Source organism: Dipteris shenzhenensis, chromosome 20 (genome assembly GCF_047967505.1).
Source record: "Dipteris shenzhenensis isolate YYH24624 ecotype China chromosome 20, Dip_SZ_1.0, whole genome shotgun sequence".
Taxonomy (NCBI): Eukaryota; Viridiplantae; Streptophyta; class Polypodiopsida; order Gleicheniales; family Dipteridaceae; genus Dipteris; species Dipteris shenzhenensis.
In genome coordinates this window covers 27,134,009-27,206,097 of record NC_141615.1, presented here as the reverse complement: position 1 = coordinate 27,206,097, position 72,089 = coordinate 27,134,009, and the positions used below count along the sequence as shown (strand labels likewise).

Sequence of the window (72,089 nt, the reverse complement as noted above, 5' to 3'; positions counted from 1 at the left end):
GATAAGGGATTTTAGAAATAGGCCTTGAACGCACGTGGTATAGAGGGTTTACATATAGTGACCCCCCCCCGAGTCTGATTATCGTCAAAACTTGAGAGCTATCTTTGTTTCTTCTTTATTGCATTGAAGCAAACCGAATCGATTGAAACGACCTCAAAGGATTGTAAGCCAAAACAAATAAATTTATGTTTGGTAAAGAATTCTCATGCCGATAAATACGCGTTGAGTTACAAGCTTTGCAGGAACATCTTGCTTTTCTTTTGTTTTTCTTGTGGGAAAAGGTGCTCCTTAGGTGCGGGGTTGCACAGAGCCAAATCTCTCCCACCATAAGCACACTAATTCAGCAAAGCAGAGCACGAGGGGGGATTTCCTAAAAAGCAAAGCAGGAGGAAGATCGTGTTTTTGTGTGTACAGTATCAGTTTCTGAGTGCGATTCGTTTCTAAGGTAGACAATGAAATGCGTAAGAAAAGCAGAAGTTAGCAATTCGTTTTCTAAGTTTTGGTTTTCTAACTTACCAATCACATTACATAGCGTAGACTTTCTGTTTCTAACTTACCAATCAGTTTACATAGCAATAGACTTTTTGACTGCATAGCAATTAGTTTAATGTAAACATTCAGTTACCTATCAACGATTGCAGGAACTATGTAACATGTTACAATATCACTTGAATTAGTTGCTTAGTCTTTGCGATTGCAGGAATGAATTGCAGTTTGCAGTGTTGCATAGTCTTACGATTGCCAAAACTAATAGCATATTACAATCGTTGAAGAGTTTGATCTAACTACATAGTCTTTTGTCAATTAAAAATTTTACGTTAGAATATATGTGCATGTGAATTCGTTTGCTTAAGCGTGTTTTGGCTGAATGTTCTATGCCATCCACTCTATTTGAAGTCACTATTGCCTTAATGAATTAAAATTATGCAAAAATAATTTTAAACTATGAATAAGTATACACAAATTTACTGAACTTTGAAATTAACTTGTAGCAAGCAAAGTGTTTGAATCGCCAATATATAGTACACAAGAAGAAGTCTCATTGCCAAACGATGATGGTTTGAAAAGTTTACCCTTGCCTGACCAAGATGGTATAAATTGCAAAGCAATCGTGCGAGCTCACAACAGTCCTTTGCGCAACCCCAATTCGCTTCCAATATTACACATATGGCAATTGTCAGATTGTATATTCAACCATAGATTTGCTTCATCAAATTAACTTCGAATTCTTCTAAAAATTATTAACAATTCATTGCTACTTGTAAGTATTGTAGCTCACTTTTGTCAATGAGCATAAAGGACTCTTTGCACGGCTTATGAAAGAGTATAATGAAGATGGCATAGTCATGTACACACATTGAAAAATGTGTCATACATGCCTGTAAGAAATACTTTGTGTGTATTTGACTTCACAATCTTGGCAAATATTCCAGATGGTCCAAAGAAAGAAGAGTTGACATGTGTATTTATTACACAAGTTGGGAACCTTGCCTATGGTCATATGGTAATGTCTAACCCTATCTCATTATTGTAAAACAACAACAAGTTATTGTTACTTATATTTCCCGTGCTTTGTTTTGTAGGTAAGTGGAATGCTACAATTCACAAACCTTAACTCCCAGTTGGTGGAGTTCTGTTGTGAGATTTGTGCAGGCACCCACGTGAGTTATGATTTAAATCGACCTTACTATTACACGTGCAATCGCGTACAAGCAATCATCCAAACTCCAAACTTGACAGAAAAAATAGTGCAAAGAGGTGGTGAAGAGGTTGCAATTCATCTTCGTGGATCTCATGTTGATAGTATTATTTCATTGGAAGCTCCTTTCTTGCAGCTTCATAGTGAAAGTGTTCTTCGTGTACATTCAATGCTCCATTGCATTAAACATAGTGGCACTTTCACTCTAAATAGTTCTTGCCTTGTCATAGATTTTGAACGAAATACTTGATGTTTCCAGCACTTGTACTCCCTTTGACTATTTAGTAAAGCATTGTTCTCCAAAGGACTGTCTACTTCTACGGCTTCCTTTGAATTTCATGTTCTTTTCGTAAACTATTTTAAAGAAATGGATATTTCATTTGAAAAAGATATTCTTCTAAACCTTGATACTTTTGATGTTTCTAGAAACTTGAGTTTCTTAGAAAGGCATCCCAAAAATACAAACATTTTAAATTTCTTGGTTGAGCTTATTCCATCACAAACCTATGCATCATTGTTACAAACTCTTGCACATTGCATTCAAAATAATTTAACTCAAATAATAATCCTTGGAATCTAATTTTCAATGGTCAACTAGATTGGAAAAATGAACTGTCTTGTGTGAAAGAAATCGAAAATGTGGTTGCAACTATATTTGCTTCAGCAATGCACTTACCATTTCTACATTTCAAATGATAAGGAAAATGAATCCCTATTTGTGTAGCATGCTTTTCTACTGCATTGGGAATGGCTGAAAAAGGAAAATCCCCATGTAGAAAATATAAACCAACATTGGATGTGGTCAGATGGTGCTGCCTCTCAATTTAAATCAGCACATGGATTCTACTTTGTCTCAAGGTTCAAATCCTTGACCAGTCTAGACATGATGTGGAATTTCATTGGGTCTAGCCATGGTAAGGGTAAAGATGATGGATGTGGTGCTGTTATTAAGCAAGCTCTATTTAAACACCAATTAGCATGCCCTCAAGAAAAACTCAATGATGCCCATGATGCTGTAACATGGCTTACAATCAACCTCTGCACATGTGCGCATTCAACATATAGTAAAAAAGCCTTAAGAATACTGTAGTACACAGAGTGTCCCATGAAGTGAAAGTGGATGAAGTGCAAAGGAGAAGTCAACACGATTGTGGGAAAATTAAAGGAGTTCATGGTCTGCATAGCATATGGGGCTTTTTAAACAACCAACTGATTAAAACGAGAAAACTTTCTTGTTTCTACAGTAGTGCGCGCATCATAGGGGATCATGAAGATTGCAAAGACATAGGAGCAAGTTCAAGTTTTTCCTCTATGTTTAGATGGAGTCACAAACAATGGAGGGACAAACAACTCGCCACAATTTGGGGAGAGTTTCGATGACCTCACTCACTATCTGGAAGAGGGGGATAACTTTGCAGTTGTCATAGATTCTGGGGAGAATGAGGAAGATGACCCATACTTTCTGTTACAGTGCACAAAACCTAAGTACAAGGTTGAGGAAACATTTAAGGATAATTGGGGAACAACCTATGAGAAGTGGGATGTACTAGTCAGAGCTTTTTGGTACAAAAAAATATCCAAGAGAGGCCACAATTACGAACTACTACATAAGAGTCCACAAACATGTGCGTACTCTCATCTAATAAGAGCTATTAAGTTTCAAATGCAACTTGCGCCACAACGAAAGAAGGGCAAGAGTGCCTTCAAATTGGATTTAGACATGCATGAGCGCATCTTGGGGTGTCTTGGAGCAGTGGATGAGGAATATGACTAAGATAGTACTAAGAAAATGTATGTAGTCTCATTGGAGGAAAACAGTATGTCCACTTGTCCTACAAAATGGAATTTATATTGAGACTACTTCTTTTTAGTATATCCCAAACAACCACCGTGCTGGTTTTATTAAATTATTTTTGTAAATCCCAAACGGTAAAACCCATGCTTGTTTTTAGTATATCCCAACAACCATCGTGTTGGTTTCTCATAATGAATCCACACATGCTACAAATCCATTCATCTTGTAATAATAGAAGCAAACCACTGCGCTGGTGGCTATTCATATCCTAGTGGAAACCAACCACCATGCTGGTGATAACTTATCCTACACTACTACCGTGCTATCCCTACACTATTGTCGTGCTATCCTAAAATTTGTTGCACAATGTTATATTAAAACAGTGCCCTTTAGACTGTTTATCGTTTTGGTAACCGCCATTAGATTTCATCCCATGCTTGCTTTTAGTATATCCCAACAACCACTGTGCTAGTTTCCCATAATGAATCCATTCATCTTGTAATAATAGAAACAAACCACCGTGCTGGTGGCTATTCATATTCTAGCGTAACCAACCACTGCACTGGTGATAACTTATCTTGCACTAATCCTGCACTACTACCTTGCTATCCCTACACTACTGTCGTGCTATCCAAAAATTTGTTACACAGTGCTAGTGCCCTTTAGACTGGGTATAGTTAACTGTCAGATTTCAACCACTGGGATACTTAAAACATTTAAGTACTAACATGAAAGATGGTCGATACAAAATCAAGTATTACAAGCACCATGAGAATATCCACAAGTTCAAGAAATGTCTGCAAGATTTTTATTATTTCAAGAAAATTCCAAACTCCCAACTATCTTATCAACCGCTCTATAGCAAGCATCTCCCAGCTCTGGAGGCCAGTCTACTGCACTATGGCATACCTCTTCTTACACTCGAATCACACACTGCTTCCTTGACTCTACCGACTTGTACACCCATAGTAACTCCTCCTTTCACTAGGGGTCCTCTTCATCCTACTCTTTGCGCTCTATACATCTTTGATCCTCTCTCTTGTCTTGCCAAAAGAAACCTACATCATGAGCTTAACAAGTACCTTAAAGGAGCAGGAAAAATAATAGCTAGGGAAATTAATAATCACTGTCTATGCTGACTCAAAGTAATACACCCACCATCGAAGCATGTCCTCCTTGCAGCTCTTTTCCTCCTTCTCCAGGTCTGTTTCTGTGAGGATGCCATCCAACATCATTTTCAGATAGAACAAAAGCATTCCAAAGTCTTTTGGGTATGCCATAGATTTGCAATAGGTGGATCGGTGTATAGAGTTCGGATCGGTGTACAATGGTTGAAGGTGGTTGTGTTTAAGCGAAGATTTGCTGCAACTAATGTGCTATGTCCAATCAATGACACCTCGTCAAAGACAACAAGTTAAAGATCTTGATAGAATTGTTGTAGTTTTTCTACTAAGAGGCTTGTGTAGTGGGATGCCTGGAAGATGAAGTGCTGAATGGATAGTTTTCCCACCTATGTTGAAAGCAACTTTACCTGAGTAAGCCAAAAGAAGAACTTTTAGACATTGGACATTGTGTGTTTGTTTGTGTGAGTAGTTTCGCAGAAGGGCTTGCACAATAGTGAGTAGCATAAATGTTTTTCTTGTACCTACACTGCCTATTAAGAACAAATGGCATGATTTTGAAGGGGAGTATCTTTTTTTTAGTATTACATTCTCAACAATAAGTCGTTCATTATTGAGCATTCTAAAGTTTGTGTAGTAGTCATTGTTTGACTGAATTTTGTATGTTAAGAAATTGTTGTTGAGATACTTTTTAGAGGTTGGAGGTTTTGGCATGTCCATTCCAATATCGTAAGTTCCAATGTTTTTGCTTCTTTCAACATTGGTTGATGACGTAGTAGTAGTTGTTGTTGTTGAATTTGATGGTAGTTTTGGAGAGGTTTTGGAATGAGTTTGTTGAATTGCACTTTGTTTGGATCTATTATATGTTTGTTGTCATTGTACATATCATGCCATGTGGAGATAATGTTTTCAAGAGTTGTTTCAATGTGTTGGTATGGGAGGAAATGAAGACATAGTTCTCTATAGTAATCTTCTAGGTTTTTTTTTTGCTATAGTTGTTGAATCTTATGATTTCCCCTTTTTTTCTTTTTTTTATTGTCTTTGCAAAAATTGTGTAGTTGCTGACGAAAGAAGCCAAGCAAATGTTGTGCAGATTTTCGGAATGCTTCAAATATTTTGCAATAATGTCATCGAAGAAAATGTTTGTGCTTTCAGGGTTTAAATTTTGCAGTTGCTCTCTACGCTTTAGTAGCAATGTTCTTTTCTCTAGTGGATTGGTATTAATGTATTGAAATTGCCTCGTTGATGTGGAGAGTGGTAAGGATGGTGCTAAATATACTGCTTGTTGTGAACTTATATGTTGAGTATTCAAGATTGCATTACCCATTCTTCTTATTCGTTTGTTAGGTGGTGCATTGGAGTCTATGCTTTGTGATAGAGCTTCTTAAACTGCTAGAGTTGTTTCTTTGTCCACTTTTGTCATGTAAGATATACAATAGGCTACTGGGCCATGAGGATTAAGTATGAATTAGATATCCATGTTTGCATCCCATAAGCGGGAGAGAGTACAATAGGCTACTGCACCATGAGGATTAAGTATGAATTAGATATCTGTGTTTGCACCCCATAAGCAGGAGAGAGTAGGATTGAAGTTGTTAGTATAAATGTCTTTTGGTTCCCTTTTTAAGAATATTGTAGGTTGTGAAATAGATGATTGTAGGACAAAAATATACTCTTTTTCTATCATATTTAAAGAAGCCAAGTATGCATTATAGTCTAATGTTTGTGTATCTTCTTCTAGCACAATTGAATTAATTAGATGAAGTTGTTTTTGAAGAGTATTGGTTCTTAGCTCATGTTGTAATGGAACTAAGACTTTTGTCATATGCATGGGTGGTCTAAGATAACCAAATCGACATTTTTTTTTCTTGAAGCATCTTTTACAATATTTGTGTACTTGAATGTCTTTTTAATCACATGGGAAAGTGTTATGATTGTCGAAATATATTTGTCAACAAAAGTTTCTATTTCATCAGTTATTCCAAAAGTGGCTGCATTATCAATCCACAAAAGTCCATGATCACATGTGTTGGCTTCCCCTATTTTGGAATTCTATTATGAAGAAGAAATCGTTAATCTTCCCAAGAATGGTATCATCTTTTCTTATAAGATTTTTGAGTGCTTGGAATTTGTGTACATAGTATTGAGCTGTGGTGATGGGATCAGCTCGAAGCAAGTTGCATAATTCTGTTTGTGGATCTATATGTCCCTCTAGCATATTCGTGCTTATTTTTTGGATGGCTTCCATTAATGGTTTTCATAGTTTTTCAGCTGCAGATAATGTCACAAAGAATGTTGGAGACCTAGTTGCCTAAGCATTGCAAAAAGGTTTTTTTTAAGGTAGTGCTTGTAGTTTGCTGATGTTCTTAGGTGTGAGAAGTCCCGATATCCTATGTTTGAATGAAGTATTTTCTCAATGTTTGTATCTAAGAGAGCATCTTTTGCTTGTAGTGCTATTCCTTTTCTTTGTGCTTTTTGCATCCGAACCCAAGATAATGATAGAACTTGTTTCACTAAAATTTTCATTGTTTTGAAGAAGAGGTATTCTATAGACAGAGCAAAGCGACGGTCTACATTTGTTAGCTCCCATCTTGCGATGTCTTGGTAGGAGATATGCTTAGGAATGTTATACTATCGTGGGTTTCCAAAGAATAGCTTAGGAAATGATAGTTCTTCATAGTATTTGTCTTTGAAGATGCTTAATGGTGAAAACCCTTCTGAAGATGCAATTTCAATAGTTTATCCTTCAAAGTCAACAATTTGTTGGCTTGTATAAATGCCGTGGACTAAAGTATTCGTGAGAAGTTGTTCTCCATTTTTTCATCAAGATGTTGTTCATGTTTTTCACTTACGTGTTCAGCAGCTTGAATAATTTGTACATGTTTTTTTCCAATGATCATTTATACGAACATTGTTTTGTTCGTACAAAGGACTGGACAATAATTCTTTTAACGCAAGCATAGTAAATGTTGGCCGTACGACACCGCTCATGTAATTATGTTTGAACGAAAGTTTGTGCTTCAGTGCTACAGTAATGGTATCATAACTATTTAAAAATCTTGGCAATACTCTTTGTGCTCTATCAATGTCGGCAAAAACATTGACAATACTTCCATGTAATCCATATTGACCTTCATATGATAGTTGTCAAATTTGTGCAAATCGTATTCTAATTGAAACTAAGCATGCCTCAATATCATTTAGATTATTTGTGAATTTTATTTTTGGAACCATTTGCATGTTCTTTAAAGAGAGTGGTGGAATTTTGGCATTCTCACTACAAGGCACAGGCCCTTTTCCGATGAAAATACCGACCTTTTTTACACACAAGTTTTTTTTTAACAAGTGCAAAGGTCGGTATTTACGTCGCTATTAGCATCGAAAAAGAACACTCGCTATATAGCAACACTGGTAAACGTTGCTATATAGCGACTTTAGTAAACATCACTATATAGCGACGATTAACAGAAGCTTTAAAAAAACATTAGTGGGGCTAAACACGGCCACAGCAAGTCCTATTTCACCCCACTAATATTTTTGTTTTAGTAATTACAAAAGAATGTTATTTATTACAAAATTTTCCTTGTGAAAAGGGTGATACAAAATTGCTCAAACGAGCCGAGCGACAGAAGCATATACATGTTGAAGATATACAACATTGTTTGTTACAAAATTACCCTTTTGAAAAGGGTGATACAAAATCTCTCAAACGAGCCGACATATAGAAGCATATGCATGGTGAAGTATATGCAAACTACTACTAATACTACTACTGCTGCTGCTCATCTGAATCATTGTCCTCATCCTCATCCTCATCCTCATCCTCATCGCGCTAGCCTGATCCTTGGTCCTCGTGAGCTGTGCCTGATCCCCGACCCTCGTGAGCTACACCTCATCCCTGGCCCTCATGAGCTGCACTTGATCCCTGGCCCTCACCAAAGCCATATAAGCCTAATCCCTCATCAGCACTACTCACCTCCACTGATGGGACGTTCGAGCTTTGCTTCTAAGAGTGAAACCATATTAATTGGAAATTAGTCTATTTGGAACTTAAAGAATAAAACAGTTTAAAATGTGAGATTACAAGTAGGAGTAGACTTATACCATGCAAGCAGCCACCTCAGCCCAATCGACCGTTGCTCCCTGCATCTCCTGCTCAATAAACCATGGCTTTGTTCCTATGCAAAACCCGTATCTCATTTCTATGTCTGTGGGAAGGTGACCCATTGTAGCTTATTGTGGGCCCAATTTATGAGAGTTAGATAAAGTGCATGCAATATGTAGTAAAACAAATAGAACAATACATTAAATGAGAAGTAGACTTATCACAGTTGCGTCAAACACGAACCGTCCACCTACACCATAGTGTGAAGTACCTATGAAGTCCATCCATCTCCTCGCAGCCCTCCTCTGACCCTCGAATAGTTCAGGATGGTCCCTGTACTCCTTCTTGAAAAACTTCTAGTTAGCTTTGTCTGCCCAACTGGGTTTAGCCTTCCCCTTGATGAAAGTATGCAAGGTTGACCTACAATGCTTCAAGAGAACCCCCATGTGCTCTTTCATGTAATCCAAATTGAACTCCTAATTTGGGGGGTTAGGATATTATTTTTTCAATTCATCAATGACTGCCTACTTCTTTTGGTCATCTTGGTACCGCCAGTCAGTAGCTATGCTGCTCCTGAAGTGGTGGCTCATCAACTACCTCATGGTGGCCATCATTGCTGAGCTCTTTTTATTTTCTATTCTCTCTCCAGTAGCCATGATTTCATAGGATAGGTCCTCAACCAGGTAAGGAGGACTCATGGTAGTGGCAGAGTCAAAGCGAGTGGTATTACTGCTGTGAGTGCTTATGGAGTAAGGAGTAGCAGTGGGAGTAGGAGAGAGCAAGGGTCTTGACTGGTACTGGGTCTCGAGACCAAGTGGAGACCTGCAAGGATGTGAGTGTGCTGACTTGTCTACATCTCCTGAGTCAACACAACATAAGCGACCCTTCCTACTCTTCCTTCCCTTAGAATGGGCACACCCAAGTGATGACCCCTCAGTCGAAGGGGCTAGAGGGGATAGCTGGACAGTAGGTCCAGCTGTCGGTGTAGAAGAGGGATTTGCTGAGGTCCTCTGGGATAGCAGAGAGAAGAATCTCTCTGCCTCCACATCAGTCATCTCTTATCAGCACTCCCGACAAAGCCATGGACTACTAGTAAAGGAGTTCCCTGAGAGGTAGTCACAGTGCTACGTCCGAGAGGAGTTGGGCCAAGGGTAGTCGCAGGGGTAGGCCCCTGAGGTGTCACCTGAGTGGAATCAAAGTCATCTGGAGAGTAGAGATTATGATGTCTCCTCCTACGAGGGTTTCCATACTCTCGGACATGCGACTTGATCCCATGTCTAATTTGGGGGGATTGGATAAACGTAGACACAAAGACGAAGACAAAAAACAAGAACAGGTAAGAAGAGGATAGACAATTAATTACTTAAGACAATTATGAAATTCAAACTCAAGAAATTATGAAAATTCAATTCATCACTTGTGAAAATTATGACATCAATGCATAAATTATAAATATGACAGGACAATTATGAAAAGCCAATTTTGAAATGACAAATATTTATGAAAGACAAGTGGAATCCAATAAGATTTTCATATATATATATATATATATATATATATATATTATAGAGACCAAAAGTATGTCTCCAAAATTATGTATATAAAAAATATATGTCTCCAAAAGTATGCTTAAGCAAAATTTGTCTCCAAAAGAGATATTCTCCAAAAATGCCAAAATGGTGGAGGAGGTCTACTGCTCTACATTATTATCTAAGGTACTTTCCTCCTCTGCACCACTAGCCAGGTCACTGGGGACCTCATCCTCCACCTCTTCTAATATGCGGTCATGCTCTTTAGCGTGACTATGTACTCGCAATCCATGAATGCGTCCACACAATCCATTATGTCCTTTACACAATCATATTTGAGGCTCCATCGGTTGTGACGGTCTCTCCACAACCTACGAAGATCTCGTCTGTTGTCGTGTGTTCCTTAGTTGCCCTTGCTTCACTACCCTTCGGCTTGGATCCCACCCAGAAGCATGCACCCCCACGTTGTACTTCACCCAGTCACTCTCTTGTGTGATCTTCTCTTTTACATGAGCTAGCAAAGAAGCTATGTCTATAATCCCTACGACATGGGAAACTGGGTTGGGTTTTAGGGAGGACACCCATGGGTGAGGCATGGTTGTTCCATTTAGAATCTGTTTGAAAAAAAAAAGAACCACAAGCCAATGCAAATAAGGAAAATAACAAAAGGGAAAAAGAGGAAGCACTTTCTTACCTGGAAAAGTCCCACTCGATGTTTTATGGACTAGCCCTACAAAAAAGAGGAAACATACCATTTTTTCAGATAACTAGTTAAAGGAAGGAGGAGTTTGGAGAAGCAGCTTTTCAAAGGGATTGGATTAAGGAGACAAGCATAAGCCTACAAACAAGGAGAAAGCATAAGCCTACAAAAAAGGAGAAAGAGGAGGAAGAGAAATACCCAAAAGAGAAGAGGTGAGTCTTCTTTCTTTCACCAAATCTCGTTTTTTGTCCTTAACCTCTGAAAATCAAGCATGAAAATTAGCACATAGGCTTAGCAATACAAGGAGAAACATGCTTCAACACTCACAAAATGAAATCTCACAAAAAATGAACCTACATTGCTTAAAGAGACACATCTTCTTGAAAAACTTCCTTTCAGACAAGCACAGAGGGAGAAGGGTAGAGAGGGAGCATAAGTGTTGGGAGAGGGGCTGGGTAGGGGTGAGGAGTGTGGGGAATAGAGAGAAGGAAAGCGAAATCATCGAATATAGGATAGGAGGAGAGATTTTTACTTTTTCTGCAATAGAGATATGAAAGGCGGCATCGCATGGGGTTTTGAGTTTTAGCCCCTAGCGTCGCTATATAGCGACACTGGTTAGTTGCTATATAGCGACGTTTATATCCTAAAAGTGTCGCTATATAGTGATGAAACAGGGCAAAGCATTGCTATATAGCGACGGTTCATGGCACTTATTGTTAAAAGAGAGGAAAGGAGTTCATGGGTGGCTATTTTTTGGATCTTAATAGATTTCCTTGTAGCCCATGTTGTGATTTTGGAGGTGTACAGATGGAAGGGACAAGTGAAAGCTCGTCAGATGATGTGCCAATGCTCGGGAGCGCAAAGTGGCTTACAGACACGTTGTATTGTCATTACACTTATTGCAAGCGAGAAGTACAACATCAACATCACATTGTCATGCGCCACTTGCGGATGTATGGGGAGGAGCCCGAACCAGTACCCACCGTTGGTGTTGCATGTGGTGATGGCTCATCGATAAGGCAATCCTATTTGACTTCGTGATGATGATTAATATTGCATACCATTATGACACAAAACCTTAAGACAAGATCTTATATTTACACGAAATCTTGAGATAGGATGAGGAGGGTGGCGAGGGTGCACATTTATCTTCACACTTTGAGCAAGACTATAGTCTCTTAAATCTGCCAGATGATGGCGAGTATGGTGGACATGATGGATTCTATTTTTAGGGACACTACATCACATGTACACGTGATGTCCGGGTCTAAGGTCAATATGTGAGAGTTGCAATCAACACAGTTGTACGAGGGTGCTAGGATGTCTAAACTATAGGCTTGTCTCTCAATCTTGAATTTGCAAGAAAAGTATGGATGGTTAGATACAAGTGTCTCGGCCTTAATGATGTTAGCTCCCGCATTAATTTGACTCATTATTTGGATATTGTTTGTTTTGAGAATCATCACGTATGTGAGAGTGCTCTCAATGGAAGTAAGAAGGAAGAGGGAGAGAGAGAAATAGAGAGCCACACAAGTTTTGGTGGGTGCAGAACACCCTAATCTTCTTTTTCATTCATTTATATATGTGTTTGAGTATTGTACATAACCGGGGTAAAGGCACAGTTACCTTTAACCCCCACAACCTCCCACTTAAACCACAATGTTCCTTTAAGGGAGAACAACTAGTGAGCATACTATCCAATGCCCATCAATACATGACAATACTCAAACCGCTGACTAGGTAGACTCTTCGTCAGCATATCTGTAGGGTTATCATCTGTATGAACCTTGACAAGCTCTATGCGCTTGTCCTCAAGTACCTCCCTAATGAAATGGTACCTGACCTCAATGTGTTTGGTCTTTACATGAAAGACCGGATTCTATGCTAGCTGAATAGCACTCATGGAATCACTATGCAATGTCGGTACACCTGTATGAATCCCCAAATCTCCCACTAGGCGATCAAGCCATATAGCCTCCTTGCAACCCTTTGTGGCTGCAACATACTTAGCCTCTATGGTAGACAAAGCAATGCACTTCTGTGCATGAGAAATCCACGACACTGCACCACCTGCAAAGGTGAACACATAACCAGAAGTGGATCTCCTACTATCCACATGCCCTGCATAGTCTGAATCTGTGTACCCAAGTACACGCATGTCTCCTCTACCAAAGCAGATGCACATCTCCTTGGTACCCTTCATGTACCTCATGATGCACTTAACTGCCTCCCAATGCCTCTTTCCTGGATTAGCCATATACTGGCTAACAACTCCCACTGCAAATGCAATGTCTGGTCTAGTAGCTATCATAGCATACATAAGATTCCCAACTGCTGATGCATAAGGAACCTTGGCCAACATGGCCCTTTTCTCATCTGATTTGGGACTATCTGTATGACTCAGTTTCACATATGGAGGCAATGGAGTACTCATTGCCTTCCCCCCCTCCATATTGAAACACTACAATACTTTTATAACATACTCTTTTTGTGAAAGCCAAAGGAGTTTCCTACTCCAATCACGAGTGATGCACATACCAAGAATATGACCTGCAAATCCCAAATACTTCATATCAAAGGCCTCATGCAACTTGGCCTTTAATGCATTTAGCTCATAAGTATTCTTGCTAGCTAATAGCATATCATCCACATATAGTGCCAAGATTATCAGGCTATTATCCTTAGCCCTTTTAGTGTAGAGGCAGTGATCAATTTCACTCCTTCTAAAATCCTGGGACCGAATGAAAGCATCAAACTTCTAATATCATTCTCTAGGCGCTTGCTTAAGACCATAGAGACTCTTCTTTAGCTTGCAAACTAAATGCTCTTTGCCCTTTTCTTCAAAGCCTTTCGGCTGCACCATGTAAATTTCCTCATGCAAATCCCCATGCAAGAAAGCTGTCTTGACATCCATCTGCATAAGCTCCATATCCTCTGATGCCACTAGTCCAAGCATGCATTTAAGTGTGGTCATCTTCACAACTAGAGAGAATATCTCATCAAATTCCACACCCTTCTCTTGCTTGAACCCTTTAGCAACCAAACTGGCCTTGTACCTAGGCATATCATCACCTATGACCTTCATTTTGTAGACCCATTTACATGGCAATGCTTTCTTTCCATGTGGCAAAGAAACCAAGTCCCAAGTCTTATTCTTCATAAGTGAACTTATCTCTGATTGCATAGCATACTCCCACTTGCGTTGATCCTCGCGCATCATAGTCTCTCTGTAGCAAGAAGGCTCCCCGCAATTAGTAAGCGTCACATAGTCTACCCCTGGAACAAACTTATCAAGCGGTCTAGACACTCTAGATGATCTTCTCAAGGGCATTTCAGCTTGCTGTCCCACCTACATATCAGCCACATTTGATTCATCATTTCCACCGATAGATGATCCATCATCTACCCTTGATTGTATACGTGTGGGAGTACTTGATGGTACCATTTCTTGCACATTTGGTGCATGGACAGCTTGCTGTCTATCAACATATGCAGGTGGATTCACATCTTGGAAAGTGATTCTCCTCACTTCCACATCCCTCATGGGTGCCTTATGCATCTTCTTCTCATTGAAGACTGCATCATGGCTGCGTATGATCTTCTTTGCTTCTGGATCCCAGAGATAATAGCCCATCTCTCCACTTTCACCATAACCCAGAAAGATGCATTTCCTAGACTTAGGATCTAGCTCGAAGCTCTTTTGGCACATGTGCATATGCCTCACACCCAAATATACGCAAATGAGAGTAAGAGGGCTTCTTGCTACTCCATGCCTCTTCAGGAATACCACCATCCAAACTCTTACTAGGTGATCTATTGATCACATGCACTGCAGTCTTCATTGCCTTAGCCCAAAAACCACCAGAAAGACTTGCATTGGAAAGCATGCATTGCAACCTTTCTTGAATGGTACGGTTCATCTTTTCTGCAACTGGATTTTGCTCTGGAGTACGAGGGGATGTGAGCTCCCTCTTAATCCCACGTGTATCACAGAAATGCTGAAAGTCATGAGAGAGATACTCTCCACCATTGTCAGTCCGTATGCATTTAAGCGTTCTACCTAACTGATTCTCAACCAAGGCCAGCCATTTCTGAAATACCTGGAACACATCACTCTTCCGAGCTATAGCATAAGCCCACACTTTCCTAGTTGCATCATCAATGAATGTCACATAGTATTCAGCCCCGCCTAATGACCGTGTAGGCATGGGACCACATACGTCTGAATGCACCAAATCAAACTTTTCAAACTCTTTCTTTCCCCTTCTTTTATGGGCTGATTTAGTCTACTTCCCATAGAGACAGTGCTCACAAAATTCAAAATCAGAGAAACTCAAATGCGGTACATAACCCAAATGGCATAAGAGTTTCATTCCATTCTGGCTCATGTGCCCCAACCTGCAATGCCACAAAGAAGTACTTGGCTGCTCGGTTATTGCAACAACATGATCAAATACCCCTGATACATGTAAGGGATACAAAGTCCCACACTTGGCACCCCTGGCCAAAAGCATCGAGCCCTTTTGAATTTTCCAACTCTGAAAGCCAAAAGTGGTGTGAAAACCAGCATCATCTAGCTAACCCACTGAAATAAGACTCTTGGTCAACTTAGGCACATGTCTCACATGTTTCAAAATAAATGCAGACCCATTTGCAAAAGAAAACTTTATGTCACCTACTCCCACTATGTCACATGCATAGTCATTTCCAAGATGCACACAACCTGTCTTTCCATTGTCATAAGTGGAGAACCATTCCCTATAGGGAGTAACATGGAATGAAGCACTAGAATCCAAAATCCAATCCTGGGAATATGCATCATCTGAAGTGGTAAGCAACTCTGCAGATAAACTAGACATGAAGAGAACGTCATTGTCACTATCATGTGTGACTGCATTGATCTCCTCGACCTTCACTTTTCCTTTGTCCTCCCTTGGACTCTCTTCCTTTTGATTTGCACCCCAATTTGCATTCTTTTTCTTATTCTTTTGCTCTCTTTTCAGCTTGTAGCAATCCTTTTTCATATGGCCCTTCTTGCCACAGTGGTAACACTCAATGTTCCGTGCCCTGGAAACTTCCCTCTTTCTTAGGACTTCCCCCTGAACTGCAATCTGCCCCTTTGCACATTTAAGGCTGCATCCTGCTTGTTGCCATCCATAAACTTCTGTCTAATCTCCTTGGCTAACAAGCTACCCACAACATCATCAAATTTTAGTACTCCACCAGTTACTGACAGTTGTACGGAAGGTATCCCATGAGAATGGCAATGAACATAAGAGAAATATTGCCTTAGTCTCCGCATCAAAATTCGTCTTCTGAGCCTGAAGCTGGCTGAAAATAATATTGAATTCATTCAAGTGAGAAGCAATGGAGACCCCTTCCTTCATCTGCAGCTCAAATAACCTCTTCATGAAGTAAACTTTATTAGAGGCAGTTTCCTTTTCATAAGTGGCACACAGTTTCTTCCACAAATCTTCCATAGTCTGCTCATTTACTACTGTGAAATAAACTGACTCTGCAAGATGAAGTCTAATAGTAGAAGACTTTGCTAATGCATCCAACTCATTCCAATCATCCTCAGACATATTTGCAGGCTTAGCTTCAATCCCTGCCAAGGGTTTAATCTGCTTCTTTTGAATAAGCACATCCCTTATCTGTTCTTTCCACAAAGAAAAGTTTGTCCCATCAAACTTTTTAATGTTGAAAAACTCCTTTTTAGACATGGAAGAGGATGCCATAATGCAAATAAAGCAAAATCCCAAATGCTAGTGCCTGCAAGAGAGAATCACACCAAATACTAGGTGCACCCAAATGTGTATGCCACAATAGAGTGAAATATCACCAAAACTCATGTCTCAAAGAATCTGACTCATGTGCATATACTATGCATCCATATGAGCAAATCTGGCCCAAAAGAAAATGCCAACTGCAATGGCAATCCAAAATGCCAATAAGTGCCAAGTGACTCAAGCATAAACACTGTCCACTAGCATAGGCATTAATAACATCTCATCCAAGAGAGCATAGCACTATCAGTGCATCACCTGCAATGTGTCAAAGCTATCCCTCAGCATAAAATAGCATCCATGTGCAAAGCGTCCATAAAAATAGCATCCCATAAGGAAATTTGGGCCTATCAGCGCATCCAATAAGGACCGCAATCCATCCAAATGGCCTATAAATCATCCACTGCAACCTAATGCACACCACGAATGAGTGCACATAGCTCAAACTGCAACTAGAGTGATCTGCATAAGGTATGCTCAAGAAATCATGGTCCCACGGAAAAGACCGCTATTGAAAATTAAACCTGAGATGCCTCAAAACATGGGCGCCATTGCATAATCGGACTTAGCAAGAAAATCTACAAATATCTCTCTTCTGCGGAAACTCCAAAATCCCAACCGATGAGTGAGAAATGGGAGTCAACACTTTTCCACTGCCATGTGGCATAAATCTAAGGTTTCAAAACCTTAGAATGAAAAATGCATAACAGAGAGACGAAATCGAATACACACAGATCTATAACTCTGAAAATCCTCCATCGAATCATGTAAGAACTGATAGGTTGGGGCTTTTTGGGCATCCAAAAGGCAATGGGACAGACGGTTTTGGAAACCGCGGTCTCAATCACTGGGTCTAACACACGGACTGAAAAACATTTTTGGAAACATAGCTGTTTGTAAACTCCACCAAAGTGCGAATGATGAGCAATATAGAATTTTTAGACCTCCTGAGTCCACCAAAACTGACAGATCTGCAAATGGTTGCTCCAAACTTGAGTTCCAACACCCGGGCAAAAAAACGCAGAAACTGACACAGTGAGTCAGAAATCCAATGAAATGATCCCAGATTCAAGAATGAAGGTGTTTCCAATCTCCTAAAGTTAAGTGGACACCAAAAGCAAGCAATAGTTGCCTCTACAAGTCAATACAGAGTCTCTATCATCGAATGGAACACAAAAAAGCTCAAAAAACGACTTTTTCTTTAAAAACACTTAACAGGCCCTCAAAACCACTTTGCAAAACCAAAGTGACTTTTCCAAAGGTTCCTTCAAGATCTCTGTACACTTGGATGCGAGTAAAGTCACCCACAAAGCTTCCTATAGAGCTTCTCCTTCCTCCCATAGAGTTGCTGAGCTTCAAGCATTCACGCATGCTCAGCTAGATCACCCGGGCTCTGATACCAGTTGAGAGTGCTCTCAACAGAAGCAAGAACGGAAGAGGGAGAGAGAGAAACAGAGAGCCACACAAGTTTTGGTGGGTGCAGAACACCCTAATCTTCTTTTTCATTCATTTATATATGTGTTTGAGTATTGTACATAACCAGGTTAAAGGCACAGTGACCTTTAACCCCCGTAGTATGTTTGAGAACCATCATTATTCGAAGCCTATGTATGTTTGAATTGTGGTAGCTTGCTCCAAAAAATGTTGCCTGCACTAAATACCATGCCCGCGTCAAGAGATGAAGCAAAGAAGATGCTAACAATGGTGAATATGAATTATGATACCATTCATGCTTGCCGTAATGACTGCATTCTCTTTCATCGTGAACATGGAGATTTGGCTAGTTGTCCAAAGTGATATATTTCCTCTTTTTAAACACCCATAGGATACATGCATTCCTTGAAAGGAGCATTTTCAAAGGACAATAAGCTTAGTGGGCTCAAGTCCCATGATTGGCACAAGGTCTTATAGCTATTCTAAGCTGTAGGCTTAAAGTACCGATAATCGTGATGCGTTAGTGTAATTATGATTATGTTATATTATTGACATGACTTCTTTGTTGCTTTGATAGTTCATCCTCCCAATTACAATAAAAGGGTGCTTACAAGAAGATGTTAGAAATGGTATATTCAAGATCAGTGGTATTGTGAGGTATGCTTACTATCAAATCGCATTAATTGCATTTTCTTCAATTTAAGCTGAATAATCTGTATATCTTACATGGGCATGTGAAATAGGTGGATATCTCAAAAAGAGATCTCCATATCGAGCATCGAGAAGGCTAGGGTGGACTCCATCGAAGCAGTATGCTTGCTTGAGAAGCACTTTCCCTCAAGCATTATGACAACTCAAGTGCACTTGCTTGTGCACATAGTTGATGAGGTGGCCATTGCAGGTACCATTCATAGTCAGCGGATGTTTTTTCTCGAGCAGTTTATGAAAACTTTGAAGGGATTTGTAAGACAAAGAGCAAGACCGGAAGCAAGCATGGCAGAAAGATGGCTTGTGCAAGAGTCATTAGTATATATCACGGAGTTTCTTGCATCCACGGATCCCAATATGCCGCAGGCTTGGCATAACAAGGATGATGATTGCATCATTGGCGAGGTTCCCCAAGAAAAAGGGATTGAAAGAAAGATGAGCGAAGAGCAAATGGAAAAATTCAATAAGTTTTGTATCCTCAATAGCAAGGAGATGCAAAACTGGATTGAGAGATATGAAGCAGCCAAAGTAGAAAGAATAGTTACAAGGAAGAGATTCAGAGTAATTTATAGGCAATCGCAACCATATCCACAGGATCTTGCCCTTCTCCCCACTCACATGTCACTTGATTGGCTACAACTGGCTCTACGTAAAGACAAATGCGATGGAGAGATAATAAACGAGCACGAGCGAGATTTATCATCTAGATGTATGATGCATGTAAGTGTCTTACCTCTTGACTTAATTAAGTAATTATTTGTGGCAATATACGCTATAAAATAGATGCATCTTCATTGTTTTAATGATGCTCTTTTGCAGTACAAAAAGTATAGTGCATTATGGTCATATGGACAACATTTTTGCACGGAACGCATCCACAAGATAGCTGAGCAAGTGCTTCGGATACCATTCTTCTCTCCTCGCAATTAGATTATTGTGGAACCATATGCAAAATCTATGAAATTGATTTCAGACAATTTAGTATTTTCATTCTTGATGTAAAATGGTTTAGAACTATTTACAACGGTCCCCATGCGACAGTGAGAAAAGACAGTAGCGGTTTCTTTGCAATAGACTCCACTAAACTTTGGACTGATGAAAGTGATACTTTTGTTCTTTCGGAGTACTGTGAGTAGGTGCATACTAATGATTTAATTAATCGAAGATTTCATTTTTAAAGATCCATTGATACATGTACTTAAGCATAACTTCATATATATAATTGATGGCATTTGGCACCCATCTTTAATATAGGTGGTTTTTCATCCGGATCGTTCTGATCCAAGATGGTGGTACGTGATCCAAGTTGCACCACGAAGTAAGCAAATTTTTAAAGATAGAGATGTGGATATGGAGATACCACTACCAATGCCAAATCCAATTGATCCAGATGGATCTAGCGAAGAAGATGATCACAATATGAGCCAAGAGAAAGATGCGCATAGTGACATCGTACGGGAGAAAGATGGAGATCACAATATTGAGAAAGAAGATGACGATCATCAAGAATCACCACACTTTATTGAAGAAGATGATCAAGTCTTAGGTTAACATACGATGCTAGAGTACGATGATGATATAGGAGATCAACTCAGTATAAAGTTAGAGATAGACTTGTTTGGCACATTAGACTTGGCGAAGCCATTGATGTAAATGCTCTTCATTGATTTTTTTCATCTCAAACTTGGACATGAATATATGAGCTTCAAACAATACAAGGCATAGGCCCTTTTTCGACAAAAATATCGACGTTTTTTATACTAATTTTTTTTTTTTGATGGGCGCAATGGTCGTTATTTATGTCGCTATAAGCATCAAAAAAGAACGATTGCTATATAAACATCGCTATATAGCGACACTGGTAAACGTCGCTGTATAGCGACAATTAATATAACTTTTAAAAAAAACATTAGCGGGACTAAACAGGGCCACAACAAGCCCTGTTTTGCCCCACTAATGTTTTTTATTTAGTAATTACAAAAAAAAGTTTTTTATTACAAAATTTCCCTTGTGGAAAGGGTGATACAAAATCACTCAAATGAACCGATCGAGCAACAGAAGCATATACATGTCGAAGATATACAACATTGTTTGTTACAAAATAACCCTTTCGAAAAGGGTGATACAAAATCGCTCAAACGAGCCGATATACAAAAGGATATACATGGTGAAGTATATGCAAACAACTAATACTACTACTGCTGCTGCTCCTTCGAATTGTCTTCATAGTCTTTGTCCTTGTCTTACTGGCCTAATCCTTGGCCCTCGTGAGTTGTGCCTGAGATCCTTGGCCCTCATGAGCTACACCTGATCCCTGGCCCTTATCGCTCACCTCTGTTGATGGGACGCTCGAGCTTTGATTCTACCGTGCAAGTAGCCACCTCAGTCCAATCAACCGTCGCTCCCATTGCCTCCTGCTCAATAAACCACGGCTTTGTTCCTACGCAAAATGCGTGCCTCGTCTCTGCAGCTGTAGGAAGGCGACCCATCGCAACTTGCTGTGGACCCAATTTACGAGAGTTAGATAAAGTGCATGCAATATGTAGTAAAACAAATAGAACAATACATTCAATGAGAAGAAGTAGACTTACCACGATTGCCTCGAATGCCAACCGTCCGCCTGCACCAAAGTGCAAAGTACCTACGGCGTCCATCCGTCTCCTCGCAGCCCTCCTCTGACCCTCGAACATTTCGAGATGGTCCCTGTTCTGCTTCTTGAAAAACTTCCAATCAGCTTTGTCTGCCCAGCTGGGTTTAGCCCTCCCCTTTGCGATGGAAGTACGCAAGGTTGACCTACGATGCTTCAGACTAAACCCATGTGCTCTTGCATGTAATCCTCATTGAACTCCCAATTTGCGGGGTCATCTTGATACCACCAGTCAGTAGCTATGCCGCTCTCGAAGTGGCGGCTCATTAATTGCCTCATGGTGGCCATCACTGCTGTGCCCTTTTTATCTTCTATTATCTCTCCAGTAGCCATGATTTGATAGGATAGGTCCTCGACCGGGTAAGGAGGACTCATGGTAGTGGCAGAGTCAAAGCGAATGGTGTTTGTGCGAGCGCTTCCGGAACGAGGAGTAGCAGTGAGAGTAGGAGAGGGCAAGGGACCTGACTAATACTAGGTCTCGGGACCAAGTGGAGACCTATAGGGATGTGAGTGTACTGACTCATCTACATCTCCCAAGTCAGCACAACATAAGCGACCCCTCCTACTCTTTCTTCCCTTACGATGGGCATGCCTAGGTGATGACCCCTTAGTCGAAGGGACTAGAGGGGATGGCTGGGCAGTAGGTCCAACCGTCGATGTAGGAGACGGAATTGATGAGGTCCTCTGGGATAGTAGAGAGAAGAATCTCGATGTCTCCTCATCGGTCATCTATGCCACAAACTCATCGGGACTCCCGACAAAGGCATGGGCTGCTAGCAAAGGAGTTCCCCAAGGGGTAGTCACAGTGCTACATCCGAGAGGAGTCGAACCAGGGGTAGTGGCAGGGGTAGGCCCCTGAGGTGTCGCCTGAGGGGAATTTAAGTCCTCTGGAGAATAGAGATCATGATGTCTCCTCCTACGAGGGTTTTTGTACTCATCGGACATGCGACGTGATCCAATCTCTAGCGTAAACACAAACACGAAAATAAAAAACAAGAGAATACATTGAGAAAGCATCTGAGAATACATTGAGAAAGCATAAGAGAATACATTGAGAAAGCATATGCTTATGCTTATGCATAAGCATATGAGCATATGCTCATGCATAAGCACAAGCTTAGGCATAGGCATATGCTTATGAAAAGAAGTGAAAAAGAGAGGAAAAAAGAAGAGAAGAAAAGGAGAAGGAGGAGGAGACATATGCTCATGCATAAGCATAAGCATAAGAGAAGGAAAAGGGAAAAATAGCATAAGCATAAGAGAAAAGGAAAGAAAGCATATGCTTATGCTTATGCATGAGCATATGAGCATAAAGGAAAAAGAGAGCAAGCTTAAGCATAGGCAAATACATATGCTTATGAAAAGAGATTGAAAGAGGGGAAAGAGGGAGGGAAAGAGAGAGGAAAAGAGGAAAAGAGGAGGAGAAAAAGAAGAAGACATATGCTCATGCATAAGCATAAGCATAAGAGAAGGAAGAGGGAAAAAGAGCATAAGCATAAGAGAAAAGGAAAGAAAGCATATGCTTATGCTTATGCATGAGCATATGAGCATAAAAGAAAAAGAGAGAAAGCATAAGCTTGTATGGAAGAAGAGGAGGCGGAGTGTATATAATCACAGCATCACAGCCTCCAATAGAGGAAGAGGGGATGAGCATATGCTCATGCATAAGCATAAGCATAAGCAAATACATACACTTATGAAAAGAGATTGAAAGAGGGGAAAGAGGGGGGGAAAGAGAGAGGAAAAGAGGAAAAGAGATTGAAAAAGGGGGAAAAGAAGAGGGAAAAAGAGCATAAACATAAGAGAAGGAAGAGGGGAAAAGAGATTGAAAGAGGGGAAAAAGAAGAGAAGGAAGAGGGGAAAAGAGATTGAAAGAGGGAAAAAAGAAGAGGGGAAAAGAGCATAAACATAAGAGAAGGAAGAGGGAAAAAAAAGAGGGAAAAAAGAAGAGGGGAAAAGAGCATAAACATAAGAGAAGGAAGAGGGAAAAAGAGATTGAAAGAGGGGAAAAAGAAGAGAAGGAAAGGAGGGAAAAAGAGATTGAAAGAGGGAAAAAAAGAAGAGGGGAAAAGAGATTGAAAGAGGGGGAAAAGAAGAGGAAAAAAGAAGAGAAGGAAGAGGGGAAAAGGGGAAAAGAAGAGGGAATAGGGGAAGAGAGGGTTCATACGCCAATCACTGCAGCTAGCATTTAAGGCACTAGTTGTAGGCCAATGCAAATAACAAAAGGAAAAAAGAGGAAGCACTTTCTTACCTGGAATAGTCCCACTCAGTGTTTTGTGGATTGGCCTTACAAAAGAGAGGAAACATACCATTTTTCAAATAACTAGTTAGAGGAAGGAGGAGTTTAAAGAAGCAACTTTTCAAAGGGATTGGATTGAGAAGACAAGCATAAGCCTACAAACAACGAAAAAGCATAAGCCTACAAACAAAGGAGAAAGAGGAGGAAGAGAAATACCAAAAAGAGAAGAGGTGAGTCTTCTTTCTTTTACCAAATCTCATTTTTTGTCCTCAACCTTTGAAAATCAAGCATGAAAACTAGCACATAGCCTTAGCAATACAAGGAGAAGCATGCTTCAACACTCACAAAACGAAATCTCACAAAAAATGAACCTACATTGCTTAAAGAGACTCACCTTCTTGAAAAACTTATTTTCAGACAAGCAGAGAGGGAGGAGGGTGGAGAGGAAGCACAAGTGTTAGGAGAGGGGTTGGGTAGGGGTGAGGAGTGGAGAATAGAGAGGAGGAAAGTGAGGTCGTTGAATATAAGGTGGGAGGCAAGATTTTTGCTTTTCCCACAATAGAGATGCTAAAGAAAGCATCGCGCAGGGTTTCGGGTTTAAGCCCCCAGTGTTGCTATATAATGACGTTGGTCAGTCACTATATAGCGATGTTTATATCCAAAAAGTATCGCTATACAGTGACAAAATAGAGCAAAGCATCGCTATATAGCGATGGTTCAAGACACTTATTATTAGAAGAGAGAAAAGAAGCTCATCGGTGGCTATTTTTTTTATCTTAATAGATTTCCTTGCAGCTTATGTTGTGATTTTGAAAGTGTGCAGATGGAAGGGACAAGTGGAAGCTCGTCAGATGATGTGCCAATGCCCGGGAGCACAGCGTGGCATATGGAGAGGTTGTATTGTCATTGCACTCATTGCAAGCGAGAAGTATGACATCAACATCGTATTATCATGCGCCACTTGTGGATGTATGGGGAGGAGCCCGAAGCAATACCCACCGTTGGTGTTACACGCAATGATGGATCATCGATAAGTCAATGCTATTTGAGTTCGTGGTTAATATTGGATACCATTATGACATAAAACCTTGAGATAAGATCTTATATTTACATGAAATCTTGAAACGGGATGAGGAGGGTGGTGAGGGTATGCATATACCTTCACACTTTGAGCAAGACTATAGTCTCTTGGATGATGACGAGGGTATGGTGGACATGATGGATTCTATTTTTAAGAGCTAGTACTACATCACATGTACACGTGATGTTAGAGTCTGAGGTCAAAATGCGAGAGTTGCAATCAACACAGTTGTATGAGGGTACTAGGATGTCTAAACTACGGGCTTGTCTCTCAATCTTGAATCTGCAAGCAAAGTATGGGTGGTCGGGTACAAGTGTCTTGGCCTTAATGAGGTTAGCTCCTGCATTAATTTGACTCATTATTTGGATATTGTTTGTTTTGAGAATCATCATGTATGTTTGAGAATCATCATTATTCAAAGCCTTTGTATGTTTGAATTGTGACTCTCTTTTATCCTTCTCTCTGAGGTGTCCTCTCTTTTAGTCTCTTTTCTCCTCTCTTTTTCTCTCTTATCTCCTCTCTTTTTCTCTCTTTTTTCTCCTCTCTTTTCCTCTCTTTTCCTCTATTTTCGTCTCTTTTCTCCTCTCTTTCCTTCTCTTTTTCTCTCTCTTTTATCCCCACTTTTTCTCTTTTCACTTTCTCTCTTTTTCTCTCATCTCCTCTCTTTTTCTCTCTTATCTCCTCTCTTTTCTCCTTTTTCTCCTCTCTTTTCCTCTCTTTTCTCCTCTCTTTCCTCCTCTCTTTTCTCCAACGTGAAGCTTCAATAGCCTACTATTGAGCAAACAGATACAGACTTTTGTCACTCTAATTCAAAGAATGCAGGAGTCTGTAAATGTTTGCTCAATGTCAGGTTGTAGGATTCTAAGCTTGCTCAATGTCTTACAGGTATTCTAAGCTGTAGGATTAGTGTACCGAATCATCATTATTCGAAGCCTATGTATGTTTGAATTGTGATAGGTTGCTCCAGAAGATGTTGCCTGCACCAAATACCATGCCCGCATCATAAGATGAAGCGAAGAAGATGCTAACAACGGTGGGTATGGATTATGATACCATCTATGCTTGCCATCATGACTGTATTCTCTTTTGTCGTGAGCATGAAGATTTGGCTAGTTGTCTGAAGTGTGGGAAACAACGATATAGAGATGACTTGCAGCGTGAGCAGATATACCGGTAAAGGTCTTGAGACACTTTCCCATCATTGCAAGAATACAGCACATGTTCCATATGGACATGTACATGGCACCTTTGATAAAGGAGTTACAGATCTTATGGAGAGGAGTGCGGGTCTTTGATATTTCCAGAGCTCCTAGACATACCAATGATATTTTGGTTAGGGGTATCTTGATGTGGACCATGCATAACTACCCAGGATATGGAGAGTGCGTAGGTACGTGGTTGTGTCTTTACATGTATAATATAGGATTATGCTTTTATGACTCTCTTTCGCATGCATGTCTTATACTAACACATTCATGCACGCGTGCAGGACTTGTTACAAGTGGGTAGCATGCTTGTCCTGTTTGTGGACCGGGTTTGAAATCGCTTGCACGATACTCCAAACATGAGGAAAAATGTTTATGAAGGTCATGCTCGATACCTTCCGCTGGACCATCTCGCGTGTGGAGGTCAGCTTGATCCACCACCACCATATTTGAAGGCAAGTGACTAGATTCAGGCTTGGAGGGCGAATGGAGAGGAACCTCCTCATGGTATGAAGAGGCTATTGATCTTTCACGAGCTTTCTTATTGGGGTCAGTTACAAATCAATCATCTCTTGGATCCCATGCATATCTTCAAGAATGTGGGGGCTACTATTTGGGCACACTTGGTTGGTTCCAAAGACTCGAGAGGAGTGCGAGAAGACTTGCATGCTATGAATAGGATGTCTCGTTTGTGGCCCCAAGTGTGTGCTTTAGGAAAAATTATCCTCCCGAAAGCAACATGGATCCTCTCTACGAGAGAGAAGGCAGCGGTCAAGGTAGACATTGCCTCTTTTCAAACACCCATAGGGTACATGCGTTACTTGAAAAGAGCATTTTCAAAGGACAATAAGCTTAGTGGGCTCAAGTCCCATGATTGGCACAAGGTCTTACAGGTATTCTAAGCTATAGGATTAGTGTACCGATAATCGTGATGCGTTAGTGTAATTATGATTATGTTATATTGTTGACATGACTTCTTTGTTGCTTTGATAGTTCATTCTCCTAATTACAATAAAAGGGTGCTTACAAGAAGATGTTAGAAATGCTATATTCAAGATCAATGGTATTGTGAGGTATGCTTACTATCAAATCGCATTAATTGCATTTTCTTTAATTTAAGCTTAATAATCTCTGTAGACTGATTATGAATGTATCTTACATGGGCATGTGAAATAGGTGGATATCTCAAAAAGAGATCTCCATATCAAGCATTGAGAAGACTGGAGTGGAATCCATCGAAGCTGTATGCTTGCTTGAGAAGCACTTTCCCTCGAGCATTATGATAACTCAAGTACACTTACTTGTGCACAGAGTTGATGAGGTGGCCATTATAGGTACCGTTCATAGTCGGTGGATGTTTTTTCTCGAGTAGTTTATAAAAACTTTGAAGGGATTTATAAGACAAAGAGCAAGACCAGAAGCAAGCATGGCAGAGGGATGGCTTGTGCAAGAGTCATTAGTATATATCACAGAGTTTCTTACATCCACGGATCCCGATATGCCACAAGCTTGGCATAACAAGGATGATGATCGCATCATTGGTGGGTTCCCCAAGAAAAGCGATCGAAAGAAAGATGAGCGAAGAGCAAATGGAGAAATTCAATAAGTTTTGTATCCTCAATAGCAAGGAGATGTAGAAGTGGATTGAGAGATATGAAGCGGCCAAAGCAGAAAGAATAAATGCAAGCACGAGATTTAGAGTAATGTACAGGTGATTGCAACCATATCCATGGGATCTCGCCCTTCTCCCCACTCGCATGTCACTTGATTGGCCACAACTGGCTCTACGTAAAGCCGAATGCGATGGAGAGACAATGAATGAGCGCGAGCGAGAGTTTTCATCTGGATATATGATGCATGTAAGTTTCTTACCTCTTAACATAATTAAGTAATTATTTGTGGCAATATACGCTATAAAATAGATGCATCTTCATTGTTTTAATGATGCTCTTTTACAGTACAAAAAGTACATCGCATTATGGTCATATGGATGACATTTTCACGTCAAACGCATCAATTCAAAGAGAGTCACGTATGATTGTGGAGTCATGGCTAACTTCACACAAGGTAGCTGAGCAAGTGCTTCGGATACCAATCTTCTCTCCTCACAATTGGATTATTGAGGAACCATATGCGAAATCTATCAAGTTGATTTCAACGATTTAGTATTTTCATTCTTGATGTAAAATGGTTTAGAACTATTTACAACGGTCCCCATGCGACAGTGAGAAAAGACAGTAGCGGTTTCTTTGCAATAGACTCCAAACTTTGGACCAATGAAAGTGATACTTTTGTTCTTCCCGATCACTATGAGCAGGTGCATACTAATGATTTAATTAATCGAAGCTTTCATTTTTAAAGATCCATTGATACATGTACTTAAGCATAATTTCATATATATAATTGATGGCATTTGGCACCCATCTTCAATATAGGTGGTTTTTCATCCAGATCATTTTGATCCAAGATGGTGGTACGTGATCCAAGTTGCACCACGAGAAGATAGAGATGTGGATATGGAGATGCCACTACCAATGCCGGATCCAATTGATCCAGATGGATCTAGAGAAGAAGATGAAGATCACAATTTGAGCCAAGAGGAAGATGTGCATAATGACATCATATAGGAGGAAGATGGAGATCACGATATTAAGGAAGAAGATGACGATCATCAAGCATCACCACACTTTATTGAAGAAGATGATCAAGTACTCTTAGGTGAACATACAATGCTAGAGTACAATGATGATATAGGAGATCAACTTGGTATAGAGTTAGAGATAGACTTGTTTGGTGCGTTAGACTTGGCTCAGGATGAAGCCGTTAATGTAAATGCTCTTCATTGATTTTTTTCATCTCAAACTTGGACATGAATATATGAGCTTCAAAGGCTTGATGTACATGCTCTTGTACTTTTATTCTCTCAAAGGATCAAACATGTATGAAAATACAAAAAAAAATTGACATTGGGAAAAACTATCTTTTAAGGTCGGTATGGGAAAAAAAACTCTTTGTAAAACGTCACTATAGGAAACTGTCTCAGTGTTGCTATATAACGACCATTACCAATCTGATAAGGGTCGCTATATAGCGACTTTAGGTAAACGTTGCTATATAGCGATGCTTGCCTATATAGCAACCCTTAATGAAGCCCGCTTCCAATACTGATGATTAGCGCCCCGCACACGCTAAACGTCAGTACTTAAGCGTCGCAATAGGGTCCGTGTGTAGTAGTGAAACTTGATATACATGCTCTTGTACTTTTATTCTCTTAAAGGATCAAACATGTATGAAAAGGAAAAAAAAATATCATTGGGAAAAACTATCTTTTAAGGTCGGTATGGAAAAAAAACACTCTTTGTAAAATGTCGCTATAGGAAACTGTCTCAGTGTTGCTATATAACGACCATTCACAAGTCTAGTAAGTATCGCTATATAGCAACTCTGAAGGTCGCTATATAGCGACACTTAACTAATCCCGCTTTGATTACCAACGATTAGCACCCCGCACGTGCTAAACGTCAGTGCTTAAGCGTCAGAATAGGGCCCATGTGTAGTAGTGTCTTGAGGTCTTTGTAGCATAGTGCCTAGGACAAAACCTAATTGATGATTGATTGCTCGACACATCTATTTCATTTGCTTGAAGAAATATCATTAGTTTTGGCTTTACTTTAATCATTTTATTTCAAAATTTCAAGCATTCGCAACAAATGCATGGGAAAGTTGAGGTATCCAATATTTTTTTGAAATATTGTTGTTCATATGAAACATGTTTTCTTTTTCTCTTTTGGCCAATGACATGTTGTTGAATTGTAGATGTTTCTATTGTTTGATTTGTTTTCATAGGAAAAGTTTATGGTTGTAAGACAATAACACGGAACTTATAAAATCTATTAATAATTGTTTGATTGTTGTGTCTGCATTCTGAAGAGTTTGCTGAGAATAAAGCAGCTATCTCTTTAGTCAAGGGCACAAGATTTTGTGCAATAAGGTTCTTTAGAAGCAAGTCCTCCTTTGAAGACCATTTGTTGTAAGTACGTTTGGCTTCTAAATGCATCAATGGTTCAATTGTGCAAACATTAGACGCTTCATTTATTAGGAAGGTGCATGGATTATCTTGTTTTTTGTTGCCTATGGTATTTTTCTTTGAAAGCTTAATTCTATCACATGTTAGTAGAGCAAAAGACGATCCAAATATAAAGTGAAATTGTTGAAAAATATCCACAACTAATGCACGAGATAAAGCTGAGTTACAAGACCAACTTTCAAGATTTTCAATTGTAAAGGAATAATTTCCATGAATGGAAGTGAACATGTGCCATGGTGTATTTATTGTTTCCCATTTTTTTGAAATGCTGCTAAAGAGTGTCTTAAGTAGTTGTTCATATGTAAGACTTGGAAAGAAATGCAAGAAGAGGCATATGAGAACATTTGTATTCATTGGATGACAAAGCAAGAAATTACCGTTTTGGACTAGATGTTTTTGAAAAAGAGCTTTGGTAATGTCCATCTTTTTAATCAAAGTATACTTTGAATTTCCAATGAAATTTCTAGTAAAAGTTCAAGGACTTGCATGTGAATATGTAGATCCAATTCAATTTCATAACGAAAGGTTTTGGTCAATTCAAAAAGAAACATATGTACATCATGCATTTGCATCAAATGCAATAACAAACCCAGAGCTATTTATAGTGAAGCTTCCACTAGGTTTAGTGGTCTTGAGTTTACTCCTAGACATCATCAAGTCTTCCTCATATAGTTGTAGGAAGGGAGAGGTCAACCCAAGAGCAATGTTAACATATGGCCCTGTAATATGGACAGGCACTTGTTCACCTCCACAAAATAGATCCCTACTCACTCGAACACCTCCGCAAGCCTCGCAAACGTGATCAATCAAGTCGGCGTTGACATTTGTGAAGTGCAAAATACCAAACACCTGTACCAACAAAAGTATTTGTTAACATTTGCAATAACATGATTATATCATTTGAATATTTTGAAGTATTTACCTTTGTTCTATAACCCAAGCGTGAGACTTGGCTCATAAACGCGGCCTTCAAATCATCCTTTACTGGTCCATCAAGAACATCTGCTAGTATCATAAAGTCAAAAACACAAATGGTTCCTTTTGCCTTCAAGAAGGATACATTCTTCAGAATGTACATAACCACTCCTTCTTCATTGAATTCTTGTACGAGTTGAGTGAGAGTGGCTTTTCTCTCATTCACAAATGATAGCTACAAACAATGATAAATTATGATTTCAAGAATAGCATTAATTCAATTCTACTTGTTGCAAAGAAGTAAATAGCAAGTGCTTTGAAATAAACTTACTGCTGCTCTATCTTCATCACGAGGTCCATCTGCAACAATGATTTGGTCCCCCATTCCCTCCTCAATTGCAACTTTTATTATCACAATTGCAATTGTGCCCATAACATTTGCAACTGTGTACTTGTTGAAATTGACCATTTCAGATGCCCAAGGTACATATGTGCTCAATGAGTGGTCAGGTAGTAAACGAAGGTTGCCCTCAAATGGTTCTCCTCTAATAATGCAAGTAGTGGCATCAAGAAGCAAGGAGAACTTAGATGTCCCACCCTCTGTTATACCCTTTGGCACGACACTTGCCCCTTCTATTCTATAAAATTCTCCAATTTGCAAGTTCACAAATTGGTGAATGTATGCATTTGGTATGAGCAATGTGACTGTGTGAGAGCAATACCTATCCGTGAAATCTCCTTTCAAGGAAGTGGGATATTTTGGATTTATGACCTTGTAAGTACTATACTTGCAAAGTAGTTTTCCCTCAAAAACAAATCTATAAGGTGCACAATCAGATTTAATTGAGTTATACTCAATGAGATCAATGAATTCCCCCCCTACAAAATTTGCTTTAGAAGGAATGATTGCTTTTGCAATCGCTACATTCTGCAGTGAGGGAATGAACTTTGAAGGATCTCTAAATACATTGTATGAATTCACCTCATCTTTGTCTTCTTTGCAAATTAGTTGCTGCAAGTACAATTACTAAAAAGTATAAGATTTCATTTTAAAAGAAAAACCCCATCACTATAACATATCTATCTTTAAAATTTGTTACTTTTATCATGTTTTGATAATTTAGTTTTTCCAAAATTACATCAAACTATTTGCCTTTTTTGAAAATCATGCATATCAAACAAGAGCACAATTACCATTGGAAATTATAAATATAAACTACTAAACCAATAATAAATTATTCCTCTTTGTCAAACATAATACATAATAACCAAAATGCAATCTACATAGGAAATTATGTATACAAAGGCCAAAAGAAATTTAAAAAAGGATAAATTCAAATACTTAATGTTTTTTATTTTTGGGGAAAATCCCATGAAGACATTACATAACCATCCAAAAGCAAACCATACAATTGAAATGAAATACCAAACGATAGTTTTGACTTAATCTGAGTCAATGTTTATAACATTATTAACATCTACTTTAGGAGAATGTCCTTGCTATATCACACGTCTTTCCCGTTTTAGTTTTGTTTCGCATTGAACATAAAATGTAATAGTCGATTTAAAACTAACATACTCAGGGTTCTCTCATACGAGCTTCTTCACTGAGAAAAAATGAAAAAGGCAAAGACATAAGGTATTTGTAAAACTAAAATTAAATAAGACAAAAGTAGTATTTCAAAACAAACCTTGCGCATATGCCTCTTGTGCCACCTCTTGAAATGAAGTCTTCGAAGATCGTCATGGGCTTTTTTTGATAGGATAATTTTTTAAGAGATTTTCTTTAGGGGGCTTGCTTGGAGATGCATAAATAGAGGGGGTTGACTTGGGAGTGGGCAAAGATGCGCTTTTGCTCATAAAAGAACACGCTGAAGTTGCTAGAGCCCCTACAATTCAACTTCTACAATCAACAAATATCTAATGCCATTTCACTTTAAAGAAAATCAAAGAGAAAAAGAAAATAAAAGAGAAAAATGTAACTAATAAATTCTTCGAATTATTAGAATATCGAAATGAAGAAGAAAGACATGCAATTTGATTTTCGAGTAAGACAATGTGCAAAAGCAATTCTGAGATGCATAGTTCAGAGAAGACTACGACTACGAAAGACATAGCAGGAAAATATGACTATCAAATACAGAGCATGAAAACAAAGATGGACTCGTTGGAGGAAGTTGGTTTTCTTGGATTCCCTCTCTGCCCAAATGAAGACGCGATATAGGATGCAGGCAGTGGACGATTATAGTAGTATTTCGTTGGGCGTGAAGTGCTCATAAGGATCTTCAGAAGTAGCATAAAAGGTGCGAGGACAAGTGTCTGCCAGGACCTCTGGAGGTGTGCTCTACACTGATGCGTTCATACTCACACACTGACTTTGTTCAAAGCAGGCAAAAGAATACGAGCGGGGTAGTGAATTGTTTTCTAGATTTGAGGCGCTGCGAGAAAGGTGGAGTGAGGAAAGCAAGAAGGATCAAAAGTATAAGCGGGAGGACAAACAACGGATGCATGAGATATGAGAGGAGGAAGAAAGTATAAGTGGGAGGAGAAACAGCGGGTGCGTGAGATATGAGAGGGGGAAGAAAAGATTTGCAGTAGCATAGGTCCATGCTATGTAGGTCTAGCGTTTCACAGAAGAAGATAGAAGAGAGAGAGTAGGAAATGGGAAAGCATAAGCATACAAAAAATGCTGGTGCAGCATTAGGACTAACCTTAGTATTGACACAATTCAATAAAATTAATCGAAAATGCAATAATAATAGAAGAATCGTTCAATATTATGAAAAGTTTACCGGCGGGAAGTTCGTTGAGTTTCTTGGGAGCGTCATTTCCACCTTCGGGGATGCGACATTTCTCTGGAGTTGGTGTCACAGGAGCTGCCAATAGTTCAGGGCAGGCTTTCGCTAGTCCTGCACACAATCAACAAGAATATTATCACATTGAAAAGTAAGGAAGGACGTTTGAAGCAAAGAGAAGACAAACAGACGAATATCCACCCTTTTCGAATGCGTAGCTGTCCGTTTCCATCATGTCGCTTGATCCCTCCATCAGGTGCGTGCACTTTGATCACAAAGCTTCAAAACAAAAGTGTGCATGGACTGTGTAACATAATAGATTTATAGATGGACGAAGAGAGCATCACGACGGAGGCCAAAGAGATACACAATCCAAGCCACATAGGTATTAACTCAGAAAATCAAAATTTCGTTGAAACAAGAATTAGCAGAATTAATTGCCAAGCAGACGGCGTATTAAGAGGACAACGAATGGCAGTGTACACTCATTAATAATTGCCAGAATTCGAGGGGCTATATGAACAGAAGAAAGAGAAAATGCGGCAAGATTGAAGGCTGTGGGCGATTGTTTCTCTTTGGATTCTTCGCTGTGTGAATTTGCAGTAGACTCTCAAACGCCATAAAACATCTCTGCAAGGATTCTAATAATTGGGCTGCATACTTGCGTGAATCATGGAGCATTGTGCAATATCCGCTCTGTCAGAAGAAGAATTGAGGAGCAGCGTAGATTCTCCCCATCTTCTTCTGACGCTGCTAGTATACTGCATGCACCAACTCGCATGCAAGTCACCGATTCCAAGCACCAACGACAAAATAACAGCAAAACCGCAAACAAAACAACACCAAATATCTGCTTTCTGGAAGCTACATCGTCACAAAGGCTCCCCCTCGGGCAGGCCAAAAATAACAAGTGGCCATCGAAATGAAAATAGAGGAAAATATATATTACCTTTTGAAACCATTCCAACCTTGCCTATACCCTTCGGAGCCAAAAAGGAGGAAGGTAAGAATGTGAAGAGAAGTGTATGTAAAGAGTCCAAAGTGAAATGTTTGGGGGTTTAGGGTATAAGCAAAGGCAGTTGTGGGAGTGAAGTTTTTGCTACTCAGTGCTTTCTTGATCATCATCTTTCGCCAGCATTCATAGCCCTCGCCTTTTGCCTCTGGCTCTCTCCATCCTCTTCCCTCCAATGTTTCCCCTTTTCGCCTGACATTTCTTCACCCCATGGCTCGCCTCCTCGGATTCGCTCTCCATCGCCTTCGCTCCTCGCGTCTCCTTTCCTCTCCGCGCCCTTTTCCCTTGCGCCAGCCTCAGTTTCTTTCTCTTCCCGGTGAGTCGCCCTCCGTACTTCGTGGACTGCCTGTGCGTGCTGGTTGGACTACACGTACAATGTGTCGAGATTATAGCTGCTTAACATGTGGGATTTTTTTTCTTTAGGAAAAAAAAATGTGTGATTTTAACTGTCTGCTCCGAGAATTGGACTACGGAAGATACAGGAAAGTGCCAAAGAGGCCGTATTGTAGGTCATCATTCGGCACTCGAAACTGAGAAAGACAAAACAGCTTATGCAATCTTGAAATTTACGTCGAGTGTCTGATTATTTTTAGAATTCACGAAATAAGCTGGACCGTTGCCTCTACTATGAAACGTACTTTGAGAACTCGTTGATTACATTTCTAGCTGTCGGTGGAGCTGGACATCTTTGTAATACGAGATACAGAGGATGGAATCCAGTACTGCCTGTTTTGTTATTCTTTTAGCCACGCGATAGATTGTAGGTTGCAGCTTCTTGAAGAATTCACCGGACGCCTCTAGGCTCAAGCATTGAACTCTAGGATGCAATATATGGATGACGAGTTTGCAAATGCAAATGCTATTTGGGGTTGTCTCTTGAGTATGCTAAAAGGAATGATACATCTGTTTTTATAACTATTGAGGTGGAATGATGTGTGTATTAGATGAGCATGAATTTTTCTTGTTGGTCGTTGTCGTGAACATGTATGTCCTATTAGCTTTCAAGAAGAGTGGGCTTAAATGCTTGTTCTTATAAGCCTGTGAATACTTAAGTGGACAATTCTGCCATCACTCATGTACAAGGGCATTTGGTGTATTGTATGCATGAATATGTTTGAATGTCCATTTATAGATTCGTTCTATATATTGGAAGATTTGTTATGAAGTAGCTTCCAAGCCCTTCCTTAGAACTTTAAAAGTTTTTGAAAAATATAATGTCAAAGTTCTTTTTAAACTTTAGTACACGTTGGAAAACTTCTTTTTTGCGGATTTGAATCTAAATAAGTTTGCATCTTTTAATAAGTCCCTCCAGAGCTATCTTTGAAGAGGAAGTAGAAACGCCCACGGATCTCATAGTAAGGAGGAGACCTGAAGAAGAAGTGCTCCTCTGTCTCAACCTGTGTGTCACATAATGTGTAGGGAGTCTATCCATGTGGAGACCCAGGCGCTTAAACCATCTCTTTGTGCGTGCATACCAACATCTCTGGTCACCCCTTGTTGAGAGTGCCATAGAGGACAGTGCTAGCTATGGTAGTCTGCTGCGCCCAAAAGTGTATTCCCCGTACTCCTTGACTTGATACAAGTACGTGATGACCTGAAATGCAGCATCTAGCTGTAATGGGGATGACCCAAACTCAGCCTAAATGATTTGGTGAGGAACGAATGGCTTACTGCGAATCCTCCGCGATAGCGTGAGACCCTGTAGCTGCTCCACACGAGCCCACTCTATATCTGACAAGTTTGGTCCCCAGCAAGGACTGCCATACATCCTCGCTTGGGCGGACCCAGGAGTCAAAAAGCAGCCCCTTGGTCCATGGATCCTAAAAATGCAAGTGGAAGCACTGCCTCTCTAGTCTGGCCAAAGAAGCGTATCCCCTGTTTAGGCGGGCCTGCATCGCGGGTCTCATGGTAAAGATGGGTCCGGAAGACAACCCCAAGATATGTGTATGACGAAACTATCTCAACAAGTGACCCATCAAACGTGAACTGCTCATGGGGCATGACAGCTCGAGATGTATTGAAGATCATAACTTTGGTTTTACCAAGGTTACCTTCAAATCATGAGAGAAAAAACTATAGTGCGTCAAGGTCTCTACAGCCCCTCTACTAAGGAAGACAAAAGTGCCACATCATCTGCATACAGCAATATTCGCATACAGCAATATCCGCATCAGCATGCCAGCAAGAGAGCATCCAACCCCCCTGTGTTTGCATTACCGTCTCAAACTCATCAATGTAGAGGCCAAACAGGGTAGGTGATAAAGGACACCCTTGTTTGACCCTAATAGTGCTCATGATCTCATCTGTCCACCGAGACCTTGCCCAGACTCTACTTGAGATTCTGTCGTAAAGTGCGATGACAGCCCAAATGATCTCCTAGTCATAACCCAAATCCTATAGGTGTTGGAGGAGGCGGGCTCTCGGAACCGTATATCAAATGCTTTGCGAAAATCCACAAAACAACAGTAAACCCTCTGCTCCTGTGCTCTCCCCTCCTTGATGATACACCTGAGTGTGAGAATGTGATCCGTGGCTCCATGATCCTGTCCGAATCCAGCCTGTCCTGTTGCTTTAAGACCTCGGCACTCGGCAAATCGATTGACCACACAATCAAGCAAATCAACTAACCACAAAGAGAGAGAGAGAGAGAGAGAGAGAGAGAGCTATGCCTTTTTAGTAACTTGTACTCTAGAGTGTTGTAACTACTGTAGTTAGTGTATGCTTGCAATGTGCAATTTTTTTTTTTCGAGGATGATCTGGGCATGTGCTGATTCTTATTAACCTCGTAACTTTGCCTTTGATTGTGTGGCTAAGCAAAATCTTAATGTTCCTGTTAGATTCTAACCGAGAGGCGAGAAGATGGTTTGGAGAAAGTGCAGCTCTTGAGGAATTTGACAATTCCATACAAAGCGCAAATGACTCGCTTGGGTACGAGGTCGCCTCTACATCAAAAGTTTAATACATGTTTGTTAGTGCCTATCAATCTTTTATGGAAAATAAACAGCCTTTTTTTTCGAAGGTGACATGAATTTTTGTTGCTATTGGTGTTTGTTTGCATACAAACGTGAACTTTATGTTGTGTATTTTTTTCCCCTCATAGTTTGCATAGAGACGATGTTATAATGCATGGCAAACAATTTCAAGTGGATCCCTATGATTCTATAGGATTGTCTAGCATGCAAATGTTCATCTATAAAGCTGAGGAGAAACTTATTTAAATAAAATTACTAGTAACCTTCATCTGCAGCAAAAAAAGGTTTTGTGTGTGATTTATTGTGGCTACTTATGAACCAATTGTACTCGAGCAGGGAGTGTGTTGGTTTTTGATGGGGGGAGTGGGGTTGCGTATTGGCATCATATGTAATCATTGTCCCTTTTGGTTTACCTATCAATTAGCTTGGCCAGCTATTTGTGTGAGCATGAGTGAAGTATGATCTCCGTCAATTGTGCGGATTTCGCGGTGGCAAGCAAGCCTCTATATTTTGGGTGGTCTATGCCCCACATGTGAGTGAGGTGGACATGGAGGTAGTGGACCTAGGGTAGCGTGTATAGGAGACCAAGGAGGAGGACTTGCCACGTACTTGAAACCACTTTGTGTTTTTTAACAGCTGAGATAAAGGGGTTTAAACACTGTTTTTATGGAATTCTCACGATGCACATGGATGCAAGTGGGATTGGAGTTTGCATGAATGAGAATGCTTCCATTTCTTGATAACTTTAAAGAGCAATAACAGCAGAGATGTCGACCTCAACAGCCTCTTCAGCCCCTGCTCTCCCTTCCTCCTCCCCCGATTTTCTCTCATTCACTATCCCTAACTTTGGAGAGTCTGGGAAACTAGACGGGACCAACTACCCAATCTGGAAAGTGAAGAGTCATTTAGTGGCTCAGAAGTTGTGGAAGCTGACCACGGGAGTAGAGGCAAAGCCGGAGGACATGGTGGACAGGCAACGGGAGATAGTCATGGCAATAGACAGAGAGGAGCTCGAAGCTTGGGAAGACAGAGATGCCCATGCCCATGCCCTGGGACTATGGTGGACTCTATTCTTCCACATATCCAGATGGACGAGACGTCAGTAGAGGTGTGGGTCACTCTGAAGGATGTGTATGAGACGGACAACACCTCCTGGATCTTACTTCTTTAGCATCAACTCTACAATCTTGATATGGAAGAAGGAGATACAGTGCATAGCCACTTGACAAAGGTCAAGGTGGTGAGGGATCAGCTGGAAGCAGTCGGTCAGAAGACAGACTCATGCCATTTGGCCTTGATGATACTGAGAAGACTATCTCAGGGTTTCAAGAGCTTTGTTACGATCGTGACAGCAAGACAGAGGACCAAACCTCTAACATTTGAGGAGTTGGGTCCATAACTGCTACAGGAGGAAGCTCGGGAGAAGCTCTATAACGACGACAAAGACGACAAGGCAATGCTAGCGAAGGATTACGTTGGCAAAGGAACGGGCAAGCCTAACAGTGGCAAGTCTAAGAAAGACAGCTTTGACGAGACGAGGAGACTTCGAAGAGGAAGAAGCAGAAGAAGTGCTTCTACTGTGATACGCCAAGACATTTTTCAAAGGATTGCTGAAAGAAAAAGGCGGATCAGAAAACAGAAAGGAGTCCGACTCAGATGCAGAGGCCAAAGCAAATGTGGTAATCAAAGAGTTGTTCTTGGTGACATCACCGAGTGTTACCGAGGTCAGATATGTTGACCAAGAAATCACAGTGAGGATGTCCGACATAGAGATGTGGAATGACAAGGAGTCAGATGCCTTTGTGAAGGTGAAGGGCAGCATGGAGCGCTTGGATTCCATGGAGGGCCCTGGGGTCTCATGGTCAGATGGATGCAAAAGGGGACAGTACAGGATTACGTAGGCTTTTGGTGGGTGCCTCAATGAGGTACAAGGTTTGCTTTCAGAGCAAACACACAAGCAGTACAACAGTCTGGTATGTACTTGATATTTTGCATTTGAGCCTTTATAGCATGCTGTGGAGAGACTCTGCTCTTCATTTGTCTCAAGTGATACAAGATTAGAAGGAATTGGCCTTCTTCGAAGGTAAAAGGGGAAGTATTGGTGCTTCTTCAAATCTCAGACGCAGATTGCTAGAAGGTGATGGACAAAGAGTAGTGAAGCCAAAAGAGTACCTGCTTGAGAACTCAGCGAGAGTTCATAGGTCCAGGTTATTTGGAAATATTCATTGGTTGCAAGCCTTGCCAAAGGAAGGACGGGTTGAAACAAATACTCAAAGCATGGTGCCTGGAAGACTCCAGGTTGTTCACTCATGATGAGGGGGACAATTGGAAGATCGTGACAGCTGGATTGCTTGAGTTCAAAGGCGGGAACGTGACTGAAGGAGGTGGTGCCAGGAGGTGCTACCAAAGATGGACCTGTGTACCCAGGATGGTGTGCGGAAGCAGAACCAGACTTGGTGAAGCAAGAGCCACTGAATGAAAAGCCAAGAAAAGATTTTGACATCCAAAAGTTCCAGAGGACTATGACTAGGGAGTTACTGGAGCATCGCCATTGACGTGTTGGCATTGGGCCAAGATGTGTCGGTGAGAGGGGGTGTTGGAAAGGTCACCTCCCCATCTATAAGCCCCCAATGAGGAGAGCATGGGGGAGGGAGACCTAGGGCAAGGTATGCGCAGAGAAACGGGACAGCCACTGTACGGATCAGTACAGGCTGCTGCAGTGCAGTGTATGGAAGGTGTGCGGGGTGCGCTAGGGTGCGGACAAGGGCTGAACAGAGGCGGAACAGTAGCAGCATGGAGTTACACTGTTGCAGCAGGTATTGGGCAGGTCTATGGCCTGCAAGCAGGGCTGGCAGGTGGTGGGGTAAGCAGTCCAAAGGGACTGGGCCCTGTGTGGAACAAAGGGCCAGCAAAGGGCCCTAAATAGGGCTGGATAGGCAGCCAACCAGCCAACCAACTGGTCGGTTGGTTAGGGCTGCTACAGACCAGCCAGTCGGCCCAATTAGGGTGGCTGGTCAGTTGGTTTTGGAGGGCCTTGTGCCCTATATAAGGAGGGCCTTTGGGCCCTCATAACTCATTCTCTGGAGCAGCCAAGCACCAGCAGATTGAAGCAGCAGGACCTTCCTTGGGCCTACATCCAGGAGGTAAAGGAAGCACATAGAAGCTGCAGACAAAGCTGAGAAAGGGCTGCCTACCTAGGCTGATCTACAGGCAGTAAGGTAGAGAACCATTCTGGACGGAAAGTCTACAGACGCTCGAGCTGGAGCACGCGGGCTCGAGTCTAGAGATAGCCAGCAGATAGGAGAAGTACCTTGTGGTAAGATCAGAGGACCACACCATTGGTGGGACTTTGGATCTATCTCTTTTCTATTGTGTCCATAGTTTTGGACGGAAATATATTATTTTGGTGGTTTCTCTATCTGGCTGGTTCATTGTCTATTGATGAGTCTGCACATCTATTTTATGCACATAAGTTAAGAACACTGTGTGAGCTCCTGGGCTATTCTATCAGTCTTCTGCTGTGCGTACCCTCTGTTGGGTCATTTCTAACAGAGTAGTCAGTTTAATAGGGCTGCAAACCTCTGGCAGATGCTGGGCAAAGTAGAGCTGTGAATAGCGATGACAAACTGAGGAATATCTAGACCGTGGGGCGTGCTGCATGTCACAAAGACCTCCGTTTATAGGGGTGTATTCCCCCAAATGGGTCAGCTGTCACAAGCTAGGCCAGTCTGTAGGCCAACCTGTGCAGGCTGAGAGTCAGTAACAGATCCAGCCTTTACCAAGTGGATTAATAGGCCCACATGCAACACTATTCTGGATAACAACAAAACATATATTTCTAAGTTGCCATCTATTAGCACACCTACCACCAGCAGTCCTGTCACTCCCCAGCAAACTTGTATCCACTTGGTTGGTAATTTTTCTTTTACATTTCAATTTTAATAGCATGTTTTGCAAAAGTAGATGAAAATTTTCCTGCAGTTTCAGTTAGGTCTTAGGTTTAGCATTTGAGGGTGGACCCCCTTGCTTGGGGTTATGGGCATTAGTTACCCACAAGAGTGACACCTTCTCTTGAGAAAGGACATCAAGAAATCACACCCCACCCATAGTGCTCAAAAGACTACATCTTACGAATCTCTTTCATTGTAGATAGGCATGTTTTGGTGTGGGCCATCATTCGCTTTCTGCGTGTTTGTCCAAATCACACTGTATTCGCTCTCCTCCCCTCTGGTATTTTATGTGGTGAGCTGTCCATATTCAAACTCACGATTTTGTACTTTTGTTAAATCTTCCAGAGGGCAGTTCTTAGGCAGTCTAGGGGGCAGTTCCAGGCCTAGAACGGGCCCTGGTTTCTTGGCAAGGGCTCCTTCACCATGCCTAGCAGAACCTTGATGGAGAAAGAGAGACTGAGACACCGATATATGTGGCTCACCTACTATGGGGCACATCCACGGAGAAACAGTGAGTCCTACGTTTTTCTTATCCATCCAGCGAGAAGATACAAGATGCAAGTAGTATGTCCGTTGCTCTCATGCTATGTGAGCCACACCCTTATTGAATAATTTTTCACCACACAACTAATGTGCCAATTTATGTACTTTTGGCCCCCCTTGGAACCCCCTGGCGATAGTAGTATGGGCTAATTTATACACACGTGTGGATCCAAAGCATGGCTAATAAAAATTTCTAAAAGAAGGACCAGGCTCCACATACAACAATCTTCCACTTGGAGCCTGATCATAGTGACTCCACCGTTACTACACTCACTAAAATTCTTTGGATCTTGCTATCTCTCATGTTGTTCCTCATTCTTGAAGACCAATTCAAATTGAGCAAGAGCTCAACTTCTCCTTGGTTACCACCTTAGTCAACATGTTTGTAGGATTTTGGCTTGTGTGCATCTTTTTCAACGAGGCGCTTTCTTGGACTTTGGCAGTCTTGCGCAGATTTTGATGGGTTGGAGATGCTTGTGACTGTTTCTTTGCAGCTTTGTGTGTCGTTTGGCAGGTCCATACAGGTCCGGAGTGGGCTGGAGATGGCGTGGCAAAGAACTTGGCCCATTGTGGCTTGTGGTAGACCCGACAGCCTTCTTGGAAGGCCCTATATATTTGCGACTACCTTCTTGTGGCAGATTTGACAGCCTTCTTGGCAATGCTTAGGAGCTGCTCACAGGAGCTTACATAGGGCGAGGGCTAGGCAAAGCCTAGGAGGTTGCTTCCAACAGCATATACAGCAGGCGCAGGCATTGGAGACAGGGCTGTCCTGTGACAGGGGATTGGAGGTACACACGTCATTAGAATAAAAGCGAAATTTGGTCCAGTATCCCACCCGAATATTCCTCCTCCCTTCTCTTCTCGAATCTCAAGGACAGTGGGGGAGTGGTAACATGAAGCCAGAGCTAGTGTGTTGCCGACTATCCCTGGGTGTGGTCACGTGTGGTCTCTTGGCTATGGCTGTGCATTTGATAAGGGCTATGGTGACCCTGGTCGGTCGCCAACCTTGAACATGGAGGGAATGTCCCCAAGTGTAATCTATGTGTCCGTCCTTTGTCGGGATGTGTCGCGTCGTTGGCTTTGGGTCTCGTCCATTCGGAGGCCCATGGAGTGAGGGCCTACGTGGTCCAACGGGAAAAACTGTGATCATACTCTGAGAAGAGTCTGCCAATGTGCTCCATCCTTGTTTTTGTGAACTAAGTGTCACGAGGACGTGAAATTATGGGACTTTTGATTTGCAACTCCCGTAATTTGCGTGTGACTGCGTTGAGCCTCTGGGGTGCGAGGGTCCGGCCATGGGACAGGACTTGGGGAATTAAAATTCCTAGTAGGCCCTTGGAAATAGTGAATGTGCACCCAGTTACTAGACAATTAATTCCTAGGGCCAAAGTGTGCAACAGGGGGGGCAAAAGAGTGGTGCAATTAAAAATTGCTATTTTTAGCACAAGACTACAAAAAGGGCCCAGAGCTCTTATTTTGGGTTCAATTGGCCAAATCAGTTTTAGGAGCCAGATCATCAGTTGTGAGCTGCCAGAGCTTGCCAGGTGCTGCTAGAGCAAAATCGCATATTACTAGGAGCTTCCGGAGCTTGCCAGAGGAAATCGTCACCAGCCAAGGCTTGTACCAGTGCATCCAGGGCCTGCTAGAGGAAAACACACCAGATCCAGAGCCGGTTGCAAATTGCAATTTTTGCCAGGAGGGTCTTCTGCAAATTGCGATATTGTTTTGAGGTCCTCCGCGCTGTGCCAGGTGATGGCGTCTTGTTCTGGTACTGTTTCCAGGTATTTTCGGGCTGCTACAGGGATTGCGATTTGTTTTCAGGAGTGTCTAGGCTATCTTAGGTGAAATTGCGATTTGTTTCTAGGCTGTCCAAGAAGATTGCAATTTGATCTCTGGAGGCTTTCGGGCTGTGCCAGCTGATTTTGGTAACTTTCCAGGCATGGGTGTTCGCTTCTAAGCTGCTTTTGAGACTCTGCCAGTGTGCCAGAGCAGAATTAGCTTATCTCCGCAAGATCTAGGGTTTTCCAGCCAGGGTGACCTTTCTTCTGTGGATTCCGGGTAGAGGGAGGCTTGTCTTTGCCTGCTTTTGCCATTCCCTGATTGGTTGCTGGCTAGTTATTGCGTTTGGGTTTCTTTCCTCGCGAAGAAGGGTTGATTTATGCTGCTGGGCAGTGGCCAGGGAGGCTATAGATTGAGGCAACCCGCTGGGAAGTGTTTAGTTGTTTGATTGCACCAGAGTTGAGCTGTTGAGGGCTTTGTCTTGCAATTGTTGAGCCGTGTTTGGCTGGTTGGGCACTTGGATGGGCGATTGTAGGAGTGGTTCAAACAGTGGATGCTATAGGGGTCTCTATTGCATGCTTTGTTTGGCTGAGGATACAGAATTGTCTAGTGATTGGATGCCGTTCACCGTTTGAAGTTGAGCAAGGAATTACAGAGTGGGCTGGACAGGGAGTCTGCGGGCATCGGTTTGCTTGTGGTACAGCTTCTGAGAGACCTTTGTAATCAGCCGTTTGGCTTCAAATAAACACCGCAAGGGGCGCCAACGTTGGAGGCCAATTGGTGTCCTTGTTTCTGAGTAGGAGCGCTCTAGCTCCCCTGTGATTTGTTTTGTGGTGCATATTTACTTGTCAATTTTTTGTGTATGCTGTAATTAAGTGGATCCTACCACCCTTTACGTTGTTGAGGTTGGTTCCAAAGTGGGCACTCTTGGTGTTTGCTTGCCTCATGAATGAAGATGGCCAAACATCTCTAGTTTGGAAAAGAGAGGAAGTGAGATAGTAGCACAGAGCTATCTTTGAAGAGACAATAGGAGCACCCTCGGAGCTCATAGTACATTGGGTATCTGAAAATGAAATGCTCCTCCTACTCAATCTCCTGTAGATCACACAAGGTGCATATGCGCCTCTCCGTGGGTACTCCCTTTGCTCGACCAATCTCGATACAGAGTCGATGTGAAGAGACCCAAATTTGCCCAATAGCGATTCTCAATGAATGGGGCAAATGAATCCAGTATATCTTGGAGGATCAACAAAGCCCTTTGAAATGCGTAGGCAGTGATCTCCGTAGCAGCTAAAACTCTCTGGAGCTCACTCGGTTCCAAGTGTAGCTGCAAGAGGTCCTCACGTATGACCTGGTTAACCTCATGATACCTAATTGGGAGAGATGGCGCGTCAATGCTATATTGGAAGGGAGGAAGTCTATCCATGTGGAGCCCTAATCTCACTGAAACGGGCAAAATGCCAATGCATTGGGCGAAACGCCTTGGTGCAGACTGTTATTGTTTTTTATTCTTTTGAGAGTGCTTAGTGTGTATGTTTGTATATGAGAGCTCTTTTCAAAGAGAGACAGAGAGAATCTAGAGATAATTATCTATGTTTGATATATAATTTATATAAAATACATTTTTAACTCGTTTCTACACGAAAATATAGAAACGTTTCTTGTGACACTAACTCAAAACTAGTACTCAAAATATATAACCAAGTGCGATGGTGGCTCTCTAGTGGGATGCGAAGATGTCTGTATCTGTATCTGTCAAGTCGTCTCTCGTTGTGGCGCCAGGGGGTGGTCTTTGTAAGTCTATATGTGGTGCAACATTTCAAGAGTGACACCTCGGCTCAAATGGTCCCCTCGAAGGAGAGCTGCGATAGGCTAGACCTCCATCGTGTGTGCTTTGGTCGCCCTCTGCATCGTGCTGGGTCTCTCTGTCTCCAGCTCCGTTGCTCCACGTCGTCTCTTCCTGTTGATCCACTGTACTCTCATGTCAACTATTTCCTCCTCCTCTCCTCCACTGTGTCTTGGGGCTAACTCAAATGCATTAAATTCTATGACATGTCGATGTGTGCGATTTGTCTTTGCCCCCTCGTGGCCATGCCACCTCTTGCTATATGGTCTGTCTTAGTATGGTCCCTTGGTGTCGTTGCATCGTAGTCAAATAGAGGCCAATGTAGACCTGGTCATGAAAGTGGATCAGCCGAGAGAGTGGCCCAAAACCAAGCCCCTTTTGAAAGAGACAGTGGTGCCATCCACGGAACTCATAGTAAACTCGTCAGAAAAGGCATGTATACTTTATTAAGGATTTATAATCATTGGAAATCCAAAATGCAGTTTCCCAGATTTTGCATGCTTGGTTCTGCTCTTCAAACAATTAAAATAAATGGAATGCAGCTCTCACATGCTTGGTACTACTTTTTTGATTGCAGGGCGGTGAAGGCTATAAGCGAAGGAGAGTCTTCAGGCAAGCAACGTGATGAGTCATGTGACAAGGTAGTTCCTGTAAAGGGTTCTGAAGTTGTGACTGCACCAGAAGCTACTGCAGAAAAGTCTTCTTCCGAGCGCGACACAGACAAGTTGACGAATTTTATTCTTGGGACCTTTAGAGGTACTGGGAATAAGCAGAATGCAAGCAAAGGTTTTGTAAACAAAAATCACACAGGGCCTATATTATCAAAGACACGCACTTCTGAAGCTGAAAGCAAGACACCCACTATTGAAAAGAATCAGTGGGAGCGTGTGATGAGCTCGATCCGTGAAATGTCTGCCAAAACCAAGCCAGTTGTTGGTCACTCGTCTAGTGACCAGCCAAGGTCACAAGGAAAAATAGAAAGTGGCAATGAAGACGATTTTGCTGATCTTGACATGCCTGATAAAGAAGGTGTCTCAGGAAGCTCAAACAGTCCAAATAGACCTTCTGTAAGCTCAGTAACCAGATCATCCCTTGTAATTTTCAGGACTTAAAGTGGGAGTTGTACGTGTTACTTTTTATTTTGGAGTTTGGATTGCAATATCCCCCTATTTCACCTTGTATCTTTGAACATCTCTTGCCTTCACAGCTGCTTGCAGATGCTTTTGAGAGACAACCAACACTCAATGGCAGACACAAAGATGGTCGCCAACAATATTGGTATCAGCATAAAGCGAAGGAAATAAGACCTGCCAATATTGATTTACCCTCTCAAGTAAATAATGTTCCTGTCCGAGGTGAGATGCCAGGAAAAAGTTTTTTAAAAAGAGAGGAGACTGGTCCAAGTACCTTCAAGGATACTCATCCCTTCCCAAGTGCAGAGTCTGGCTATAGAGTGTATATTTCAAACCTACCTGTTAGCAGTAATCTTGCTCTAGTGAAAGATGCACTTTCGCTATATGGTGAGATCACAGGTTCATTCAAGAAGTTCACGTCTAATGAATCATGTACCTGCTATATCGAATTTAAGGTATTCTATATCGAATCCGTACGCTTACACCTGCTTTTCTTCAGTAGGGAGCTTGCCCATTTTCACATGTTCCTTTGCTGAAGAGTAAGAAATTGCCTTCTGGTACAGACTGAGGACGGAATGGAGGATGCTTTGGCAGCTCGATGGCTGCAGCTTGAGAGCAAGATTTTCTCTATTCAGAGGGTAAATCAACCTGTGACTACTGTTATCAGAGTAACCAAAGTCAGTTCAGCGACCTCTGAAAGTCAGATACTGTTCACATGTGGAAGGTGTGGAAGCATTGATAACATCAAGAGGCGCGGGAATGGCATATATGACGTTTATTATAAAGTGAGAGAGTTACCAAACATCCCAAAAATATTAAACAGGTATGTAAACAAATTGTCTTTCTGAGCTTTGTCAAATCATTCTGTGTTCTTCTTTGATTAATCTATGCATCCTGCTTGTGTTAATGATTATGATCAAATTATCTGGAACTTCTTGCCTGTTTGCATTGAGTTTGATAAATGCTGTGTTATTTTATGTTTCCTCATGCAGTTTTGTACTGGGTGGACAATATCCCATGTTATAGAACAACCGTGGGACATTAAGATTGTGGTATCCCTGTCTTTGCCTAACCTATGTTTCGGGGTTTTTCTTGTTCTGTGTTCTTATTAACCTGCAGCCTAAATGAGGTGACCCTCCACTGTAGTAAGTGGGTAGCTCTACCTGCTCCGCTCTTGCACCCTGCAGAAATGAGAGATTTGCTAAAAAGCAGAGGGGGTCAGGTCTGGCATCTTTCTCAGATGAATCGGATGCTGAATAAAATTGAGGCGGGGCTCCAGAATGTGGCTGTCTGCTTTGAGGACTTAAAGGTGCTTAGTTCCATGGAGGAAGATGTTGGACGATCTTTGAGAAGATAAGTCGGTGCTTCTGTTAAGTCCCTGTGGACTAATGATTTGGGCAACTCTTTTGGGATCATTTTATAAAAGAGGCCCTTTTTACAATTTGGCGCTTACATGTGCTAGATTTTTGGGACTCTACCGAAATTGCAGAGAGAGGGTTGAAGAGCCAATTCTGTTTTCGATTCAAGTTGGACAGCTTTTTGGGGATAATGTAGTCTATGCTTTATGAGGCTGTCTCAGCGATACTTCAAGATGACTCAATTTTTAATTGTGGGAACCTCTCGAATGTTCAAAGGTATCTATGGCTACATCATGTAGTGATTTTAAGTGCACGTGTGATTGCTTGGATGTGTATCTGCACGTGCGTGTGATATCAGTGAAGAGCATGTTTTACTGGAGGAGAGTTACTTTCCTCCATCTCTTTCACATATACTTCTTTTTCCACAATGAAGCCTGCTTTCAATTCGTTTATTCACAATTGAACAGTTACCATGCAACGGCATTCCATGTTGTTGTATCAGTAGCTTTTCTGACAATTTAATCTAATAGTGTTCTGGGTCCGATCATTACAAAAACTAAGTCAAGGGGAGTGCGCTTAGGAGGAATACCATGCAAAGGTATTCTATGTTGTTGTATCAGTAGTTTGTCTGACAATATAATTTAATAGTGTCCTGGAGGTCTGATCATTACAAAAACTACTAAGTCAAGGGGAGTGCGGAATACCATGCAAAGGCATTCTATGTTGTTGTATCAGTAGTTTGTCTGACAATATGATTTAATAGTGTCCTGGAGGTCTGATCATTACAAAAACTAATAAGTCAAGGGGAGTGCGCTTAGGAGGAATACCATTATGTTGGAATTATGCAACAGAAGGCAACGTTGCTGCATTAATGTCCTTGTGTTCCTCAAAGGTGTCATCAGTGGGTTAATTGCAGACTAAGATAAATTTTCGGATGCACAACTTGAGACTTCAGGTAACAGTTTTCCTTGCATGTCGAATCCATGAATTCTGACTACATTGATTTGCATTGTATATTTCCTTACAATGGGTATAAATACATTGCAGTGTAACTTATGTTGAGAACTTTCTGATCTAGGAGCAGTCTTCTTGGAATATTTATAATTGGTTCCAGTGGAGGCATTGAGTTCATGTATTACTAGCAATCAGGGTTATGTATCTAGTAGTCATAGTGCTTTTAGCTGTGTCCATTGCTTGCAATACTCCAAATTTCATACATGAAAGTGCCAAATCATAGGTATTGTTTGACTGTTTGACGTGCATGCCATGACTTTGTGGATGAGACTTAGAATCAGTTCCTTGAAGCCTTTTCCAAGAGGAGTATTTAGACAGGCCAAAGAAAATTGCATGTTTGGGAGGGGTATTGACATGGGCCAAATAAAGTTGCATGTCATAATTTCACATTTGAATTAAACCATTCAAGCTGACTCTCTTGAGGTACCATTTGTGCAATTGAAATGACACCTATGTGTAATTGACTTAATTTGACTCTTCATCTTAAATGAGGGAAAACCCATGGGGGGAAGCTTATCTTTGTGTGCGCCTGAAGGGTTATTGATTGTTTAATTCAAGGAGTTCTCGCTTAGATGAGAACTTTGTCCTCTTTTGTTAGGAAATTTAACTATCATATGTTGGGTTCTAGAGATGATAATGATTAAGAGCCATGTGTTGGGTTCCAATCATAAATACAGCTGGATTGTTTTGATTCCCTTGTCCACCTATTGAAGATACATGCAGCCACCCTCAAAGATGGGACTTGAATTTCTTAAATATGAATCTTGTTGCCACAAGGAAATTAATTCCTAATGAAGTTAATTTTATCTAAGGTCTTGACAATGATCTTAAGGATTCTTTATTGCTTATCTTATATATGTGAGGCTTTGAGATAATTGTTAATGGTATTGATAAAAGTCTCACTAATGTTGACCATGTAAGTAAAGTAATGAATTCTTGTGCTTGGTCATGTGTACTTAGAGAAGTGAGGATATTACTGAAGATAATATTGAGTCAATATTTCCCATTGGATAGCAAAATTATTTGATAAAGTATAGACCCCCTTGAGATTAATTTCATATTGTACATGCTCAGAATGATTGTGAAGTGTATTTGAATGGTTACATTTGTTCTCATTGGTTTGGAAATGTACATGAGCTACTCTTGTAACAAAGCTCCCTATGATTTAATAAAGGGTTCTCCTATTGTGTGGAAAGCTTGTTAAAAGATTCCAAGATAAAGTTTTCTAATGATATTTCCAAAGAAAACATTTGTATGCCTTTCTATTTGAAGCTATTCTAGGCAAGGCTTAGATAATCCTAGGACATTGCCAAATGTGCATGAGAAAAACCAAAGTAAACATTCCCTTTGGTGATGGATTCCACTACTATTCACATTGGTATAAAATCTTGGGATAAGGTCATATGGCTTGTTTGTTGTGGTCTAGATCACAACGATTATAAAGCGGAAATTTAGTTTTTGGAATTTATGTAGTATAAATATATTTATGTTTTGAGGGCAAGGAGGTTTGGTAATTTTTTTAAAAAAATAGGCAATATTTTTAGTGTTGTATATCACAGGAATTTGTAACATTCTCTAATATCGTGGAGCATTTGAAAATATAATGATTGGCTCTAGACTCAATTGTTAATGTTTCAGAACTTAAAATAGTTTGATCTTGAAGAAATTGAAAATATTCAGACATAGTAAAACTTTTGAGAGTGCCACGTACAAGACTTGGTACATCCCTAATGTGTGGTCTTTTCATGTATCCTTTTACAAAAGGATTGTTAGAAATGACCCAACAGAGGGTACACGCAGCGGAAATAATGCCCAGGAGCTCACACAGTGTGCGGTGTGGGTGTGGAATCACAAACTTCTTTACTTATGTGCATTCAATAGGTGTGCAGACTCATCAATAGACAATGAACCAAACTAGATAGAGAAACCACCATATAATATATTTCCGTCTACAACTATGGACACAATACAAGAGAGACAGATCCAGAGTCCCACCAATGGTGTGGTCCTCTAATCTTACCACAAAGTCCTTCTCCTATCTGCTGGCTATCTCTAGACTAGAGTCCGCGTGCTCCACCTCGAGCGTAAGTAAACTTTCCGTCTAGGATGATCCTTTCCACCTTACTGTCTGGGAACCAGCCTAGGTGGGCAGCTTCCTGGCTAAGTCTGCAGCCCTGCTAGCACCTCTCTATCCTCCTGAATGTAGGTCCAAAGAGTGGCTACCTGCTGCTCCTTTCTGCTCTGGATCTGCTGCTGCAAGTGATGATCAAATGAGGCCTGAATGGCCTCTTTATATAGGCCCCAGGGGGGCTGATAAAAACTAACCAATCTAGTACAGAATGGCCGACCAGTCTGTGGCTGGTCCAGCCCTATAAGGCACACAAGCCAGGGCTTTCTGGCCCAAACTTCCAGGGCCCTTTGGCCCTCCTTTCAAGGCATATCTCTAGCCTATAAAAGGCCTGTTTCCTGCCCACTGAAAGCCACTTTTCTTGCTGCAGATCTGGGCCTGCACTCCCTGCAATGTCTGTGCCTCTGCCAGGCCCTCTTCCCGGCCACGTGTCCTACGCCGTACGGGTTCCTTGTGCTGGCTACTACTTCGCTTTTTGCCACTGCAGATCCATCCTAGCTCCAGGTACCCACTATCTCTATGATTCTTGCCCACATGGCATCCAATCAAATGCCCATGTGACAGACACTCAAACCCTAGGTTCACCCCCCCCCATGCTCTCCTCATTTGGGGGCTTACAGATGGGGAGGTGACCTTTCCAACAAGGATATGTATTCTTCGTGACTTCACTTGGAAATGCCTTGTCTATTTGCATGCTTGCTTTCATGTCATTGTTGGAACTTTGTTGATTGCTTTTGGTGCTCATTTTTAATTTTTACATAGGTATCATATTGATTCCATGATTGCATACCATTACATTTGCTGAATAACTCATTATGCTATCATATCATACTTGATGTTTGCAATGTTAATACTCTCGTGAGCTTTATGGCTTTCTTGCTCTTCCATACCGTCGTTTTTGACATTGTGCCAATTTAGGCTTTTAATGCTTTCCAAAAACTAGATTGTATTTCGTATCAACATTCATCATTTGTATTTTGTTGTCTTACGACTTTGCATTGCATATTCATGTATAAAGATTCTTTATTTATCCTACATAGTCGATAATTGTGATATGAATTTGATTTTGTCTTTTGGTTCTAGCCAAAGTATGATGGGACAAATTGGGGTCGAGAAGAGGATGCAAGGAATTGTGATATGACTTTGATTTTGTCTTTTGGTTCTAGCCAAAGTATGATGGGACAAATTGGGGTCGAGAAGAGGATGCAAGGAATCGAGCTCCATCCTCTTGTCGACCCCAATTTGTCCCATCATACTTTGGCTAGAACCAAAAGACAAAATCAAAGTCATATCACAATTATCGAACACAGGAGTAGTAGTAGCAATCTCACGCGAGTGCAATTTGCAAAGCTCCAACCGTGCTGGCCGTGGGTACTTTCAGAGGTGCACGCTGCGCATGAGTGAGGGGGCCTTGTCACACAACAGAGCTTGGGCCAAGGGCTCGAGATGGTCTGACGGCGCGGAGGTTTGTGCCCAGTCTGAGTGAATGTCAGGAGAGAGCGAAGAAGAAATTGGGATCCTAGGAGGGAGGGCCTGATGTTGTGTGTCTGGAGGGTTCAGAGAGCGGTATGGCGGGCAATGGTAGCAAGGAGTCTTGTCAACCATCCTACCTCGATACGTTGTCTGAAAGAATTGGTGGGGGGTTTATTGACCTCGACGACGAGACTACGAAGAAATTTTGCATGCAGAGGTTGAGCAGAGGGCAAGAGATACAACTTAGAAGCCATGGTTTGAATGTGGCAAGAAGCTTACGGTGGTATGCTGGTTTGATGTTCAAGATGTTAAGCCTGAGCTTACGCGTCTTTCTAGAGGATGGCTTTACATGTTTTTCACGGGCAGGATCCCGTCTATGCGAGAGCTGGAGCAGCTCATCACCTTCGGGTGTGATATTCCTCCGTTGGGCTACTCGGCGCGGTTTCTTGGAAAAGGGTTTTTCCTGCTCCGTATGGCCTCGGAACGAGCTGGTGGGCAGATCTCTCAAGTTTGCTGGAGCAACGATTCTGGTCATCCCTTCGAGCCCCGACTTCAGCATCGACGAATTTCTCTTTCATGAGTGCCCCGTGTGGGTCGATTTCTCCAACCTTCCGTCGATTTTGGGAGAGTGAGTGGAGAGATTGGCCTCAGCTCTTGGTAGGGTGCTTCTGGTTCCTCCGCCCACGAAATCTATGGCCTATCTTAGGAGGGCCTGGATTCTGTGGGACAGAAGCCAAGAAGTCCCTGACTTTGTGCAGATTGATCTGTCTGATGGTGCCTCGTTTTCTTAGCAAGTCTGGTTTGGTGCATTCCCTAATGCGTGCTTCATCTGCAAAGAAACCACTCATTTTGCAAGAAACTGTCCCAGACGTGTTGAGAATACGGCTTTGGCGAAAGGAGTTCAAGTTGGAGCTGCGCCTGCCCCCATTACAGGATCCCCTGAGTCGTCCTGCGAGGTTTCTAGTAAGGGTGTGGAGGATGTTACTGACCAAACCCTTCACGCAGCTCAAGAAGCAGTCAATCCCGTGGAGAGCACTAAGATTATGGAAGGAGAACCATGGAGGTTTGTCGGGCCTAAAGGGAAAGCCAAGGTGGGTGCCCCGTCGGAACCCCGCTCCACTTTTTCTCCTCCGAAAGCTCGGAGTGAACAGACAGACAAGGGTCTGGATAATGCAAGTAAACCCCCCCCCCCCCCCTCCCCCCCCCTGCGCAGCTCGGGCGAGCCTCAAAGACCTACCCCGCAGAGGTCCAATGGAATGGTTTGCAGTCCAGGGATGAACCAGACCCCCCTCGTCAGGGTTCCAGTGGAGGAAGATATGACAGAGGCATACCATAGGAAACGCCTACTGGAAGAACCCCTGGGTGAAAAGAAGACTGCGAAAATTTGCATGCAGGTACATCGACGATGCGTTCTCTGTCCAAGAAAATCAAGGTTGTAGCGCGAGCATCAGGGCATGGCAAAGAAATCCGATTCCATTTTCTTAGGGATGCCTACAAAGTCTTGGCCAACCAACAGCAAGAAGATTGATCGGGAAAGAGGGTCTGTTAGATCAGTTTCACTTGTTTCGTTGGTTGCTGCAACCCGATCAAGCAGCAAGCATGTATTTCGGTTTTTAGAAAATTAAATGCTGATATCTATCTGTTGCAAGAATTGAAGTGTGGTTCACACGACGCCTTTTGGTTCACCCTGAGGATGCTTGGGTATGACACTCTCATCAACTGCCTGTTCTGAGGTAAGGGGGGCTGTGCGATTGCTGTGAAAGCTGGCTTGGGCTGCAAAGAAGTATTACGCCATGCAGAGGGTTGGTATATTGCTGCCGCTGTCCGGCTGGAGGAGCTCAGTTTCAATGTCCTCAGCGTTTATGCTCCCAATGCTCCGGGAGGTAGGGCTGATTGCTGGCATGCGTTGAAGGTAAACATCCAGGGTGACAATTGGCTATGGGGGGGGACTGGAATTTCACGGAGCTTAATCAGGACCGGCTGAACTGTGTGCCCATTTGGTCAAGTATAGAAGCCGAGGCCTGGGAGGAACTAAGCCTAGAGATGGACCTGGTGGACTGCATGGAATTGGACCTGTTGGGCCTTGGGGGGTTTACATGGTCCAATAGAAGAAAGGGAGAGGAATACAGAGCAAGCAGACTTGATAAGCTGTATGCCTCAGGAGGTGGATGGTGGATGTGCGCTCCCATGAATGGACATTTTATCTCTTCTACTTCGGTCTCCGATCATCTACCATTGTTCTGGTCCTTTAGCATCCCGGTGGCCTCCAGTCGGTCACGTGACATCCCGTTTAAGCTGAAAAATAAGTACTTGGAGTCCAAGGTATTCTCCAAGCAAATAAGACGATCCTGGATTGAAACTAGGTCCAATTTTGTCGACCTATGTCAACGCTGGGATGCATGCATAAGAGCAGTTTTGGCTGTGGCTAAAGGTTGGGCCAAGCAAGATCGTCTTTCCAAGTGACACTTCAAACACCTTATTGCTGTCAAGGATTCCCTAAGGGTTGTTGTTTGCAGCTCGCCACACGATCATGTGGCCTCCACTCTCTTATCTGAATTGGAACACGAGCTGCAGATTTGGGAGCTTGAAAGGGCGGAGGTAGCCATGGTTCTTAGTCGTCAAAAATGGCTCAAATTGGGCGATTGCCCATCCAAAGTATTCTTTCAGGCTCTGAAAAGCAAAAGGCAGCAAGATACAGTTGATAGAGTGCAAGACCCAGATGGCAAGATTGTAACAGAGTTTTGGCACATTGCCCAACTCTTTTTGAACCATCTCAGTGGCTTAGTAGGTGCGGCAGCGGTTCAGGATGATCACTGGAAGGGAGTGTTGAGTGATCTTGTGGATGGCCTAGATCAAAGAGTTTTCGAAGCACAAAGAGTGCTGCTGGCTGCAGATTTTACCCTGCCTGAGCTGTGGGAAGCCCTGAAAAAGATGAAGAGGGATAGGGCTCCCGGGTCTGATGGTTTGACCACAGAATCTTATATTAGCTTTTGGGATGTTCTGGGGGGTGACCTAGTGAGCATGGCAAATGCAACAGTGGGAGATCTGTAATCAAGTAGTAGAGAGAGAACAAGCTGGCTTTGTGAAGGGGAGGGATTTTTTTGACAATATCCTTAATGTCAGTTTTTCGTTGGACTATGCCTGTGCCACCAATCAGAAGTGCATTGTCTTTGGGATAGATCTTGACAAGGCGTATGACAGGATCCGCTGGGATTTTATTGAAAAAGCGCTGTTGATGTTGGGTTTTGGAGCATCTTTTGTTAGGAAAGTCACCACGCTCTTTGGGAATGCCTCTGCAGCGCTGTGCTTGAATGGAGGAATTGTTGGCAGCTTCCCTCTGAGGAGATCTATACGTCAAGGCTGCCCTTTGGCCCCATTGCTATTTGCTGTCTCTTCGGTGCCTTTAATTCACAGGTTGAAATCAGCTGTAATCTCTGGGCATATGGAAGGCCTTCGAGTCCCATTTGGCGGTACCCTTAGTGTTCAGATGTTTGCTGACCTACTATCCTTTTGTAAAGAGAATGCTGATTGTATCAACACCCTGACAGTGATTTTATCTTCTTTCTGCCTAGCATCTGGCTCGGTGTGCAGTTGGCAAAAGTCTTTAGCAGTCAGAACCTCGTTGGAAGAGTTGCCTGTGGGAACTGTCTCAATGCCGGTGCAGTGGATTGGTCGAGGGGAATTGATCAGATATCTCGGGGCTCCCATGGGTCTAGGGATATCCCAGTTTGAATGGTTTCAAGAGAGGACCAAATCTAAGCTGAAAACATGGTATGGCCTCTCTCTTGGTTGGAATGCAAGGGTATTAATCCTCAAACACGTGCTGTCCGCTATGCTGACATATGTAGCTTCAGTTTGTCTTTTCCCATACCCAACGGCTTCAGATTGAGAGATGTCTCCGAGCTTTTCTCTTGGCGGAGTATCACGGAAGAAAAAGGAAGCACTATGTTACCATGGGAGGCACTAAAGCTCCCGAAGTTGAACGGTGGGCTGGGCATCCCCGATCCCACCTTTAAAAACATGTCTCTAGTCTGTAAGTGGCTGCCTAAGCTTTTTCGCAGTGGGTTGCCTTAGGTGGAGATAGTCCAGTGGTTTATTGAGAATGGTGGGACCTATAAAGTGGGGGTCTGGAGGGGACTGCCTTGGTATGAGCGGCTGTTCTCTGATTTTCCAGTAGTAATTCGCGGGTCTGAGATGATTTGGGCATTGGTAAAGGCCTGGAAGGTCGTGATTGGTAAATGCACGTGGAAAAGCATAGGAGGTCTGAGGGGGGATGCTGGGCTAGGAGAAAGTGTGTGGTGGAGTAAAGCTGTGTGCTGCAATGGCAAATCCCTGGCCTGGATGAATATGCATGATGCTAGGAGTATGTTTGAGAAAGGCTTACGCAAATGGCATCAGATCTGGGATCCCCATAAAGGGTCCTGGTCTCCGTTGGGAGACATTAGTTGTTCATTCCTGCTCATAGTTAATAAAATAGCCCTTCTCCACTCAGTTTTAAGGCTGTGTGAGAATCACTAGCCCACCAATTGCATTTTGGCGGTGGAGAGGAGACTATTACACTGGCACATGGGGAGGTTGCAGCATAGGAAAATTTCTGCTAAAGTCGTTTATAGATGCCTTGTTGAGGAGCCGGCCCTCCAGTAGACTTCAATAAAAAATGGGGGTTGCGCTGTTCATGGGCCTGGTGGGACAAGCGCTTGAAGGACATTTGGAAGGGCTGTTTGATTGGAAAATTTTCCTTCATCCTTTGGAAAATTTTGCATCATTGGTTGCCAGTGAGAGCCAAGCTGGCCAAAAGGATCAATATCAACCCACTCTGCGCGTTACATGGGAGCTCACTGGAGGTTTTACAGCATTTGATTTGGAGATGCCGGTTGCTAAAAGAGCTTGGCTGAAAGTTGAAAAGGCCGTCCGGGATTCAGGAGTAATGTCTCTATTTGTCATTGGTTTGAATTGGAAACTCCTGCTATTGAGTGACACGTCTGGCTGCTCATCTACGTGTGATGCGGCTTGGCCTTATGTTCGTGGCGCTATGTGCTATGCCATCTGACTACTTCGCAATCGGGCAGCGTTCGGAGACAAGTCAACTGTGGGTATCAGTGATCTTATGTGAGTCTGACGTGGTGGTGAGTAGATGTCTTGCTAAAATCAGCGTGGTTGTAGTGGTGTAGCCTGCTCTCAGAGTGTAGGCCTAGGGCTCTGCCCCTTGGTGGGTCAAATTTTGAGTGGGTCTTGTAGGGGACTGACCCCCCCTGTTCTCTTTCCTGATATCTCACGGAATCTATGATAGGAAAACTGTACACAATAGGAAAACTCTACACAATAGAAATTACGATACAAGCGCGATATCCCCTACAAACTTAGTACATTGCTGAATACAAACATGTGAAATTCCAACTAAGCAAAATGTGAAGTAGTCCAGCTAAATGTTTTCTTCAGGGGCTGGTCAATAACAAAACAGAGATACCAGAACAAACGGTTGCATATGTTGATGCCTCTTCACAAGGACGAGTAGGAAAACACGAAACAAACAACAAAGCTTCCATGCATGTTAACATTGCTTCTCCAATTTGTTTGATTTGGAAGGCGGTGCCTAAGATGAATCAAAATAAGAGTCTTTAGTTTTGCACTAGGACCTTTCTCATGAAGTGCTTTGCATGCTCACAATCCAAGTCAAAATTTGAGAACCTCTACTACTAAAAATAGAGAAACCCAGTGAATCCCCACAATCTTACCTTGGAAGTAAGCTTCGCTTGCGGCAACTTCGAATATCTTCCTCAAATTTCACCTGCAACTCTTCCGTATGCCTGAAGTCTTCAAGAGCGATTGCTCTTTTTGGCCTGCCCTTTGAGGGTAGGCTTTAGTAAAGGCTTAGCGATTTGGAAAGGGGAAAATGCCAATTTTCGTGTTAAGGAAAATTCCCTTTTTGGCTTGCCCTTGGGCTAGGCCTTAAGTGATGGTCATTTCTCTAAGAAGCAAAAATTCTATTTTAGTAATTTTGAGAATTTTGAAACGAGAGTTTAGGTGGCATGTTATTGTTGGCGATGTATTGGCATGTTGAAATGTTGTAGCCTCCACGTGTTGTTGAACCATTGGCGAGGTGGCCATGTATGCTTTGCATGTCTCGCCTTGGAACGAACTACCTGTCATTGCTTGCCACGCGTACGGTTTCACATGCGCCATCATCCTCTAAGGCCGACTTCTTGAGGCGGCTGTTCTCGCTTCGTTTTATTCGGAGCCTGTGCCTTTTCGCGCCTCTAGTATATTAGTGAATGAAAGGGTTATTCGGGGTTCGTGGTTCAATTGGTTTCGCTATTGCATGGAGGAGGGTTGTTCTGTTTTGTGTAGGGTGGACCATCTTGATTTGCGGGCTCTAGAAGGGAGATGTTTGGTCTATCTGGAGCTTCATTTGCGCTGCTAGGTTCAATTGTGTTCGACACTGGATGGAGATGTCTTGTTGGTTCGCCTTTTGGAGTGGTGATCGCCTTGATTTTACGTTGGCGAAGTAGGAATGTCCAATGAACGAAGGAGTTTCTTTCTGGGATTGACGATCGCAACGAGACTCGGTTATGTGGTTCTATGTTTCCTCATGCATTGGCATAATCGTTGTCTCGATAGCTTCAGTTTGCCTACGATATATCTCCATTGTTAGCTCTCTCTCTCTCTCTCTCAACAATGGCTGGAATCCCACCCTTTGAAATTGAAGCACCTATTGATTCGATGGACACTGGAAGCTCGACCTTCCAGAGAGGGGTATCTTTCTCACATCGATTCTGGTTTCATATTCTTTTTTCATTTCTTCTTTCCTTGTTCACATGCATGATTGTTGATTGATCGTTTCATATTCGCAACATGCAGAGCTCTTAAAATTTGTCGAGAAAAAGCCTGAGTTGATAGACAACGCGACATCTGATATGGATGGTAATTCACAGTTGTGTTTTTGTGGAGCGTATTGTATCCGTGTACACAAACTAAAATATAGTGGAAGTGTGTGGTGCAAGCCAAGCGGAGGGTGTAATGGATGGTAATATTGTACTCAGTGATTTGAAGAAGGTGGATGATGCCAGTGTGCGAAAGCCTGATTCGAAGAGGAAGGGGAAAGAACCCATGGAAGAAGCTAGTTTGTGAAGGAAGATGGTAGTTTCTTTATTTCAGTAACATTTATCAGTCGTCGTTAATTCATTTTGTGCGTGATCGTGTGATGTTTGCCTATTGTATTGGAGAATCTTTGTAGGTGGAGCGTGGTCTCATTTGGTTAGCGCTCGTGCGACATGTTCAATCAAAACTAAACACCCTCGACGGAAATTAATGTATATCTTAAGGATGGTGCAGAAGCAGTGTCGTGGTGATGATAAGCCTCCACGAAAGACTCTGAAACGTGATTTCGAAGAAGTGGCTCTGGAAACTCACACTGAGGGTAAAGTATTTATTGTTGGAGATGTTACCTCTCTATCACCGTTCCCAGCCTAGTCATTTCCCTGATAGTTTTTCGCTTTGTTCAGTAGAATTGTATTCTTCCTGTGAGAAGAACGTACGAAAATGTTACACCTGCAGACCTTGTGATAGGAATCTCCTGTGATGGTTGACCTTTGAACATTGATGCATAGTTTTTGTTCAATTTTTGTCACAAGAATATTATATGGCCAAGCGATGGATTTTGAAGTTGACTCTATTATTAAAATTTACTCTTTTGTTCAATGTAAACTCCCTTTATGGATCAACCGACGGTTGAAAATTTGTGGGAATATGTTTATTTTTTTAATACAAATATTATGCTCAGTTCTTTCTACAATGTAGAATCTTTGACTTTGTGGTGAGAATGTGAATCTTCTTCTGGACTGATATTGCTTTTGTCAGTAGCATCCGGTTCTCTCTTCAGGATTCTCCTATTTGACTGTAATCTTTCATGATGTTTATTTCGGAATTGATACAGGATGCAGTGCCACACCCGCATATGTTGTCCTATGCTCATCATGAGGAGCAAAGCGTCGGCGATATGAGGTGGGATCTTCAGGAGGGACCGTTACGAATGCATGGAGTGATGGTGATAGTAGCCCTCCGTCATTATCTCATGAGGCCATGGAGGAGGAGGTGTTTGATCACGTGCAGGCTATTGTGTAAAATGCTTCCAAGGGAGAATAAATTACCGACCTCAAGAGATATGGCAAGGCAACATGTGACCTCCCTTGGAGGATTAGATTACAAGCACATCCATGCATGCGTTAACGATTGCATTCTGTTTCGTGGATCACATAAGGATGCAAGAGAGTGTCCTACTTGTGGAAGAGACAAGATATAGAGCAGATCTCAAAACTTTGGATGTGCCTCGTAAGGTTCTGCGACATTTCTCCATAATCCCTCGCATCCAACATATGTTCAAGTGCAAATCCATTGCAGAGCTCATGTTATATCATTCTTGCCATCGATCAACCGATGGCAAGTGGAGAACTCCCGCAAACACTTCTGCGTGGAAGCATATTGAATACACATAGCCAAGCTTTAAGAAAGAACCTAGGAGCTTGAGACTTGGATTGGGTATGGACGGTGTGAACCCATTTGGTCTCAAAAGCACCTCTTACAATGTATAGCCAGTAATATTGGTGAATTATAGTCTTCCACCCTCTATGGCGATTAAGAAAGAACATGTTATGTTATCCCTTCTAATTCCAGGGAAACATAAAGTCAAAAATCATGATGTTTATTTGGAGCCTTTGATTGACGAGCTAGAGATACTTTGGAGAGGTATCGAGGTGCATGATGTGAGCAGGCCTCCCTCGTCACGAGACTTCAACTGCAAAACAGTCTTGATGCAGGCGATGCATGAATTCTCAGGCTATGGCAAGTGTTCAGGTAAGCATTACACTTTTTATTATGAGTAGGCAATCAATGTGGCACCCTAAACCCACCTTCAACTCTTAATTGCATCTATTGTTCAGGTCTCACTACATCGGGTTACCATGCATGTCCTGTTTGTGGTCCTTCGCTAGTTGCCTCACGGGCAGACGCATTGAATAAGGTCATCTATGAGAATCACCATCGATTTCTCCTGCTTGATCATCCTAGATATGTCTCCCCTTGGAATGAAGTCCCCTCACAGTCACTATAGAAATTTGCTGGTGTATTTTGTTTCATATTCTAAGGTCATTTATAATTTTTTCAGCAAGCACGAGTGATGCAATAAAGATCAACACAGCCACTCCTAATATAATAGGCAATACAAGAGCATTAGTTCTCGCAGACTAGTGGCCTTTGAATCCTAATGCACTCCCTATGCTTCGAATTGAAAACCTATGTGAATAGATGAGTTATTGTTTTGCATTTGAGGGATAGGCTTTATGCAAGTATGGGACATTTAAAGCTAGTAATGTGTCATCGCAGTGTATATGAGAGTGGATTTCACTGATATAGATTGTTGTCAAACTATTACGCTTCACATTCCACACGCATACGTTGGACAGTTGAGAGATACGATTGAGATTGATGGATATTATAGGATAGAAGGACCTAAAAAGTACCAGCTGAATGTGGTACTTACAATGTGTCACTGCGTGTTGATGCTACTACAATTGTGTTAAAAGCTGAGCCCTTTGATGGACAGATTTATTTTCATCTTGATAGAATAATTAGTGCTTACGTCCCTTGGGTGGCAAACCAGATGCAATCAGCAGGTGGATCTTTCACTTATGTAATGGATACGATTGCCTTTGTCATTGTGAAAATTGACTTGGATGGTCCTTCATGTGACAAAATCATTATAGCTGATGGGTCAAATGTAGAGGATTGAGCTACGGTAAGAGTATGTCTGAGTGTCACAAAAGTTGAACATAGATTGTTTTCCAGTATACACATTGTCCCAACTCATCCAAGAGTTTCTAGATGACGGAATTGTGATGTATGTTGCAAAAAATATTTTCTTTATGCATGGACGGCATTTGCTTGGTGTGTTTGATTTCACAATTCTGGCTTTTGTTCCGAAGGGTAGTCTATGCGAATCTCTGCGCGAGGCTTTCCAGCATCAAGTATCGGATTTGGGATACAGACAAAAGGTGATGATGCAGTGAGCATATTTTTGACAGTAATAATTTATATGTGCTTACCCTGTATTATGCTTATCTTCTATAGGTTACTGGTGTCTTGCAATTTACAAATTTGAATGCGGCTTTGGTGGAGTATCAATGTGCATCTTGTGGGAGTTCTCGCATCACACGTGATTTATACAAGCCATTTTGCTTCAGTTGTTCCAATGTGCAGCAGATCGTTCCAATACTATCATTGAAGGGGCATGTTCTTTTACAAGATCGTTCCCAAGTTGAGATCCAGGTTCATGGGAGTCATGTTGATGACTTAATCAGTCTTCACTACTGGTTCATTGATTACCATTCATGCAACGTCGTAGCAACACGAAATCTTCTGATGGACACGAGGCCTTCTAGACACTTTACAATCAATAGCTCTGGTTTTATGACCAGTTTTGAACATTCTGGTTAGATGGAGTGCTAGACATATTTTCAGTAGTCTCTTTATAGTTGTGCTCACTCTCGAGTTGATCTAAGTGTTTCACATGGGATTAGGTGTTTGCAGAATAGTAGTTATGTAGTTGTTTGGGTTGTCTTTTATAGCAGACAGTTCCAGTAGATGCTTCTACTTTGCAATCTACAATTTTCAAAGTAATGTCAGTTGATTTTTCATGTCCACAACGGGTACACACTATGTGGTCACTCCTTTTTTAGATTTGTAGTAATGGATACTTTTTGGAATCTCAAATTTAGGTCTTTACAGAATACTAGTTTTGTACTTTTTTGGATTGTCTTTTATAGCAGGCAATTGCAACAGTTCGTTCTGCTTTGCAGCTTATAATTCTTGCAGTTGTGTCATTTGCCATTTGATGCCCACAAACTCGGTTCACTAGATACACAGTACATGGTCACTCATTTTTTGAATTTGCAGCAATGGATGCTCTTTTTAAACGGATGTAAAGAACAAAAAAAATCGAATGTTCATCCATTCTTTGCATTTATGATTTTTGATTGACAACAGCAAACGCTCTTGCAATTTTAAGATTGAATGATTTGAGCGTCACAAAGTCTCCAATTTGGTTTTAATTCATAAACCGTGCAATTTACATTTAATCCATTGGTGAATGCGAATTCCAAAGCAAAGATTCAAGGTTTCCCAAGCCTTTGACGATTGACATTCGAAAGTACAAATGAATACGACTGCAATATTTGTCCTGAATTATTTGCTATGTTGTATAGTTGATGTGCCTATAAAGTGAAGGAAAAATAAAATGTTGCGAACCTTCGTGACTTACCACTTCCCTTTTTATCTTTCTCTGTTTCTCTCCCATTGTAGTACTCACATAAGCACTATTGTTGCTGTATACCTCTTCTTTTTCTATCTGTCTCTGTATTTCTGCTACTGAAGTACTCACAAGAGCATTGTTGCTACTACATAGAGTACCCGTTTGTTTCCATCACTACAATTTTCAAAGCTTCATTTCATCATATATCCAGGGTATTGCATACACAATTCTGTCTGTACTACTGTGAAGATAAATGTAATGTGAAAGTACAATATAATCTATAGCAGTACACATAAGGAAGATAACATTTCGTTGTGCAGATGAACTTCTCATGTAGAGGCGACACAATCCATGATGCATAATAGACATAACATACATGGCACTTTAATTTCTTCCATCTGTTTCAAGAGCATCTCCTATTGAATGTTGTCCGCTGCACATACAAATTTTTGTCTACGCTCTTCTTAATGCAATTACTATCATGATTGTTTACATGGAATTTCGTCATTGGAATTGTACTCTATAAAACTCCACCACTTATATGAATTCGAAAATGTCATCCGAAACATTTCCATAGCATTATCAAATCACAAACAATATGATGGATCTAGATACAGCATTAAAACATTATGACCTCTAGTTCAACAATGACTTCAACAATAAATACCCTTTTAACACTGATTTGCTTAACTGTTTTAAAGAGTTCTACCCGAATCATGATTACAATTCATTAGAGCGTCTCCTTTGCGATGATATCATTTACGCAATGCATACAACCATAACTACGTGGCAAATGGTAATGACAACAAACCCAAAGTCACAAAAGAATGTACTACAACAAGAGCAAATTACTTCTCTATTACAATCATCATCAAATTCTCGAGTGCTACTTTTTGATTCCTTGCAAAGGCTTTCGAATATTCTCATGGATTCTTTTACATGAAGCAAGAACGTTACAAACATTATTCGCTATTGGGCCAATGAATGCAACACGCACTCACAATATTTTATTAAAAAATGCTTCAAGTACCATCATTATAAACCCCTTGCTTCCCGCCAAAAAAAAACATGCTTACAAAACATGGTCGATACAAGAAGAAAATGAATTGCAACATTCAATAGTAACAAGACATGGTTTGACAACAAAGAGTTTGGCTGCATTATACAATCATAACCAAAAGCAGGTCAAACATTTAATGAAAGCGACGTGCAACAAAATATATAAGCTTAGAGTAGAAATTGCTCAAAATGACTCAACTCCATTTTGCACTGATGAATCTGTACAACGAGAACACTCACCCAAAGTAAGTTCAAAACATAACACTTCAAAAGATTGTTCCCACACAATTTTAAACCGATAAATTTAAGTGATATGATATGTTCCGATCCAATAACAACAGCTCATTACTACGTGCACAGATTCCAAGCCATTAAAACTCTTTTATGAAGAGACCCAAACATAATTGGGAAGTTGAAGGACTACTTCTTTGTAACGGAATTTCAAAATAGAGGAAGCCAACATGACCATGGGCTTCTATGGATACACAATGCACCAGTTTACGGCAAAGCAACAAATAACAAAATTGAATCTTTCATTGATGCATACATCACAACTGATACAACACAATTAGAACAAATAAAACATGACATACAAACAGATAAACACCGCAGGACATGTACTAAAAGAAGCAAGAGATGTAGATTTGGCTTTCCAAGGCCACCCATGATAAGAACAATGATCCTAACCCCTTTGGAGAATAGTTCCGATACGAAAGAGCACAAGAACACATACAAACAAATTTGTAGCATGCTAGAACAAGGGACAATGCAACTATCAACAACAAAATTCTTAGAGATTACAAATATGACAGAAGAACAATACATCCTATCCCTTCGAAGCAATATCTGCCAACCAACAGTCTTTCTAAAAAGAGAACCAATTGACATATACACGAACAATTTCAATTGAAAGATATCGACACTATGGGGAGCCAACAATGACATACAATTCATTTTGAACTCGAATGGGGCAGCATCATACTGTACATCATATATTACCAAAATAGACAAGGAGACAAATGATGACGTGAGAGCCACACTTAAAAAAAGCTTTGAAACAAGAGATCCTACAGTAGAACGCATAAGAAAAGTGGCAAAAGCAATGCTTAACATGCAACATCTAAGCTCTCAATAGGCGGTCTACTTGATGTTGTCTCTACCTCTCAATAGCATGACAAGAGAGTTCTTCTACATCAACACAAGCACATCACAAGAAAGAACACTACTATTAAGAAGAAAGAAGGACCTAGAGCAAATGGAGCCCACCGACACAAACATATTCTTCGAAGACATAATACAAAAGTATAGTAAAAGAAACAACACCCTAAACAATATATGCCTCGCAGAGTTCGCAAGTGAGATTAACTACTCAGCGAAAGGAGCACCACGAAGGAGATAAGAAAGAGTGATACGATTCAACAACAACTACAACAAAGCAAAGGATTCGGAAAATCATTTCAGGGAACTTTGCTTGTTGTACCTGCCCTTCAAGACTAACGAACATGAACTAAATTACATATATATTTGGGCAGGCCCAATGAATCGTATTCATCTTGCTGCTATTGTTTCTTTTGGCTTGCTGCTATTGTTTCTTTTGGCTTGCCCATAACAAATTCCAAATTTGTTCTCAATGTTCTCTGCCATGATTCACGCATACTCCCTAGCGGTGTTGTTGGGTTTTCTGCATGATTAGCGCATCTACCAGGCAAAATGCACTTGGAGTTTGGTTCTCTTCTTGAAGGTAGCAATCTCATCTGTTTGACTAGCTCTGCAACTCCAACTCTGCAGTCAATATCTTTGAAGTCCTCTTAAATCTCCGTCGTAGCTCGAAGACTCATATCCATCCATAGAGCAAAATATTGCTCCTTGAGATTTATGTTCACGAGGAGGTCGATGAACAGAGGGATTACTCAAGCTTGTAAGAGGTAGATTCGCTTGTCTGCATCCCATTTAGACTAGAAGAGCCTAATCTCAGAGACGGCCTGTCATTCCACACTTCGCACCTTCATGTGTAGTACTTTGCACCTTCATGTCCCTACTATTAAAATTCAGAAGCATCATTGAATTCTTTTGTGGATCGTCGATTATCAAACTCAAATTGTTGTATCGTCCTTCCATACCTCAATCAATTCATTCTCCCATAGTTGAATATCTATACAAACGATATATTTTGCATCCATATGCATTTGGCAGGCTGCTTTGTAGTTTGAGGAAGTAGCAGAATTGTGCAAGAATGCTCTTCTCATCATAGCAAACATCGGCTGCTAGGCTAGGTATGACAAGGATGTCGTTTCGAGGCTAGCTCTTTCTAGGCTACTCAGGGAATGTTTTGTGAGTCTGAGGGTTGCATTTCATTGGTTGGCGCTGGATGCTTGCTGACCCTTTACCTGCCTGTGTAGTCCGATTGCAAGGGTCAGGCAAGGTTTGGCCTTTTGGTGGCCTTTCGTTTGCCACCTTAGCTCGAACCTACCTAGAGGGCTTGAAAAAGATCTCATGTGCCTAGGGTGAGAGTCATACGCTTTGTTTATCCATATGGTTATTGGATTAGGCATGGTGATTAGATTGTCGAAAAGATTCTCTGCCTCAAAGTGTTGCTTCGCCGAACTCCTAATATTCCATAACACTTGAGGAACATTGAATCAAGAATGGTTGTCCTCGTATTTTTGACGAGTAGCACGACCCATCTATGACGGGCTACAGACCCACTTCATTGGGTCTCAACGTGGGATCTTAAACTATCTTTAATTTCAAGAAGTGAGATTTTGAGTTAAATCAGGAGCCCCTCCATGGTAGGCATCGCTTGGCCTTGCTCTATGCTCAATTTACTGTTCTACTTCTCCTTGCCTTTGGATCACTGTCTCTTGCCACCCTTGTTCCTCTCCCATCTCAAGCCATGACTTGGCCTCCTCTCACCTCTTCGATTCCATCTCTCCCCTTGTGCCAACCATGGGTGTTTTTATCGAAGCTATACTTTTATGTTAATATAAAATCTTAGCAAAAGTTTATCAAGCTACTTTTTTTAGTTTCATAATATTGACAAAACACAGTTCGATTTTATATATTTTCTTAAAAGTTTTACTTCTTAACAAAGTTAACATGAAAAAATCATCCACGATGCCGTCTCCTTCATCACTCCCTCAACAATCTCTGAAGTCCCCTAGTTGGGGCTCTTCCCTACTCTTGCTCACCTCAACCTTCATCAAAATCAACTCCATGGCACCATTCCTCCTCATCTCGCCCATTGCTTAGCTCTATCTTGGCGAGATTTGAGCTATAACAATTTGTTCAACATCATTCTCCTATCTCATTTCCAATCCCAGGAGCCTCTTGGATTTGAGCTACAACGACCTCTCCAGCACCAACTCCCCTCTCTCAAATTGCTTTCCATTCACAACATTCTCTGTCTGAGTTCAAACATGCTTCTGGGCACCAACCCTGTAGAGCTTAGCCAACTGGTGCAGCTCACCAAACACAATCAATTCCTAGAGTCATCCTTGATATGTACATGTGGTTGTGTTTATGTGTGTAAGCAAAGATTTGTACATGCAGTATCTCTGTGTGTTTGGTCACACCTACAAAACCATATTCACATACTCACATGCATAGAGAATCAATGTACACATGTGCATCCTTATGTCAATGTTCTCAGTCTAAGGCATTGGAGAGCTTTAAAAAATATTAGGGTTACATGGCAATCTTTTGTTCACATGGACGGATGTGTCACGGGCATTTTGACACTGCACTTCATAGTCTACAACCCAAGAAATCTGAACCTTTCTTCTCTCCTCCTCTAAAAATTAAGGCAAATGATCTCACCAACATGCATTATTGGTGGGTAATCTCCCAACATGATAGGATCTAGAAACCTATGGAGAATTCAAAGATAATGATCCAAGGCCATTGCCAAAAAAGAATTCTAACCCATCGTTGGAGACTGTCGAAAGCATGTATCACAGGGCTTTACATTCAAGTTCCAATGTTATGTTGCAATTTAGAACCCAACATAAAGATCTAGGCTTCTCTTAACATCTTTTGCATCTTGTGATTAAATTCTTAAAGGAACAAATCAATTGTAAACATATTACCCAATCATGTGATGAACTCTTGTCTAATTATCTTGATCGTACCATTAGCTTTAATCAAGGGAACCAGATACTTGACCCTACGATCCATTATTGATGTAGGGGATCCCCTTGTCACCAAAGCTAGCAAATCAAACCTTGTGGCTTATAGAATAAAGTGTTAATCTTCACTTGCTATCATAAAGAAGCCGAACGCCCTTGCTTGCTTTAGCAATGGATGCAACATGAATGAATCCAGAAGGATAGTGGTGCAAACATTGCCATCCATAGAGATCATGACAATGGAGACTACCTCACAGTATGTAAGAGCAAAGTTCAAGTAGATCCTTGACATCACGATAAAAGGTAAGCACTCCTTGGTCTTGTGAGGCCCATGATACAACTTGGGGCAAATGCACCATGCAATTTTTCAATAATCCTATGGGGTAGGACATTGAGCAATTTAAGTGCTTCGGCATGGATTCCATCCGCTTAGATGATGGGGATCACAGCAACAATTTGGAAGAGGGAGAGGAGGGGGAGGAAAGGCCTATTGAATGCTCTAGTAGAAGTTTCTTCTTTAGAGCGCCATCATGTAATTGAGTTATAGGATGCCCAAGGTAAAGATGGCAACCTTGATGAGTGGTATCAATGGGTGCCCAAGTAACTCATCCTTGGCAACCTCTTGGTCATATCAGAAGCCTAATAGGAGGAAGGAAGGATCCCAATAGCAAGTCGAGGATGAGGAGGTTATAGATGATGTTGAACTCTTTTGACAAAAAAGATTCGATATAAGGGGGACAAAAGCCTCCAACCAGATATCATAATAGATTCCCACCACCACATTAAGTCAAATATAGTGACCTTCACCAAAATCATGTATGCCACCTTCATTACCTTTTGAAATGTTGCCAAGGGCCATTGGCTTGGGCATGTTGCTCCACCTGCAAGCCACACCCTCACACACTCTATGGGGAACAAAATTGGGTAACTGTTTGTGCCTTGGGCAATCATTGCAAGCACTTTTTTTTTAATCTCTACTTTTTTAAACATGCTTTAAAATAAATTAAATTCACCTCATGGCTTAGCCATTAGTTAATTAATGTTCTAGCAAGCCATAAATTTACTATATATATTAAAAACCTACAAAAACTTTTATGAGAGATATTTTTAAATTATAGGCCTTATCTCTTTAATTATTTAGCAAAAAGGAATGAAAGAAGGATTGAAGATAAACAAACCAACATGATTGATGGGAATCCCGTGCAAGGTGGGAAGAATCCACCATGGGATGACAATATCCATTAATGAATAACTCATGTAGCTACACGACATAATGTTTTTTGAAAAAATGTTTTAATAATGAGAGAGATCTGAGAGAGAGAGAGAGAGAGAGAGAGAGAGAGAGATTATTGTTTTGAATATTTTTTGTAAATAAACAAACATTGTATAGAAAAATATAATTTTAAGAAATATATTTATTTAGAAAAATGAATAAACATTATATAGAAAAATAAACAAAAATATTGTTTAAAGAAACCTAGAGATATTGGAAATATGGGAAACCATATGAATTTGTATGGGATGAGAGAATATCAGATTTGGCAAAATGACTCACAACCATAAATATTAGAAACCATACTTATGATTCTCTTGTAGGTGGGCCAAAGGTCACGATATGACGTACCATCCTAATAATGAAAGATGGCCTTGGCCCCTCATTTGAGATGTCAATAAAGTGACTTCAAACTACACTACCTTTGAAGAAAGCTAGGAGATGAACTTGAGGGGTCCAACTCATCAATACAACTTGAATTTTCCACAATGATGTGTGATTGTTGGGGTATAGACCAAATCCATATATAGAGCTAGCCTTGGGACGTTAAGAGTTTTTGAGCAAGCAGCAAGAGGACAATAGCCCTCAAGTCACCATAGCAACCTACCCTCCACATCGGACGGCTTACACATACTCTCGATTGAGAATGCATCCAAAAGGTTTAGCCAATTGATGAAGGCACCATAGCAACCTACCCTCCACTCTCGATTAAGAATGCACCAAAAGGTTTAGCCTCATATATAAATTGATGAAGGCACCACCTCCCGATGACCCCCACTCACTAGGCGCCCATATTCACTACACTTACTACAGACATATCTACTTGGAGCCCAAACTTTTAGATTCATCGCTCTTCCATCTGAAAAATAATTCTCTCAACCTTTGTCAAATCTCCAACAAAACTGCATCAAGCCATGTATTATAATAAATTTAGTTTTGGAGAGTTGCCGGATTTGATACATCCCAAGCATTGTACTCACTCTTCATTTTGGTGTTCTACTGTACATTGGCTACCGTAATAGGAAAAAATTTTAATCAAGAGGCAAGTAGGTTGCAAGACATAATGTTGCCTAAGAGCTAGCAATAACATTTTTAAAATATATATATACATTAGAGGGAGGGGGAAAATATATAGAGGCTTACTTTTTAGATGGCATCCAACGATGGAATTGCCACTTGATTTACAGATCGCAGCCAGAAGACAGAATCATCTATTGCCACCAGACAGGTGTGCAACCTAAGTGCAACACCTTGTTAGCCACGCCTTGACAATGCCA

General features: G+C 41.4%; 1 protein-coding gene across 1 annotated transcript; it reads left to right on the top strand.

The window, feature by feature from the left end:
• Nucleotides 1-34,961: 34,961 nt before the first annotated feature.
• LOC147889479 (uncharacterized) lies at nt 34,962-48,890 on the top strand. The gene is made up of 6 exons (XM_087391997.1): nt 34,962-35,174; nt 37,696-37,786; nt 46,526-47,015; nt 47,156-47,536; nt 47,645-47,904; nt 48,201-48,890. Exons 1-6 carry the CDS (start codon nt 35,069-35,071, stop codon nt 48,436-48,438), a joined length of 1,566 nt encoding a protein of 521 aa, XP_087248123.1. The 5' UTR covers nt 34,962-35,068; the 3' UTR covers nt 48,439-48,890.
• The last annotated feature ends 23,199 nt before the right edge of the window (nt 48,891-72,089 follow it).

Excerpts from the sequence above, each read along its gene's own strand:
- LOC147889479 (XM_087391997.1), top strand. The coding sequence starts at position 35,069 with ATGGCTCGCCTCCTCGGATTCGCTCTCCATCGCCTTCGCTCCTCGCGT. Across the intron at positions 47,537-47,644 it reads CCTGCTATATCGAATTTAAG|ACTGAGGACGGAATGGAGGA; the intron begins GTATTCTATATC and ends CTTCTGGTACAG. Across the intron at positions 47,905-48,200 it reads ATCCCAAAAATATTAAACAG|CCTAAATGAGGTGACCCTCC; the intron begins GTATGTAAACAA and ends ATTAACCTGCAG.